Source organism: Triticum aestivum, chromosome 7A (assembly GCF_018294505.1).
Source record: "Triticum aestivum cultivar Chinese Spring chromosome 7A, IWGSC CS RefSeq v2.1, whole genome shotgun sequence".
NCBI classification, from domain to species: Eukaryota; Viridiplantae; Streptophyta; class Magnoliopsida; order Poales; family Poaceae; genus Triticum; species Triticum aestivum.
This window is the reverse complement of record NC_057812.1, coordinates 551,020,566-551,092,654: the sequence shown is the minus strand read 5'-3', so window position 1 is coordinate 551,092,654 and position 72,089 is coordinate 551,020,566. Positions and strand designations below refer to the sequence as shown.

Genomic DNA, 72,089 nt, shown 5'->3' with positions numbered 1-72,089 from the left:
AGCACTTGATGAAGAACTCATAAAAAGTTATGCAGTTCCATGATAATCTCGAGATACCAGGGGGGTAATACTCGACACAAGATCAAAGTAAAGGTTGGTCTGGTGTATTGATCCATAGGAGACAATTGTTTTAACTTGTCCGTGAAATGAGATCAAAGAAGAACAATCATGGTCGGAACCACGATTGCAAAAGGCCAGATCCTAGATATAAGAGGAGCTTATACCAAAGGAATAATTCATTTAAGAGAAGCTTTAATGATAAGATCTACATCGTGTCCATGGGCATGAACACAAGTTCAAGGTCGACTCCCACTTCTCCAATGCATAACCTTTCATTCACTTCTCACGTTCGATGAAGTTGCAGTGTTGAAATTTTATCTGGTGAAGCACCAGAAGAGTATGACTCGTGAAAACTTTCGGGTTCACACGGTTTAGAGAAGGCATATGTTCAACCCATAGGGGCTTCTTAGAAACATATACCACAAGTTTCAAGAGTAAATAACACAAGCCCGAAAGCAGAGCATGGTTGGCCAAGCAGAGGATACAACTTAACAAAGGCATTATGTATCAGGGGAAGAACTCACAAAGTGATCAAATGTGAAGAACACTGTCGGATAACAATCCAACAAAGGACTTGATGGTCCACAAAGGATCTGATACGAGTATCGGTACTCAACTAGAGGAAGAAGAATGCAAGGAGATCAGATTATAGAAACAACTGACTAACTCAATTGTTAAATGCAAAGGAATTATGATTTCCAAATCAAGGGATCAGAAGCAATGCTCTGATTAGGGATGGATAAGTTGAATAGCATTAGGGTATAATCAACGCCAATTGGATTGGTCGAGAACCAATTCCAGTTAAAAGAATGGCAGCTCAGCCGGAAAGGTAATTTATAAGGATCAATGATGTTTGCGGGTATTCGCAAACATATTGAGTCAACAGACTCAAAATGATAATGACAAGGAATGTCATTAAGACTACGAGACTTATGGGATTAACCATAATGCAAGCAAGCAAGAATTTCAAGAGCCAAAGGCTCCAGAGGATTTTCAGAAGATCGAATATTATTTTGAAGACTTTTGTGAAACACAAGAACAACTGGGGATGAGCGGATACTCGGCAAGCACGAGTAATTATCCGTAGGGGTATTCATGCAGCAAGGAACTCAGGGCAGTAAGCGTAAGAATTCTCGGAATATCGAAGAGTATTTCAGGACATCTTGTAATAACAAGAGCAACTGGGGATGACAATATGAACGATAGGTGTAAGTAGTTATCCAGAGGGATTTATCGATGGAAGTGAATCGCAAAAGCGATGGCACATAGTCTCGAGAGCACATCGTAGAGTATCTTCGGAATCTTCTGGTGTAGCAGGCGATCATCTGAAGTGAGGGGCTCTCCGGGAAAAAGTACTTGCGAGAACCTAAAGTTAGTTTTGTTTTTAGCAAAATCGTTTAACCCGAATAGAAGAGAGTTCATAATCCCAGAGTAAAGGTCGAGGAGTAAAAGATCCTAATACCTCCCGATGGCGACGTGGGCCCATGGGCCACACAGCCATGTTAGTAAAAGTTTTTCAACGACTAGACTCGACTTCGGCCAAGGAGTGTGGAAGGGGATTTCCTACAGGCAGTCGGCTCTGATACCAACTTGTGACGCCCCCGATTCAATCGTACACTAATCATGCACGCAAATGTGTACGATCAAGATCAGGGACTCATGGGAAGATATCACAACACAACTCTACAAATAAAATAAGTCATACAAGCATCATAATACAAGCCAGGGGCCTCGAGGGCTCGAATACAAGTGCTCGATCATAGACGAGTCAGCGGAAGCAACAATATCTGAGTACAGACATAAGTTAAACAAGTTGCCATAAGATGGCTAGCACAAACTGGGATACAGATCGAAAGAGGCGCAGGCCTCCTGCCTGGGATCCTCCTAACTACTCCAGGTCGTCGTCAGCGGGCAGCACGTAGTAGTAGGCACCTCCAGTGTAGTAGGGGTCGTCATTGACGGTGGCGTCTGGCTCCAGGGCTCCAGCATCTGGTTGCGACAACCAGGAAGGAAGGAAAGGGGAAAATGGGGGGGAGAAAGCAACCGTGAGTACTCATCCAAAGTACTCGCAAGCAAGGAGCTACACTACATATGCATGGGTATATGTGTAAAGAGGCCATATCAGTGGACTGAACTGCAGAATGCCAGAATAAGAGGGGGATAGCTAATCCTGTCGAAGACTACGCTTCTGGTAGCCTCCGTCTTGCAGCATATAGAAGAGAGTAGATTTAAGTCCTCCAAGTAGCATCTCCAGTAGCATCGCATAGCATAACCCTACCCGGCGATCCTCCTCTCGTCGCCCTGTAGAAAAGCGATCACCGGGTTGTCTGTGGAACTTGGAAGGGTGTGTTTTATTAAGTATCCGGTTCTAGTTGTCATAAGGTCAAGGTACAACTCCAAGTCGTCCTGTTACCGAAGATCACGGCTATTCGAATAGATTAACTTCCCTGCAGGGGTGCACCACATAGCCCAACACGCTCGATCCCATTTGGCCGGACACACTTTCCTGGGTCATGCCCGGCCTCGGAAGATCAACACGTCGCAGCCCCACCTAGGCAAAACAGAGAGGCCAGCACGCCGGTCTAAACCTAAGCGCACAGGGGTCTGGGCCCATCGCCCATAGCACACCTGCACGTTGCGAGGGCGGCCGGAAGCAGAACTAGCCCCCTTAATATAAGAGCAGGCTTACGTTCCAATCCGGCGCGCGCCGCTCCGTCGCTGACGTCTGAAGTGCTTCGGCTGATACCACGACGTCGGGATACCCATAACTACTCCCACGTAGATGGTTAGTGCGTATAGGCTCGTAGCCAGACTCAGATCAAATACCAAGATCTCGTTAAGCGTGTTAAGTGTCCGCGAACGCCGAACAGGGCCAGGCCCACCTGTCTCCTAGGTGGCCTCAACCTGCCCTGCCGCTCCGCCACAAAGTAACAGTCGAGGGCCGTCGGGAACCCAGGCCCACCACTACCGGGATGGAGCCACCTGTCCTTTCAGCCCCCTCGTCAAAATCACTTGCGGGTACTCAAAGAGCTGACCCGACTTTGGTCACCATCTGTATAGTAGGTATGTATGTATAGTATATACCCGTGATCACCTCCCAAGTGATCACGGCCCGATAGTATAGCAAGGCAGACTGACAAGAATGTGGGGCCAATGATGATAACTAGCATCCTATACTAAGCATTTAGGATTGCGGGTAAGGTATCAATGACTGTAGCAGCAATGACAGGCTATGCATCAGAATAGGATTAACGGAAAGCAGTAACATGCTACACTACTCTAATGCAAGCAGTATAGAGAAGAGTAGGCGATATCTGGTGATCAAAGGGGGGGCTTGCCTGGTTGCTCTGGCAAGAGAGAGGGGTCGTCAACTCCGTAGTCGAACTGGTCAGCAGCAGCGTCGGTCTCGTAGTCTACCGGAGAGAAGAGGGGGAAGAAATAATGAATACAGAGCAAACAAAGCATCACAAAATATAAGAAGGCAATACGCGGTGTTCGGTGTGCCCTAACGCGGTAGTAGGTGATACCGGTGAAGGGGGGAAAACATCCGGGAAAGTATTCCCGGTGTTTCGTGTTTTCGGGCAGAGGAGCCGGAGGGGGAAAGTTGCGGGTTCGATAGGTTAGAGGGGTGTGGCGGACGAACGGACTGCGTATCCGGACTCGTCTCGTCGTTCTGAGCAACTTTCATGTTGAAAACATTTTAATCCGAGTTACGGATTAAAAGATATGATTTTCTAAAGATTTTATTAATTTCTGGAATTTAATTACTTATTTAATTAATTCGAAAAAATGTATTTATGACGTCAGCATGATGTCATGCTGACGTCAGCAGTCAACAGGGGTTGACTGGGTCAACCCTGACATGTGGGTCCCGTTCGTCAGTGACTGTTAACTAATTACCCTAGTTTAGTTTAATTAACAGTAGTTAATTAGGTTAATTAGCCATTAGGTTAATTAATCAGGATTAATTAAATTAATTATTTACTTAATTAATTAATTAATTGATGTTTTAATTATATTAGTTATTATTCATTTATTTATTTAATATATTTATTTATTTATTTTATTATTATATTTTTTTATTTATTTATTTTTTATTTGTTCTCAGGGCGTGGGCCCCGGCTGTCATTGGGCCAGGGGGCCAAACGGGCATACGGGCAGGCGGGTGCGGGCAAAGCCACAGCCCTGTCCGAAAACAAGGGGCGGCCGGAACGGGCTCCTGGGCGCCGGCGGCCACGGCACCGGCAGGCGGCCGGAACGGCGCGGAGACGGAGGGGGCCGTGCGGCGACGGGGTTTGCCACGGGGAGCAAGGGCGATGGCTGGGCGCTGCACGGGCGGGTGCCGCGCGGAGCAGCAGCAGTGCAGCAGCAGGGGCCGGGGCGGGCGCGAGCAGCGCGGGCCACAGCCGGCGGCGACGGCCGCGGTAGGTGGGGGCAGCAGCGCCGGCGCAGGCGCAGCCAGGCCACGGCCAGAGGCGACGCCGGGCGCGCGGGACGCGGCCTGGGGCGTTGGGGAGCCCAACGGAAGTGGGGATCCGGCCATGGCGGACAGCGACGCGCGGGAGCATCTACGGCGACGAATCAAGACGAGGAACAAGGGGAAAATGGAGGGGATCTCACAGCGAAGCTGTAGGGCAAGTCAGTGGGCTCGGGGATGCATCGGGGACGACGAATCGATGACGAAGTGGTGCGGCGGCCGACGGGGAAGAAGATGAAGCAGGCGTCGTCGATGGGCGACGAGCGGCGCTGGCGATGGGGCGGCGTTGAGGCGCGATGGCGTAGGGGCGGGAGGGCGTCACGGCAAGGGGGGTCTCCGGCGTAGTGGGATGATGGCGACGATAGCGGGGTGGCGTCGGGCGACTTCAGGTCTTCGCCCCGATCTCGATCCAGATCGGGGGGGCAGCGAGCGAGTGTGTGGGGGAGGGGGGGGAGGAGCGAGTGGGGAACGTGGGCTAGGGTTTCGGGGTCCAGGGGGTTATGGAGGGGTGCGGTTGGGCCGGCTGGGCCGGGCCAGGGGAGGGGGCTGGGCCAGGTGTGAGGGGGGGCCAGGTGGGAAGGGGCTGGCCCAGTTGGGCCAGTGGGGTTTCCTCCCCCACTCTCTTTTGTTTTATTTTTACTTTTTATTTACTTTACCTTTTCTGTTTTATTTTAGTTGCAGTTTATTTTTTTGTTTTAGTAAATACCAAAGTGGCACCTAAATTGTTCTTACAAATTAAGCCACAACCACAAAATGCTTCATCCCTAAATAATATAGTTTAATATTTTACAAAACACAAAAGGCATTTAATTAATTTCTTTTGCTGCTGTTTTATTTTCCTTTGAGCATTTAAACATTTTATAAAAATGTGGTTTCACCTCCATAATTACCTATGTATTATTTGGTTCACTCCAAACATTTAATTTTTAACATTTGAAAACTTTTATTGTTTGCTTGATTTTGTATTTGAAATTCGAACCGGTTTTTGAACTAACCCGAGATTAGCAACTATAATCGAGGTGACGGGGCATCACTAGCAGAGGATCACTGTAGCTTAATTACCCGGGCGTCACAGTCGAACCCTTTGGCAAGAAGAATCTGCCTGAGAAAAGACCAGCTAACCGAGTCATACGCTTTTTCGAAGTCTAGTTTGAGAATGATAGCTTTGGATTTCCGCACATGGAGGTCATGAACTATCTCATGAAGGGAGAGAATGCCATCTAAAATAAAGCGCCCTTTGATAAAAGCAGATTGGAAGGGACTAATAACTTTGTGAGCTACCGGAGACAGCCGGTTCGCAAATCCTTTGGAAGGGAACTTGGCAAAGTTGTTAATCAACGCTATAGGCCAGAATTGGGAGATGACATCAGCACCCTTAACCTTAGGGATCAGGGATATAACAGCATAGTTCAGGCGAGAGATGTCGACAGTACCAAGACAAAAACCCTGAATAACGTTACACACCAACTGTTTCAACTGGGGCCAAAATTTCCGAAAGAAAGGGATGGAGAAGCCATCAGGCCCGGAAGCAGCATTAGTATTGGCAGAATTAACCACATCCCAGATTTCCTGATCGGAGAGCGGAATCATCAAGGAAGCATTCTCCTCAGGAGAAATTTTAAGACCAGAACTCCAGAGGTGGGGGGAGATGGACAGGCCCGATGGAGGTTTAGCCCCTAACAGAGACGAAAAGAAGTCCACCACGTGAGCCATAATCACAGATTGGTCTGTAGAGCGCATACCATTAATCAATAGGCTATTAATCTCACAACGCCTACGCCTACCGTTTGCAATCGCAAAGAAATAAGCAGTAGGAGCGTCTCCTTTGAGAGTCCAATTAAGGGTGCCCCTCTGACGCCAGTAAATCTCAGCCTGATGATGCAGCTGCAGAAGAGCGGCCTCCAGATTATAGCGAACAGCCCAACCATCATCCGAGAGCCCAATAGAGTCCGCAGTACGATCCAGCTCCAGGATCTGATTTTCAAGGAAGGCTTTGGAGCGGTGATCCTCCGCCGCACGGTTACGCGACCAGCCTCTAAGAAATTTTCGTAAAGCATAGGCACATGACTGCCAATCATCCAGAGGGCCAAAAGAGCGGGGGTTGTGAGAGAGGGATTGGGAGATTTTCGCCGCAACCATGTCAACAAAGCCATCAACAGACAGCCAAGAAGCATCAAACTGGAATCTAGTCGGAGGTCTATTGCGAATGGAACCATCATCCAGAATCAAGGGGGTGTGGTCTGACCCCACAATACATTTAGCTACAAGAGAGGACCTAGGAAACAAGGCATCCCAACTGGGACATAGGAAGACACGATCAAGCACGGATCTGATAGGGTTCGCCTGATGATTAGACCAAGTAAAGCGGGCTCCCCCCCCCCCGAGGAAGCTCCCGAATGGCGTTGACACTAATAAAGTCGTTAAAAGCATTGGCTAAAGACGAGGAAAAATTATCATTATTCTTGTCAAGAGGGCATCGCAGAAGATTAAAGTCTCCCCCAATCACCGTCGGGAGAGAACAGGACTCAAGTTTGATCGAAAGTTCATCAAGGAAAAGGTGTGAAAAGGAGTGATCCGCGGGCCCATAAACAACTATAAATTCACAGAGGGCATTCATAGATCTATGCGAGAGAACAACACTAGCCCAATAAAACCCATGATCAAAAGCAACAAAGTCAAAAATATCCTTATTAGAACCGATCAGAATCCCACCAGAGTGGCCCGAAGCCGGTAAAGATTGCCACTGAAATCTATCCATACCCACGATAGCAGAAAGCTCACTGGGGGTAAAGGAATCCTTAAACGTTTCAACCAGCCCCACAAAGTCAATAGAGTTAGAACGAACCAAATCTTTCAGTTGGTCACGGCGCCCCCTAGCACCGAACCCTCTAATATTCCAGAATAAGGCCCTCATTTATACGAAAGGTTCTTGATACGGAGGCTCGACCTGCTGGGGGCCACACAGGTTTTAGATCGTTTATTAGTACCCCTCTTAGCAAGGCAGGATGAGGATGAGGGCTGGCCACTACCAGCACCCGAAACCTCCCCCACAACACAACCAGCATCCGCCACCCGCGAGGCAACAGCCTCTTTGGCTTTCGCAATGGTAGCTTGGGCCAATTCATTAGCCCGAATAATAGCAAGGAGCGAACTGGGAGAGCCAACAGAAGTATCAACCACCAAACCCACGTCCGACATAATGTTTAAAAGATGATCATCAGACATCGAAGGTAAAACCACCCGAACCGGAGAAACAGCGACCGATGGGGATGGGGAGGTACCTGGGGGAGGGAGGTTCTTCGTCGCAGCCCGCTTCTCCGCCCTTTCCAGAATCGAGCCACCAGAATGTGAAACCCGCCTACCTTTGCGGGCCGTGGACACCGGGGAGCGGATAGCAGGCGACCGCGCAGCAGGAGAGCCAGCGTGGGGGGCCGAGCGGGACATGGAGCCCAGATCATGATCAAGACGCCGACAGATCCCCGTCATAGATTGCTTCGAGCCCGAGGAGGTCCGGCTCTTAGCCGAGTACTTGTGAACTGAGGATTTCTTCTTCGAGGGATGTTGTGATTCCATCATATCACGAGCAGGAGAGCCAGGGAGATCTTCAATACCCGAACGAGTGGGGGATATAGGGCGAGCCGGGAGGTTGGAGCATGCAGCAGACACAGGAGTAGCCGAGCAGGGCGGAGCTTTAGGCAGATCAGCAGCAGCAAAGGGGGCCATCTGGACTGAAGGGGGAATCACTACATCTTCACGAGGAGCATCACCAGCAGGCGCTTGAGAATGAAACATCTCACGTTCTGAGTCTGCCAGGCCATCCCATTCAGATTGAGTGAAGCGGAGATTAGACCCAAAACTCTGATTGAGGCCATCAAAAGAACCATCCCCTTCCTTGTCATGTTTATCCGAAGGGTTAGCAGGAGGAGGGGGGAAGGTGGAGCAGCCGCCGTCGCCCCCTCCACCCGCACCCGCAACCTGATGCCATTGGGAGAGGGATAGACATCAATGAAGCCATGCACCCGATCAGGATCAACACACCAGACCTTCAACCGAGCAGGACCAACCTTGTTCAAAGACTCCTCATCCACCTCGATGGGTTTCCCAATCAAAACCCCAAAGGACATGAGGAAAACAGACGAGCGCAGACTAGCAGGTAGATCTTCAATCAACACCCACACTTGAGACAAAGGACCAACAGCAGTACCATTGGATGCAGCCGCTTTGACAGAAACCACCAGTTGATTAAGAGGTAAGGTGAAGCTGGTGCAGGAAGCAATCATTCGTAGGCAATCTTTGGAGGGGAACACCACAGAGAAGTCAAACTCTGACAGCTGCACAACTTGCCAGTCCCAACTAGCCACATCCTAGATGCGAAGCCCTTCCAGCAGAGTTTGGGGGGAGATCTTTTGGTCTTTGACAGAGACAATAGCCGCATTGGACAGCATAGGAGCCACCTCCCGAACAGGCAGGTCACCATCAAAAGCGAAGAAGGAGCAGCCAGGAAGACCCAGACCAAACTGGATGACCGCGGGAGGTTTCTGTCTATCCATGCAATTGACCGTGAGGTGACCATCAGAGCGACAAATCAAGCAGAATGGTGGATTGGTGCAGCGAGACTGAAAGTGGCCCGGTCTGTGGCAAGCGAAGCAGGTAAGCGCCGAGGGGTTGCTGTGGGAAGAGGGAGAGGGGCGGGATTGCTGCTGCAATTGGGGAGGTGGAAGGATCCCATCCCCAGAAGCCGAACCGGGCGGCCGACGCGCCGGCCCCGCGAAGGATTGAGGCGGCGGACGAAAACCAGATCCGGCCCCAAACGAGCGAGGAGGAGGGGGAGGTAGGGGCCGAGACGGGGCCGACGGACCACGCCCAACCCCCGGAGCCGGGAGGGAAGCCGAGGACGAAGACATCCCACCGCCAGAAGCCACCGCCGCCTCCCACGGGTCCACCACCGGGGAAGGAGAGGGACCAGACCCAGAGCCCTGCAAGCCAGATCCAGTCACACCCTCCTTCACCCGCTCCGGACCCGGAGCCCAGGCCTCGCGGGCACGAGCCGCCTACTCGCGCGCCGCTTGCTCCGACTCCAGCTTGGAGCGGAGCGAAGCCTCAAGCTACAGCTCCACCGCGGAGGCGGGGGAATCCTCGCGGCGCCATTTGCAACCAGAAAGCGCCTCGCAGGAAGAACCCCTAGATTTGTCCATGGAGATCACCGCAGCAAAAGGAAGAAGGAGGGGTGGAGGTGGGGGGGATCTGATGATGCGACGGATGGGAAGACGATAGCGGCGCAAGTCAGCGGCGGACGCAGTAAACCCTAGCGGGGGGGGGTATCGAGCCGCGAGGGATCTATAAATAGCCCGAGCGAGCCGTGCCCCCCTGGGCCCGGCTCGCCAAGTGGGCCGGAGAGGGACGGGGAGCCATTAACCGGGCGGGGGGGCCACCTGGGCCTAGAGAAACCAGCGGGGGGAAATCGATAACCGAAGAGAGGGAGGGGAGGAAGGCCCACTAGCCAACACCGCCCCGACAGGCCCAGCAGGCCCACACGGGGAGCTGGCCCGCGAACCGGCGGCCACTACACCGAGATCTGGATCTAGGGAACACGGAGCGACCAGCGGCCCCGCCGCCGCCACCGCCGGCGACGGAGCCCCCGCAGCCGGAGACGGAGAGGGAGATGGAGAGCCTCCAAGCTCCCCATCAGGAACACGACCCAAGACACCAAGCGCAGGAGACGTGGACGCAAACTTACCAGATCTACGCCGACGCCGCGAGACCCGGAACCAGCCGTCGGCCGACGGAGACACCCCCAACGGTCGGCCCCGACCCCCGGGGGCAAACTTACGAGGGCGAGGGGCGGCGCAGGCGACCGCCACCTCCCCAGCGCAGGCCACCGCACCACCGGGGGAGGAAGGCAGAGACCGCGAGTCCTCCTCATCCGACAACAGCGCCCAAAAACGAGATCCAAGAACCGGCAGCGAAGAGAGGGAAGGGGAGGGATCCACCTGCGAAGAAACAGGGGAGGATAGGGAAGGGGGAGCTACACCTGAAGGTGACGGCGACCGGACGCCAGTCACCGGGGAAGGGCGGGGCGCAGATCTGCCGAGCCGAGGAGGAGAAGGGGAGGAAGGGTGGGGAGGGAGAGAGGGAAGAGGATCCATGATTGTGCTCCCCCCAGAGTAGCTACAGCGCACGTGTCTACGGCTGAGCGCCAACGAGAAGGCCGGCCATGCCGTAACAGAGCAGTCTCATACACAGGTCTTCTCCGAAGGACCAAAACAAAAAGCGGAAAAACGGTGTGGGGCTTGAAGCGGTAGAGTTCTTCGCAGCGTCACCGGTCCAGAGAGACTTCTGAAGCTTTCACCCCATGATCCTTCTAGTCTCCAGTCGCCCCCCATGTGCTACTCGAAACACTTCTTCAGCCACTACACCGATCTGCCTTAGTCCAGCCTCCATTATTTTATTTCTTACGGGGTTTTTTTGCAAAAAATTCCAGTCATGTAAGTTTTTAAGTAACAAGTTGACAGGCACACAGGGATCATTTACCTTTTTATTATCAAAAACAACACTGTTTCTCAATTTCCAGATAGTCCAACAAATAGCTGAAATACCTATCCAAACTAAACCCCTTTCCTCCTTTTCAAAAGTTTTAGCCCAATCCCTCATTACCATATCTAGATCTCGCTCTTCTCCTCGTCTGTTGGATCGGCGTTCATGGGGATGGGGGCGAAGCACAAGCCGGCGTGGGGCCTGGCCTTGCTCTGCGCGACGTGTTCGTCCATGTCTCTGGCGACGGGAGCTTCGCCGCCGAGGAGCGTGAAATAAAGATCGGGGCAATTTTCCGGCTGCGAGTCTGCGACGGGTAGAGAGACGAAGGATAATCGGGCACGTTTATGTCTCGCCTCCTGCGAGGCGGAGGCGGACCGGGCGCTCGCCCACGTCGTGTGGGATGGGCCGGCCTATTACGAAATAGCAAAGTCCAATGCTATTGCCCACGTATCGAGCAACACGACGACGTTAAACAGTTGAGTTCAACACAGCACTGCCTCTCCGCTCTGCTGCCTCCTCCAAGTCCAATGCATCCATTAGGAGAAGAGCGAGTTAAAAGGGCGAAATACGTACTGGTCTAAACCATGCTATTGCATGGATTGCTTGTTTCAGGCGGAATGAGTGGTTGACTAGTCTAGGAAACAACGTACGCTTGAGTAGATACTTAGGATGCAGATTGAGATTTGTGCTCATCTCATTCTCATTCTCATGCTTGGCCTTTAAGATTCGTGATGCCGACTTTTGACTTCTACGTGTGATCACCCCTACACGATCTGATGAAGCAGCTTCTGTTTATATTAGATGCCGACTTTAGCTTTTAATTATGAAACAGTCGCACATGCCGGGATACCAGCTTGAGATCGTCAGCTTACAAAACAAGCCAGGCCAAGCGTCGCTTCTTGGTTGGTCAGGTCATTCTCTTCATCAGGCGGCATCGCCCAAGGCGCCTTAGAAACAAAGGGAATACACATTGCATTGGCTATTCCCGCAAAAAAAAAAACCTCCTATCCAAATTAGTTGACGCGGTTTTAATACAACTTTGTAGTAGTTCGTAGAGAGAAATTGGAAAGCTGTATCAGCATTTCCTTTTTGAAGTTACACATGCATCCCTGGTTCTTCCATCGCTGACCCAATTACACATGCTCTCTTCGTCCCAAAATAAGTGACTCAACTTTGTACTAACTCTAGTACAAAGTTAGTATAAAGTTGAGTCACTTAATTTGTGATGGAGGGAGTACATCGCTTAAGGCTGCACGCTGGTTAACTTGATGCTTACAGTACTTTTCGGTTAAGTAAGAAAAACCAATACATTGCTGACCCTGCCCGCGTTCTCCGACGCGCCATTAGTTTGCCCAAACATGCTGGCCTCCAGCTTATAAATGAAAACGACCCAGCGCAGGTCGTAACATCAACTGAAACTAGCAACACCGGCCCAGACCCAGCGCAGGTCCTTCCACAAGTTGGCAGCAATGGCGCGGTGGCCGGCTGCCGCGGCGTGCGCACTCGGGGCGGCGCTCCTGGGCATGCTGGCGGTCTCGGCCTCCGGGCAGTCGCCGGTGGCCGCCGCGGACGGGGAAGGCGGCAACAGCAGGTTCACGTGCACGGACACGGAGAAGAAGCGGCCCGGGTGCACGGGCACCTGCCCCGACCGGTGCCCCCGGAGCTGCGTCGCTCTCTGCCCCTCCTGCCAGACATATTGCCGTACGTAGTGTACACATCAGTTTGGTCAAATTTTACGGCCGCCATTTCATGAACTACTGCTAGTGTTTCTCAGCCTTTGATGTGCAGCTGACCAAGTGCAGCCGGTGCGGCCGGCGTTGTTTGTGTTCGGAGACGGGTCTCTGGACGTCGGTAACAACAACTACATAGAGCCCAACGAGGTGGGAGACCCTTGGAGGGCCAATCACTCTTACTACGGCATAGACTTCCCCAAGTCCGAGCCCACCGGAAGGTTCAGCAACGGGTTCAACATGGCTGACTTCATCGGTATGCTACTTTTGGTCCCATCATGCCATGCATTCCTATTTCTCATAGTTTGATAACTACTCCCTATCGATGTCGAAATATAGTGCATATTAGTTTTGCCTGAAGTCTAACCTCATAAAATTTGACTATGTTTATAGGAAACTTTATCAACATCTACAATATCATATCGATACAATTAGATTCACCCCGCAAAAAAATACAATTAGATTCATTATGAAATATACTTTCACATCGTATACATTTGGTACTGTAAATATTCCTATTCTTTTACAAAATTTAGAATGTTGGACTTAAGAAAAATCAAATGTGCACTATATTTTGGTATGGAGTGAGCACTGAATACCATCTCCATTCCAAATTACAAGGCGTATAACTTTTCTCATCTTATTTCATATGATAGGATACGCATATGAATTTATCGATGTTTCTCCTTGTTCACTCCTACTAATCACAGACTTTACTCTTGTATTTGTATGCATATAAGCCTGGCTACTTTCTCTTTTATTTGTTTTGGTTTCATTAGCATTTTAAATTTTATGACAACTCAAAATATGCATTATAGTCTGAAATCAAGAATAAGAACAATACCTTTAGAATGCAACGATATACTAGCTAAGTTATCCAGCTTTTCCAAAGAACATTGGTCAACCGGTGGGTATATCGTCTTTGATTAATATGCAGCAAAGGCTATGGGATTCAAGATGAGCCCTCCTGCTTATATGTCTCTTAATAGTCCTGCAAAACTTGATGCCGGTTTCGCTGGAGTCAACTATGCTTCCGCGACCGCTGGGATCTGGAGGGACAGCGTAAGTGGACACCTTCATATATATGCATGCATATGTGTATTGAATTTACGTGCATATTTTTCAGGAATGCATGTACTTTTATTGTCTACTTATCTTCGGTTATTGTATGCCTTACATCGATAGGTAGGGTACTCTTTCAGGAATGTGTAAGCACAAAATAATTTATATGCAATATATTTGTATGTACAACATACAAGGACCATTGCAACAACATCATAAGTTTGTACACATCAATTGTCGCAATCCAGAGTGTTTGATAGATTAAACTCCTAGCCTATTATTGCAAACAAGCTAGGCATAAGGGCCCCTAAAAAACTAGGCATAAGGGGTTGTTGGACATCAACTACAATTAATCACAAAATGATGTTTACAGGATGACGGACTGAACATTCCATTGATGGACCAAGTAAAGTACTTCACGGCCATGATAGAGAAGATGGAGGCCAACCGTAGCCGGCAAGAGTTGAGCAAGATGTTGTCAAACTCCCTCTTTCTCATCAGCGTCGGTGCTAGTGATCTATACTATATCTACAACATCATGACCAGATCGGAGCCAGATAACAAAACTGATGTCCCACACCTCTTATCCTCCTACGGGGACAACATTACGGCCTTGTACAACTTGGGCGCGAGGAAGTTCGCGATAATCAATGTCCCGACCTTGTGCACGCCGGTGGTGAGCCATACCTGCGACGACCTAATGACCAGTCTTCCCAAGGACTTCAACGACGGCATCAAGCCACTCATGGCCAGCCTCGCCTCCAACCTTGATGGCCTCCGCTACTCCATCGCTGACTTCTACGCCTTCTCAGATGTAGTCAGCGCAAATCCGTCGGCATATGGTAAAATCCATTAAGAATATCAAATATTCCTATAGGGCCAAAAATTCGTCAACTATATTTATGATGTTTATGGCCTGTTGATGGATGCACAGGATTTGTGAACACCGGGGCCTCATGCTGCGAAGGCCCATGTGCAACTAACTATAGGCCACCATGTGCCAACCGCATGGAGTATTGGTATTGGGACCAGGAGAACCCGACGGAGCAGGCTGCTAAGCTGGCCACAACAACATTTTTCAATGGCACAACGCAATTCACAGCACCGGTGAACTTCGAGACGCTGATCAATCAAAAGTGATTTATGTTTATGTTTTAAGCTTGTAGTATCCACAATAAAAGCGATCTGATCAACCAAAAGTGATTTATGTTTAAGTTTCCGGCTTGTAGTATCCACAATAAAAGCGACTCATCTGTGTGAACCATATATATATATTTCCATTTGCCCTGAATTCTAATGTGTGGCACTGTGTTGATCATAGCTTTCAATGGTGTCATGGCACGTTGAGTGCAGGGTTGAGTCATGAACGCTACTGAGAGTTGGTGGTGCGCAATAACCGGCTTTAGAATTGAGGGTTCTACCCTAACCGAAGTAGTAAGTTTAGTGTTGAAAAATGGACTTCTTTCATCCTTGGATCATTACAATCATGGTTTACAAGAAAGAAACAAAGAGATCACTCTGTTTTATAATCTTACCATTTTACAACATATATCTAGGAGCTACGACTAACAAATTCTAAACTCTAAGCTTTATCACTTAATATCCTCCCTCAATATCAGCGAGTCCAAGTTGAGATTATTCTTGAAGGCCTTTGTAACGCCTCGGGCACATTCACCGATTCCTGATTGTTACACCTGGCGGGATCTAGACTAGCTAGCTTCATAGACCAACACTAGTTTGTCCTGCGCACTTTGTCCTCACTCTTGTGCACTCGGCATCAACTTTCCAGTTGGGCACCCATCCTTAAATCTCTCCAAGTCAAGCACGGTTAACTTTGTTGTTCTTTGCGAATGGGCTCCCAAAAAAAGAATGAATCACTTGTTTATATGAGTAGTCTATCATTTCTTTTAAGTCAGGCTCTCACATACACCCCCACTCAAAGGAACTAACGTCCTCGTCGGCCAACGGGAACGTTCCCTGTTGGCACACTATGTACGTCCAGTCTGGCACATGTGTCATGTCGTGTGCCACGACGGGCCACATACCCGCGCACCTGACTCACACACGCCTGTGTAGCTGTGAGGATCAGCTTTGATGCCAATTGTAACGCCCCACCACGTCTGTCGGTTCCTGGCTGTTATGCTTGGCGAGATCTAAACTGACCCTATAGACCAACACTAATCTCTCCTGCGCACTTTGTCCTCACTCATTCGCACCCGGGATCAACTTCTGGGGGTCGGTCACTCATCCTTAAATCACTCCAAACCAAGCATGCTTAACTTTTAAGTTCCTTGCAAACGGGCTTCTGAAAAAGAAGGAATTCCTTATTGATATGAGTAGTCTATTATTCCTATTAAGCCAGACTCTCATAGCCTTGGATTATCAAACTTAACAATGGATTTATGAAGTGATATGTCCAATAGCTTATGAGAAACTATTTCTGTAAAAAAAAATGGAAGTCAATTTTCTATATGTTTTGTTCTGGCATGGAAAACAGGATTGGCTGAAAGATATGTTACTCCAATATTACCGCACCAAAGATATGATGTTTGACACGTCTTCAATGTATCTATAATTTTTTATTGTTTCATGTTATTATATTATCTATTTTGGATGTTTTATATGCAGTATTATGCTATTTTATATGATTTTTGGGACTAACCTATTAATCTAGAGCCCAGTGTCAGTTCTTATTTTTCCCTCTTTTAGAATTTCATAGAAAACGAATATCAAACGGAGTTTAAACGGAATGAAACTTTCACAATGATGGACCAAATGCAGCCGGTGCGGCCGGCGTTGTTTGTGTTCGGAGACGGGTCTTTGGACATCGGCAACAACAACTACATAGAGCCCAACGAGGTGGGAGACCCTTGGAGAGACAACCACTCTTACTACGGCATAGATTTCCCCAGGTCTGAGCCCACCGGAAGGTTCAGCAATGGGTTCAACATGGCTGACTTCATCGGTATGCTACTTTTGGTCCCATCATGCCAGCTATTTTTTAAAATAATACACTTTTTTATTAATTTACAGAAATATATGCTGATTTTTTTAAATAATACATAGCAGCTGACTCGCCCGGGACTAATTGGCTAATCGGCTTAGGGGAAGCCAATTAGTCAGAAACCCAATCAGCTTCCCTGTAGCCGACAGGAGCTTCAGCTGCCACCTGGCCGACTATGTTTATTTTAAAAAAGTATTAATTGGCGTATTATTTTTGTAAATTAATAAAAATGTATTATTTTAAAAAATTAGCGTCATGTCATATGCCTATTTTTCATGATTTACTTAATTACAGCTCAAGACATTGGCCTGGCCAATTATGCACAAGGTGGATCTACTTGTTCTAAACACTGGTATGAAGCTTTTCTCAACCATTGTTTGCCAACAGTCTTCGATTTGATGTATTCTTATTTTCTCATGTATAGTCTTAATTCATTTGTTTTACTTTACCCATAGCAATTGAAAAATAATACTAAAAGATAACACCATATATGCTATCAGCTGCAAAGAAATGTAATTAAGATATGAAGTTCAATAAGCTAGTTATATGGGATAAAAATACTATTATGGTTTGACAACTACTCCCTATCTATGTTGAAATATAGTGCTTATTAATTTTTCTCTAAAGTCTAACCTCGTAAACTTTGACTATGTTTATAGGAAATTTTATCAACGCGTCTACAATACCAAATATATACTATTACATTCATTATGAAATATACTTTCATATTGTATACATTTGGTACTGTAAATATTCCTATTCTTTTACAAAATTTAGAATGTTGGACTTAAGAAAAATCTAATATGCACTATATTTTGGCATGGAGTGAGCACCGAATACCATCTCCATTTCAAATTACAAGGCGTATAACTTTTCTCATCTTATTTCATATGATAGGATACGCATGTAAATTTATCGATGTTTCTCCTTGTTCACTCCTACTAATTGCAAATTTTACTCTTGTATTTGTATGCATATAAGCCTGGCTCTCACATACACCCTCACTCAGAGGAACTAACGTCCTCGTCAGCCCACGGAAACGTTCTCTGTTGGCACACTTTGTGCGTCCAATATGGCACATGTGTCATGTCGTGTGCCACGACGGGCCACATGCCGCGCACCTGACCCGCACAAGACTGTGTAGCCGTGAGGGTCAACTTTGATACCAATTGCAACGCCCCAACCACATCCATTGGTTCCTAGCTATTATGCCCAGCGAGATCTAAACTGACCCCATAGACCAACACTAGTCTCTCCTGCGCACTTTGTCCTCACTCGTGCGCACCCAAGATCAACTTCTGGATGATCACCTATCCTTAAATCACTCCAAGCCAAGCACGCTTAACTTTGAAGTTCCTTGCGATTGGGCAGCTGAAAAAGAAGGAATTCCTTATTAATATGAGTAGTTTGTCATTCTTATTAAGCCCGACTCTCACAGCCTTAGATTTGACAAACTTACAATGGATTTATGAAGCCATATGTCCAATAGCTTATGAGAAACTATTTCTCTCAAAAAATTGAAGTCAATTTTTATATGTTTTGTTCTGGCATGGAAAACCGGGTTGGCTGGAAGATATGTTGCTCCAATATTACCACACCAAAGACAGGATCCCCTATTCAGATTTATGTTTTGTTCTGGAAGATATGTCAAGCGAGACATAGTCGCGCCCATATCCGAATCCCCTATTCAGATTTATTTTTGTCACAAAGTTTCGAGCATTCGGTTCTTTTTCCAGCCATGGTGTTGTTCAGTATTGCTGATTGTTTCTGGAAGACTGATGGAATATCTATTCTGAAAAAAAAAAAGATCTTACAAGTTACAAACGTTGACACTTTTTTTATGTGTGCAGGGAACTGCTATCGTCGTGTTAAAATCTCATACCTTGGGTGCCACTTGTTTTATTTTTCTGAGACGGCGGCGTCACTTGTTAGGCAGTCAAGTAAAGTGACAGGCAAAGCAGAAAGTCCCACGTTGAAAATTGACACGGCGAGACCCGTCCTTTGTCATGTACGCACCAGAGGAACAGCATCTCGACTGAAATGCTTGTCATGTACTCTCTCCGTCCAAAAAAACTTGTCTCTTAAAGTGCTATACTAGATACATCCATTTGAGAGACAAGTTTTTTATGCTAGATACATCCATTTAAGAGATAAGTTTTTTCGGACGGAGGGAGTATGTTGCTGACCACTCCGCTCTCCAGCGCGACGATGCTAACAATGGTCTGGTTTTGATTTCTGAAGAAAAAGAAACAATGGGTAGACCATTACGTGCGCACACTGACTGAACCATGTCGTGTTGCAGCGCATGCGGCCATAAACCCTTGTTTTCTTGTATGTATGAATCAACATTCAACGCTTACATTTTCTTGTAATTTTTTTTACTGGTCCCATGTCATTTTCTTGTAATTTCAGGACTATACACCAGCCAGCTGAAAGCCTGAAACCTGAAAGACAGAGACCACACAGGATAGTTCAACTGTTGCTGACTGAATACAACAAGTTACCACCAAAGGAAATGACGAGAGAAGGCCATGTCCATGCTGCAAAGCCGGCCATTTTTGTCCCGAGAAGGAAATTTGGACCCGGCAGCCTTTGTATACTAATGAAAGAAATACATCACAGCTTGAGGATGAAGACTTCACAACTAAAACTATTCATGGAACTGACCAGAACCTAACACTTCCGTCTTCATCATTAAACTACAGCAGTAAACCGCTTCCTCTGGAGGGCGCACTGCCGGTGGATTCCTATAACAGCATTCACCTGTGATCATTCCAAGGAAAGATCAACCTGAGTACCTCCAGCCTGCAACCAACATGGGCGCACGCTCCACCTCCCTGCTTCTACTGACTTCGATGATCCATCTGCTCTCGCGCGCCTCGGCCCGCGAGTTCCTCTCGCCAGGCTCCTCGCTCTCCACCGAGGACGGCTCCGGCATGCTCCATTCGCCAAACGGCGCCTTCACCTGCGGCTTCCACAACATCTCCCCAAACGCCTCCGTCTTCTCCGTCTGGTTCGCCGGCACGGCCGAGAAGACCGTCGTCTGGAGCGCAAACCATCTCCGCCCCGTCTACTCCCGGGGATCCCGGGCCGTGTTGCACGCTGACGGCAGCATGGTTGTGGAAGACTACGACGGCGAGCCCGCGTGGGCAAACAACGTCAGCTCCTCATCAAAGGCCGAGCAAGCCCGGCTGCTGGACACGGGCAACCTCGTCGTCAGCGGCCAAGGTGATGTCATTCTGTGGCAAAGCTTTGATTCTCCTACTGATACGCTGCTGCCCAATCAGAGCATCACTGCGGCTACGAAGTTGGTGTCCGCTCATAGGTTACTTGCTCCTGGGCGCTACAGTTTCCATTTCGACGACGCGCATTTGCTCTCGCTGTTTGATGATGAGCAGGACATCTCTTTTATCTACTGGCCAAAGCCTGATCTTGCTGCCTGGGCAAGGCAAAGAAACCCATTTAGTACCACCACCGTTGGGGTCCTTGATAGCTGGGGGTATTTCCTTGGGAGTGATGATTTGACTTTCAAGTCTGCTGACTGGGGTCCTGGGGTTATGAGGAGGCTAACATTGGATTATGATGGCAACCTCAGATTATACAGTCTAGAAAACCGGAAATGGTCGGTCACATGGATAGCATTTCAGACCTGCTTCGTACACGGTCAGTGTGGTATGAATGGAATATGTGTGTATACACCTAGGCCTGCTTGCGCATGCGCCCCTGGACACGAGGTCATCGACCCAAGTGACCGGAGCAAAGGCTGCCGGCCGAGGTTCAACCTCAGTTGTGATGGGCAGGAGATGAAATTTGTGAAGCTACCCTCCACTGACTTCATAGCTTATGATCAAAGTAAGCGCAGCTTAGTTTCCTTTGATACTTGCAAGCAGATATGCATGGATGACTGCAGTTGCAAAGGTTTCTCATACTGGCAAGGAGGTGGATCCTGCTACCCAAAGTCATCCCTTGTTGGCGGGGTAACCAGCCCAGGCTTACCTGGTTCTATCTATCTCAAGCTTCCAAAGACAGTACAGGTCTCAGGGTCCTCAATTCCTCAATCGCAGCCTTTTGGTCCCACATATGCTCCGAACTGTAGTGCAAAGAACAAATATTTCACTGCAGATTTTCCGGATATACCCAAGAGCAATCAGAGTGGATCAAAGTATTTGTACTTCTATGGGTTCTTATCAGCAATATTCTGTGTGGAGGTAATATTTGTGGCATTAGGATGCTGGTTTATGGTGAGATTGGAGGGCAAGCAGTTAACAGGAGTATGGCCAGCTGAGGTTGGCTATGAGATGATAACCAACCACTTCCGGAGATATACTTACAAGGAGTTGCAGAGAGCAACTCGGAAGTTCAAGTGTCAGATTGGGAGGGGCGCATCTGGTCTTGTGTACAAGGGGATCTTGAAAGACAAGAGGGCAGTAGCAGTGAAAAGGTTGGCAGACATAAACCAAGGCGAAGAAGAGTTCCAACATGAACTGAGTGTGATTGGAAAGATCTACCATATGAATCTGGTGAGGGTTTGGGGATTCTGTTCTGATGGTCCACACAGGATATTGGTTTTAGAGTACGTTGAAAATGGTTCTTTGGACAAAACGCTGTTTAGTGGAAAGGCCTCACAGATATTACTTGGATGGAATGAAAGATTTAAGATTGCTCTAGGGGTGGCAAAAGGATTGGCTTATCTTCATCATGAGTGCCTGGAATGGGTTATCCACTGCGACCTCAAGCCTGAGAACATACTGTTGGATGGGAACTTGGAGCCAAAGATCACCGACTTTGGCCTCGCAAAACTTCTGAATAGGGGTGGATCCAACAAAAGTGTATCGCGGATCCATGGAACTAGAGGTTATATAGCTCCTGAGTGGGTTTCTAGCCTCCCAATAACAGCAAAGGTTGATGTCTACAGCTTTGGAGTGGTTCTCCTAGAACTACTGAAGGGGGCTCGTGTTTCAGACTGGGCGCCAAATGCTGATGAAGAAGTGGAAATGGTCCTTCGAAGGGTCGTTAGGATGCTTGCAGAAAATCTGATGCTGGAGGGTAGCAAACAGTTATGGATCGATGACTTCATTGACTCCAGGTTAAACCGCCAGTTCAATGACCTGCAAGCAAGAACAATGATCAAGCTGGCTGTTTCATGCGTAGAGGAAGACAGTAGAAAAAGACCCACAATGGAAAATGCTGTGCAGATGCTCCTTTCAGTTGATGAAGCCAGTGGCATAATGCAGCAGTATTCTACCAACTGAACAAAGAGCTTGGTGTTTGATATAGCATACACCATCGATTATTATCACTGGATCCAAAACAAGATATCTATGAAATGTGTCCATGTAAATCAGGGAACTGCATGAGCCACTTGTATGCCAATTTTCAGTTTTGACCACACTATACAAGATTATGTAGTCTCATAATACTAATATTTGTGGGATCGTTATGCTAGTTTGTGTTGTAACAGATTAAGATTTCGTGTGACCATGTGGTTTACCATGAATGCACAATATTTTCACGTTTGTGGTATTTCCTTTTTGAGAATACATGTTCATGGGTGTTGCGATTTTGGTTGAAACAACTGTACAAATATTCAGATCTAGTGAATCTTAGGACTACCTGTTTGCAAGCAAATTCCGTTGACACCTGTTTTGGTTATATCCAGGAGGCAAGGTCAATTGTTCAAGACAAATTATGTCACCTGTCTAACTAACAATACATAGTTCAGTCCTTTCTCCCGAAAAGGAAGTTCAGAGTCAGAATAATATTTAGCTCAATTTATCCTAAGGATTTCTTAAGCACAAATCAGATTCGTCATTCTTTCACCTTGACTTTTCCATTGTTGATAGAGTAATATGCGTCTACATAAACATTTGGGGAAAGTAAAGAACCTTGCTGAGCCCTCAGTTGTGTCTGTTGAATCAAAGAACTGTGCCAAAATAGCAATTATAAACTTGCCTATTTATCTCCCAAGTTGGTTCCAATTCATGCTCTAGCAATTAGCTTGTACTTTTAGCGATTTTGAGAAACGGGCAAAGAAATAACACAGGGACCAACAATTAAATTATTTCTTGCTTATGTAGTTATCAAGTGAGATTTTATCTACAAGTTAGACAAATGATCATATCATGTTTCGGAAGCATGAGGACTGCGCTGCGTCTCTTTAAATTTGCAATTTTAGCTACCTACATTTTGACCCAAACCAGCAGGAGCTCTGCTTTTGCATTATAGAAGGGGGGAAACGAGACGCAGGTTGAGCTTGCTTGCCTTCAAAAACTCTACAATCTCTTTGCTCCCACAAGTGTCAAGTTGTGTAAGCAGCATACGAAACTTCAGCCCTCCTGGTCTCCTTGCAAACCCCTCTGTTTAACTTGCGCCGCCACATTTGACTGTTTGAGATCCCAGAGCAACGTCAGCCATCCTCTGATGAAAATGCAGCAGAAGGTGCAGAGGCCGTTTCAGGCTCCCGGTCACACAAAAAGCACGCATTGTTGTGCAGTCAGTTGCGCGCCCCTAACCTGTCCGCCGTCCAGTTTCTGCTCTGAAGAAGCAACCAAACATAGAACTTTACTTTTACCTCTGCCTTGATCTTCCAAAGCTGCTCCAGATGCGGCTGCTGCATTCTGCCAATCAATTGAACTTTTTTTTTAATTTTAATGAATTGAAACTCTATGAGATCATCCTGATCCGAGAGCACTGAACCAACTGAATTTTTTTTCGAAAGCTGTGGTAGAATTTTTCATAGTTTTCAAACAAAATTTAAATTTTATGTAAATTCAAAAAACTATTTACATAAAGTTAAGTTTATGTATTTTTCTAAAATATAGCAAATAATGAAACCTACAAAGTTCAAACCATTTTCCATACAATACCATAAAAACATAGAACAGTAAAAAAAACACTAAAAACAAAATACCTAACTATTATAGCAGTGGTGGGGCGAGCTAGGAGAAGGACTGTCCCACGGCTAATCTGAACCAGACTACTAGTGGTGAGTGCAACCTACAAAGTTCAAACCATTTTCCATACAATACCATAAAAACATAGAACAGTAAAAAAACACTAAAAACAAAATACCTAACTATTATAGCAGTGGTGGGGCGAGCTAGGAGAAGGACTGTCCCACGGCTAATCTGAACCAGACTACTAGTGGTGAGTGCAACCTACAAAGTTCAAACCATTTTCCATACAATACCATAAAAACATAGAACAGTAAAAAAAACACTAAAAACAAAATACCTAACTATTATAGCAGTGGTGGGGCGAGCTAGGAGAAGGACTGTCCCACGGCTAATCTGAACCAGACTACTAGTTAAGTTTATGTATTTTTCTAAAATATAGCAAATAATGAAACCTACAAAGTTCAAACCATTTTCCATACAATACCATAAAAACATAGAACAGTAAAAAAAACACTAAAAACAAAATACCTAACTATTATAGCAGTGGTGGGGCGAGCTAGGAGAAGGACTGTCCCACGGCTAATCTGAACCAGACTACTAGTGGTGAGTGCACTTTACCAAAAAAGGGTTTCCCCCCGCTTTGTATACAAAGCAACCAGCCGAACCATACAGTGATAGGTGCTGGGGCAGAAGCAGCACAGTCACGCCCAAAAGAAACGACAAAGAGAGAGCAAAAGAAACAAATGCCGACAACGGCGGATCAACAAAAACGAAGAAGCCTCGCGATCGCTGCGCCCACCGGGATCTTCCACTAGGCTCCAAGACTCCGAAGCGCCGACACCTATCAACACCTCCAAGAAGGATCGCGACAATGACGACGCTGCTGCCAAGGGTTTCCCCCGGTACACGATGAGGCGAGAGGAAGGGTAGCCCCCGACGCCCTCCCGGAAGGTCAGGTGGCACCCACAGGCGCCGCCGCGCCGGTGTCGGCCACGCCGACAAGGGTTTCACCCGATCCCAACCCGCACCTCGGGCGGTCCGGATCCAGCCACCAAACCAACCACCACCATGCGCCAACGCGGTCATGAGGCCCCCACGCCGTCTCACCACGGCACCGCGAAGTGAGGACAGCGCGGCGAAGGATCAGAGTCGGGACTACGGCATCAGCACCGTCGGCACGTGGGAGGGCCCCACCTCCACCGTCAGCGACGGTAGCTGTCCGAACGCAATAGCAGGAGCACACCCAGCCCATGGGCCCACAGACCCGGCCGAGCCCTCGTGGGCCCGTAAAGCTCCCGCCTTCGCGTTGCTGCCGGCACGCCATCGGTGCCGACGCCCCATATCCGAGCCGCTCCTCCTCACCGCGCCGCAGACAACGAGGCCACGCCGGGGGGCCGGCCCGCTAGGACCTAGATGGGGCCCGTCGGGCCCAGATCTGGGCCGGGGGCGCAACGTCGGCCACCCAGCACCACCACGCCGCCCCGCCGCCAAGGAGCAGCGGCGCCACCACGTCTGTCGCCGGCCACCCTGCCGGGTCACCGGACCGCCGCCAAGCCGAGCGACACCGCCGCCGCCCCCCTGCCCGGGCCAGGAGGACGCGCGCGCGGGGAGAGGAGATCCTGCCGCCGCCGGCACCCCCCGGGCCGGAGCCAAGGGCGCCCGCCGGCGACGGCAGGGGAGAGGAAGAGGGGACGGAGCTGAGAGCCTAAGCGCGGGGGCCACCCCAGCCGCCTCCTGGGGAGGCGGCGCGAGGGCGGAAGGAGGGCGGGGAAGGAAGGGCGGGGGAAGGGGGCGGATCCGGGCCGCGCGCCGGCGAGGGCGGCCGGATCCCGCCGGAGACGGGCAGGGGAAGGTGGTGGCGGCGAGGGTTTCGGGGCCGGGAGCGGGTCCACCTCTTCAGCAAAGTGGTATTTGTCCATAAATTACCGTAATTGTCGTGAGTGCACTTTGTCGCCCGCCACATGTATCTGGCCAGATTAACAATGGAGTGTGCCATCACCTGCCCGCCATTACGGAGAGCCCACCTATAAGCAGTTTCCAGTAGTGTCTGTTGATGTGATTTGTGCCGGCAGAGGGTGTGTAGAGCCGTGTCTCCAGCGAGTCTTCCGGAATCCGGACGGTTTATTTGCGCCAGTGGAGAGCGTGTGGAGCCGCGTCTCCAGTGAGTCTTCCGGGATCCGACCAGTTTATGTTTACGGTGCATCTGCCCGGGTTTGGCCGGCTTTCATGGTCCTTAGGATTTTGACATATCCTTATTGGAGTTTTCCCCTAGGGCGACGGTTTGTTTTGCATATTACGGTTGTCGACGTCTCCTGGTCTGCATCGACTACTTCTCGGACGCTGCTTCTGCAAGCTCCTGAGTTTCAATACTTTGCTCGCCGAGGCGACATTGAGCTATGCTCACGATGCGCCGCTTGTGGATGCAGGAGAAAGAAGAGTTCAACACCCACAAGATTTTAAATGTAATTTTATTTTTTGTAAAGGCGTATTTGTAAGGACTTGTGATACTTAATATACAGTTTTGCTAGAACTCATCTAGATGAGATATAATTTGGTCTCATTCATCTTTTATAGCCATTGGATGTGATGCTATAAGATGCTATAAGATGTGTGTGTGCTGACGTGGATGTTATATGTTCTTGTTTTCTAAGTGAATGAGACCAAATTATATCTCATCTAGATGAGTTCTAGGTACTCCCCTTAATATATGCCCTTGTACCTTCCTTAAAGAACTAGGATAATGCTAGTGCGCTGCAACAAGATATAAACATTTTAGTATGTTAGCTCGTGATTTATCTATCCATATTAGTATGATTGTGTAAATAAATATTTATCAAATTATGCGCCGGTTTACTTTATAGTTTGATGAGAAGTTTGGTAAGTAAATTAAGGTAAAATTGGTGCGGAAGGTAAGTAAACTAAGGTGATTGATTAACCTACAGGGAAGGTGCAAAAAATGATGTGGTGGGACTGAAAACGGGTTGGACGAAAAAAAATTGGTGAAGAGACGTGGTGGGAGGGAGGAGAACCGGTTGACGAAACGTTCTGCTGGCAGAAAAAGGACCACTACCTTTTTAAAGTATAAAAATAGAGAAAAAGGTATCATCCGAAGAACTGCAGCGACAAATATTGCTAGCACTAAGGAGGTGACTTGGACATACTCCGTCCAAAATTCATGAAACGGACGCGAGGCGACAGTATACTACCATTTTACCCATCGCATCTGCCATCTGCCATCTGCAGAAATGCGCCTACGCGTCTCTGTCCGGGCCGGCCACCAGCGAAGACTGGTTCCATCCATGAGTTGAAAAGCCCGACTCCACCATTCACCCATCGCCGGCTGACTGACCTTTCGCCTGATCGGAAAACAAAGTCCACCTCCTGCTTATCTCTTGCCTACTTGCTTTACATGACTCTGTCTAAGAGCTTCAACAAAGTTGTGCCCCTGCCCAGCTTTGCTACATTCTGCAGTCGTACTTTGATCGGCGGCTTGTCGATTTACCCGGGCAAGGTACTGTGCTACTCCCTGCTTTTAGCTTGTCATTGGCATGAATTGGAACTAAGCATGATTTCCTTGAGTTAATATTGACTATAAACATGCTGTTCAAAACCTATAGGCCGCATAAATTGCTGGAGTCCTATAGCTCCAGTATGTTGTTTGGTCGAAATCTAGTAAATATCTCTGACTCCAGTATGTTGTTTGTTGGAAATCTAGCAAATATCTCTGACTCCAGTATGTGTTGATGTTGTTTGTTATCGAAGCTTGCCTAGTCCTAACACATGTTATGCATGCTTTGCCAGGCTGCCGGATAAGCCGCGTCCTGTATTTCGGTGGAATTGTCTCTTCGGGTTGGTCAGATGGCAAGCATACTAGATTATCTTGTCAAATCATGTGCCAAGAAGTTGGAAGCTATCATTACGGATGAGGCAGTTCTGATTCTAGGAGTACAAGAAGACCTCAAACAAATGCAGCGAACAATGACCCAGATACAATGCTTTCTCGATGATGCCGAACAAAGGGGAACACAAGAGTCAGCAGTTAATAACTGGCTTGGTGAGCTGAGAGGTGCTATGTATTATGCCGACGATATTGTCGACTTGGCGAGATCTGAAGGCGGAAAGCTTCTACTGGAATGGGATCCTTCATCGTCATCAAGAAAGGCAACTACATGCAGTGGCCTTCCGTTTCTCAATTGCATCTCTCCTATTCAGAAGCGTCACAAGATTGGTGTTCAAATCCGGGACTTCAATACTCAACTTGACAAGATTTCAAACTTGGGTGAAAGATTTCTCAAGCTTGCAAATATGCAGCCTAAACCACAAGTTCTGACTGTGAAGCATATAAGAACTAGCCACCTTGTGGAGCCTAATCTTGTGGGAAAGGAAACTTTACACGCTTGCAAAAGTTTGGTTGAACTGGTTATTGCACACAAGGGAAAGAAGCCATACAAGGTTGGTATTGTTGGAACAGGAGGGATTGGGAAGACAACTCTAGCCCAAAAAGTATATAATGACCGAGAATTAAAAGGAACCTTTAGCAACCAAGCATGGATATGTGTTTCTCAGGAGTACTCTGAAATATCTCTTTTGAAGGAAGTCCTGCGGAATTTTGGGGTACCCCATGAGCAAGATGAAACTGTGGGAGAGCTCAGCAGCAAGCTTGCAGTCGCCATCACAGATAAAAGTTTCTTCATTGTGTTGGACGATGTTTGGCAGCCTGCGGTCTGGACCAATTTACTGAGAACTCCATTACATGCTGCTGCAACAGGAGTAATTCTAGTGACCACTCGGCATGATACAGTTGCACATGCAATTGGCGTAGAAGATGTGCATCGAGTTGAATTGATGTCAGCAGATATAGGGTGGGAGCTGCTTTGGAAGAGTATGAACATTGATGAAGAAAGAGATGTGGAAAGCCTTCGGAATATAGGGGTAGAAATTGTCCATAAATGTGGCAGACTTCCCCTCGCAATCAAGGTTACTGCTAGTATTCTAGCAACTAAAGAGAAAAGTGAGAGAGAATGGAGAAAGGTTGCAAAAAGAAGTGCTTGGTCTAGGGGTAATCTTCCTACTGAGCTCAGAGGTGCCCTGTATTTGAGTTATGATGATCTACCACGGTATCTGAAGCAATGTTTCCTCTATGTAGCCTCATATCCAGAAGATTGCCGCATGAGTCGTGATGATCTTATCAGGTTCTGGGTAGCTGAAGGTTATGTGGAGGAGCATGAAGAACAACTTCAAGAAGATACAGCCGAAGAATATTACTATGAGTTGATACATAGGAACCTCCTACAACCAGACCATTTCTATGCAGACCGTAGTTGGTGCAAGATGCATGATCTTTTAAGGCAGCTTGCTCAACATATATCTGGAGAAGAAAGTTTTTGTGGAGATCCACAATCACTGGGGCCTACAACTTTGTCCAAGCTAAGACATGTTTCAGTCGTCACTAACAAGGATTATGTAGCACTGCCCAATATGGACAAAGTGATGATCAGAGCAAGGACACTGTTGATTTTTTCCATCAAGAGATCAAGTGTTGAGAATACAATTTTCAGGAGACTTTCATGCATTCGTGTTTTAGATCTGACTAATTCATCGATTCAAAGCATTCCAGATAGCATTGGAAGTTTGATCCATCTAAGACTGCTTGATATTAATGATACAAACACATCTTATCTTTCGGAGTCCATCGGTTCCCTCATGAACCTTCAGACACTGAACCTGGAAAGGTGCAAAGCTCTGCACAGTCTTCCTTTGGCGATCACTGAATTGTGCAATCTAAGGCGCCTTGGTCTGACTAGTACTCCAATAAATCAGGTTCCAAAAGGTATTGGCAGATTAGAGTTCCTCAATGATTTAGGAGGATTTCCTATTAGTGGTGGAAGTGACAATGGAAAAACACAAGATGGATGGAAGTTGGAAGAGTTGGAACATCTCTCACAGCTAAGGCAGCTTGCTATGATTAACTTGGAAAGAGCAACTCCTCGTACTAGACATTCATTGCTAGCAGACAAGAAATACCTCAAACGTTTGAGACTATATTGCAGAGTTACATATGAACCAGATACAGAAGATGTTGAAAATATTGAGAAGGTCTTTGAGCAGCTAAGCCCTTCACACAACCTAGAATATCTAGTCATTGATGGATTCTTTGGCCGGCGGTATCCCACATGGCTTGGTACCACCCATGTGTCGTCACTTGTATACTTGACACTCAGAGATTGCAATTCATGTGTACATCTTCCATCAATCGGGCAGCTGCCCAGCTTGAGATATCTGAAAATTCATGGAGCAGCAGCAGTTACAAAGATTGGACCCGAATTTGTTAGCTGCAGGGGGGCTAATCCCACATCCACGGATGCAGTTGTTGCTTTCCCCAAGCTTGAAACATTGAGAATTCAGGATATGCCCAGCTGGGAGGAATGGTCCTTTGTTGAAGAAGGGGAAGAGGATGGATATGTTGAGATGCGAAAGGGGGGAGCCTTGTCTCCAAAGATGCAGATGCTGCCATGCTTAAAATTGCTGATACTTGAAGGCTGCCCCAAGCTGAGAGCTCTCCCGCAACAGCTTGGACAGGAGGCAACCAGCTTGAAATCCCTCTATTTAAAAGGAGCAAGCTGCTTGAAGGTTTTGGAGGACTTCCCGTTCCTCTCTGAGATGCTTGTGATCGCTGGATGCCAAGTCCTGGAGAGGGTTTCAAACCTTACTAAACTGAGAGAGCTCCGTGTGACAGGTTCTCCAAACTTGAACCTAAAGTTTGTTGAGGGATTGCGTTTGCAGCAGCTGTGGCTGGATGCACAACATCTCTACCCCGTTGGCGCCGGGGCTTCAAGAGCAGCAGAGGAAACTTAACGGCGAGGACATGGATGTCTGCCTGCACTACACCTAATTAATACTCCCTGTGTTAACAAATATAAGACGTTCAAACTTTTTTGTGAATCGGATGTATATAGACACATTTTAGTGTATTTGTTCACTCATTTCAGTCCGTATGTAATCCATATTGAAATATGCAAAACATCTTATATTTGTGAACGGATGGAGTAGATGGCAGCGGAGACGCAAGGTACGAGCACTGGTTAGACATCTAATCTTCTTATTTGGTCTGTGTTCTCCCCTGTTAGATCGTGCATCTAGTGCTCTGCTCAGGCTATGTGTACTATTTTCTTACATAAGTACAAATTCATGACCCTCTAAGGTTGAAATTGAATTTGCGTACCTTCCATAATATAGTGCAGTCAATCAAGATAAATGCAGAGATTATTCTTCAACTATAATACCTTGTACTCTTTGGTGTTCCTACTACTGGTACTGACCGACAGCATATATATATATCGATGGGGTTGCTAAAAAACTAGCAATGCACACAAAACTACAAAGCTCGTGTTACGGTCCTAATGAATATTGATGCTGCAAATCCTATTGTGATGTTGAAGTCTGATGTGCTTCACTAATGTACATATCCATATCCAAAAGTAGCTTACCATTTAGATGAGATCGGTAGCAACTCAGAAGTTCAAGTATCAGATTGGGAGGGGGGCATCAGGTCTTGTGTACAGGGGGGTCTTGAAGGACAAGAGGGCAGTAGCGGTGAAAAGGTTGGCAGACATAAACCAAGACGAAGAAGAGTTCCAACATGAACTGAGTGTGATTGGAAAGATTTACCATATGAATCTGGTGTGGGTTTGGGGATTCTGTTCTGACGGTCCACACAAGATATTGGTTTTAGAGTATATTGAGAATGGTTCCTTGGATAAAACTCTGTTTAGTAGGAAGGGCTCACAGGTATTACTTAAATGGAATGAAAGATTTAAGATTGCTCTAGGGGTGGCAAAAGGATTGGCTTATCTTCATCATGAGTGCCTGGAATGGGTTATCCACTGCGACCTGAAGCCTGAGAACATACTGTTGGATGAGAACCTGGAGCCAAAGATCACCGACTTTGGCCTTGCAAAACTTCTGAATAGGGGTGGATTGATGCGGAGCATCCTACGATCATCTCCATGTACACTCGAACATACGCCATTGGACACAAGGTGAACTCGCTCCTTTCTGAATCTTCTCTTTCCGCATGTAAGACATGGATGCAACTTCAAGCGCGGACCTTGTGCATACTCAGATACACCCGAGGAGACCATGGAGAGCCCAAGGACCAAGGCCAAACGTGCACGGAAGTGAAGGAAGGAGAAGGAAGAAGGGCCAGCTGCTACAGCGGCCGAACATCCGGCCCCAGCCCCGGAAATCCGGCATCGGCCATCCAGGGAGCACCGCAAAGGTCCAGCGCCGCCCGGACATCCGGCCATCACCCCGGACATCCGGCTCCTCCCGAAGCCTCGGACTTCCGGCTCCTTCGCCCGGAAATCCGGCCCCTCCATCACCGAATGCGTCTGGAAGACCCAGGCCAGCCCGGACATCCGGCCTCCCAGCCCGGACATCCGGCCCGTCACGAAGCCCCGGACATCCGGCCCCCAGCCCGGACATCCGGCGCCTGTCTGCGCATAGTGAACGGGCCAAGGGCCCATGTATCCCTCTTTCCCACTTACCCCTTCGTGGCTTAGACTATATATACTCCCCCACCTCCTTCTAGTTAGGGTTAGCGTTGGTTTAGCTCATACTTAGAGATAGAGCTTCGCTCATCCACATCGGATCTACTCCTCGTGAGAGACCGCGGCCTCTTCGAAGAAGATCCCTCTGGATTCAAGACCTCCTCACGGAGAAGACCGGCTACCCTTGTATCGTCCTTAGTTGTCCGTGGATTCGTGTATCGTTCTATGTATCCGAGGATCTAGCACATGTGTGACTTGTTCTTGTTAGTTTGAGTGTTCCTCTTGTGTTCCCCCTTGTGTTTTTCCTCGTTTTCCCTCGTTTCCCTCTTTGTGTTCCTCGTGTTCTTCGCGGGATCCGCTCCTTTCGTGAAAGATCGGGCGATTAGGATTCTATCCTACATCATCTTGGTATCAGAGCAAGGTTGATCACGAATTTGGAGCCCCCATCCCTCTTTTTCTAGCCTTCTTTTGCTTGATTTCGTCCTAAATTCGAAAATCCCCACAAAAATAGCCCCCAATTTTTTTGCCCTTGGAATCATCAATTTCCACCCCCAATTCGAAAATTTCCGCCCCAAACGAGATCTGGATTCGTCGGGCCGGACATCCGGGTCCCTGGCCGGACATCCGGCTCCTAGAATGCAAAATCCACACGGTTCTGGACATACGCCCCCGGAAATCCGGCCCGAGCCCCGCATGTCCGCCCCTGTACATTTCAGCTTTCTCGTTTCACCGTTTTGTCCATAACTAATTCATCCGGAGTCCGATTTTCGCGTTCTTTAGCTCGTTGAAAAGCTCTTGACATCCCCCTTCCAAAAAAAATACTACCATAACCATTTGACTCCATCAAATTTTTGGAACTTTGGCATCTTTGCCTCGGGCTTCCACCACAACCTCCGCATAACCACCACCGACTTCCGCAACCTAACCAATTTTGTTCCCCATCGCATTAGTGGTTGCTTGAGGAGTGATTTGAGTCTCCTAAGGTGTTTAGGCTACTTAGGGACGATTGCTTCTTCATCAACCACCACCACCACCATAACTTCCGCATAGGCTTGTCCACCATACACTTCCACCACCCCAACTTAACCCAATTTTGTTAGTGTTGTGAGTTGTGTCTACTAAGGTGTTTTGGCTATTTAGAGACCGTGCTTTCAACTCCGACACCGTGTATAGTACACCACCTTACCCTCCACTTCCGCTTTGCCTACTTGCAAAACCCATCATTGCATTTCCGCAATCCCATTGAGCTTCCGCAACCACCACCGCATTCCCGCTACCACCATTTGACATTTGAGATTTTGAGTTCACGGTTTTTCCATTTCCTAAGGTGTTTCGGCTACTTAGGGACGAGTCCCCATCATCTTGGTATCTCCATCAAGATCACCGCCACTCATCATCGACACGGACGGTAACCTCCATATCATCTTGGTATCGTGGTATCCCTCCATTGTACATTTCCTTGCCATTGCATTGATAACCCCTAGCCCATTTTGCGTTACTTGCCTATCGAGACTAGCCATTTGAGTATTGTCGGCAACGTTACTTGTGCACATTAGTGATCTACACCATACATTGCATACATACCATACCATACCGGTATCATATCATCTCGTGTGCCTCAAGTTTGTTCCCACATATACACAATTGCTATCTTGGTTTGTGCATTTCGCAAAGTGGCCATACAAAAAAAAGAGAATAAAGCTTTTAAGCAAAAGAGAAAAAGCAAAGAAGCTTGTAAGCAAGTGCCATAGCATCATATCACGTTGCATATAAGATTGTCATATCCGATCATCTTGGATCATACCACCGGAACATCATACATATATAGCATACTTGGGATAGAAAGTCGATACATTTTGCATCTTATAGGTTGTGCACAAGTGTCTTATCCGCCTATAGAGCAATCGTGCTAGCGTCTCTCTTGAGTTGTGCAACACGAGCGTTTTCCGTGGATTCCACATTTTGTGCTCATTCCTTGGTTGCACGACCCCATTTATCTATCCGTGTGTGTGTTTCCGTGTGCTATTCATTGCTATTGGTCTACTTGTTACACTTGCGAATTTGTGAATCTCTTTCAACATTATTGACTCTTGCTAACATTTTGCATTAAATTTTTGTGCCACTATCCTCACCGAGCTCCACCATAAGCCTTATTTGTGTAGGTGTGAGAAACCAACAAGAATTGGTACCAATTGTGCTATTTCCTTGTCCACATTGGAGTGGTCATTGATCCACTTTCAACTTCGGTCAAGGTACATTTGGTATTCGTTCTTCTCTTTCTACCACTCACATTTTTATCTTGGAGTGATGGATAGGCAAGGCATTTCATCTCCGGTCTCCCACAACAACGACGGCGTGAACAACTACATCACCAAAGCGTCAATCCTCGATCTACAACGACAAATGCAAGGCGCACAATCAAGATTGCGAGAGCGCATCGAGAACCTCTCCATTGACATTCGCCACTCCGAAGCAAGGAAAAGGGACTACATCGACAACAAGCTTTCCGCACAAAAGAAGGAGCAAGATGCAAGGATGGAGGAGATTCGGACCTTGTTGATCAACCGTTCTTCCCCTTCATCATCCTCAAGGCGGCGACGTTCAAGTCACAAGTCTTCGGAGCGCAAAAATGATGCAAGCGCAAGTCGTCCACATCCACATCTCCATGGCGACCACCATCACGTTCGTGATCCACATTGTCATGAAGGGCAAGTCACCTCCAAACATCATGTGCACGACGACAACGAGCCCCGTCGAGCTCAAGCGCGACAACGACACCATCATCATGAAGATGCTCGCCAAGCGCAAATGCACAAGTCCCAACAAGCCCTACTTCACGCCAAGTCCACGCTTCATGAGCACAAGAGAAGACCGCGAGACGAGCACCACCAAGATGGCGCTACGGCTACTACCACCACCACTTTGGCATCTTCGCCAAGTGCTATCAAGGCATCTTCGCCTTTGGACGTACGGCATTTTCGCCTACTTCCCGTGAGTTCGCCTACATCGACGTCATCAAGTACAAGGCGACCACCTACGAGCGAGGGCGACACTTCCATCTTCGGAAGCCCCTCAAGGAAAATGGCCGAGCATGGGAAATTCCCTTCGGTCATAGAGACGAGCTACGAGGTGCCACATCATATGGGCCTCCAACAACAAGGCGGTGACAAGAAGGTCGATCTAGGACCATCCCCTTCGACCACGGCGACGAGCATGAACCTCTTCAACAACATGAAGACGGCGCCCATATTGGACTCATACTCCGAGTCAAGCTACGAGACCGCACATAAGACCTTATCTTTGGTCTTAAAGGAGAGTGATGATGTGCCATCTTCGGCCTTCATCCACGGCTACGACCACGACATGATTGAGCATGGAGACATTTGCACCTACATCTCTTCGACACCCACATATGAAGAGATGCCCCAATTCCCATGTGAGGAGAGCCACCACCACATGAGTGACATGAGTGACTCCACCATATCTGACATTGAGTGCATTTCCTATGAGAGGATGAGTGTGACCACCACTAGCCCCACACTTGAGATCATGCCACACATCCTATGTGAGGTTGAGCGCCATTTGAGTGACTCCACCAACCATATGAGTGAGAGCATCCAAGAGGGAGTGAGTGAGCCACAACACTTAGGGTAGTTGAGACGGCATGTGAGGCCACTTTGATTTCTAACAACTTAACCTCTACCCCGAGTGTGTTTTCTTTGGTGCTAGGTCTCCTACATGACGACACGCCTATCCTCGACGAGTCCATACCTCCAATGGAGACGATGATGGCCATGGTGGAAGAAGATGCACCCCCCACATGGTTTCATCAAGATGAAGATGACCAAGACTTGGTCTTCGACACCTCACCTACAACACATGAGTGATGCTCCAAAGGTAACATAGGTGATGGTGCTTCTCTTGTCCCACTAGTGGACTATTTCACGAATGATTGCTTGGATGATGTTGACACACCTATTCCCATGCTTCATGCTAGTGCGACTTCCTCATGTCATGACTTACCTATTTATGATAAATATGATGATGAGCATGTTGAGTTGCCTAGTTGTGATGCTATGCTCCATAGGATATCATGTGAAAACTCTTTTGGTCACATCATGTTTGACAATCCATTAACCTTGTCATATGCTATGAGTGAGATATCCAATATTGCATCTTTTCAATCTCAACATAGTAACTATGCATGCCCCATTAAAATCAATCCCATTTGCACTTATGGCATAGATGACGAGATGATGGTCATTGGCTTTTGTTTTTCATGTGATGATATTGCCATGCTTCCTTTACACGATTTGCGCAATTCATCTACTATGCCATGCCATGATCACATTGCTCCAGATATGCATTGTTTTGAATGTTGTCAATATTCTCCATGTGATGTTTCCATTAATGCTCATGAGGAGACCCCCATAGTTTCCTCATACATATTAGGAGATTTTGATGCATTCCGTACTTTGCATGATTCTCATAATTGCTTGCACCATATGCATTCCATGAATAACAATGCTCTACATATATATCATGATGCATTGCCCAATTTGAGTCTCCATTATGCTATACATAACAACAAACCTATTATGATGGATGACATGTTTCTATATCACGCATCTCATTTGTTTGAGCATTGGATATTTTATGCTAACCAACACAAGCACGTGCGCATCATGATGGATGATGTGTACATCTACCACGCACACACAATTTTCCCTTTGTCTTTGTTTTGTGTAGGTACTCATGTATACTCGTCAACCCCTCAATCTCAAGAGTTGACGAAACGAGCTCCTGAGAGCAAAGATGACTTGGGATCCCGTGAACTATCCTTACCACCGTTCCTTTCGCGCAACGACTACGCGCATCTCTCTCACTTGGCTCTCACACGGCTATGGGCTATATACCGCTCTCTTGCTCATTTTACCGTGTTCACTTTGCATGTTATGCTTGCTTCTATGCCTTTGCCATGCAATTGTAACCCTTGCTTGCATCTACCCATGATTCACAATTATGTTACTCCTATGTGTATTTGCATGCTTGGTGGAGATCGTTGTTGCTATTGCCATGTTTATCATGTGCCTCATGATATTGATGCTATTTTGCTCATATCCTCCTTTCATGCTTGTGATATGTCTTGTGCATTATTCATGCCCATCATTTGCACACATGACATACTTGACATGATTCTTTCTAGTACGTTGCATCTTCGCAATACTAGCTTGCTTGCCTTGATTCACATGATTGCTTGCTTTGTCGCATCACCCATGTTCCATTCTTCCTTGCTTTCTTAGGTTGATGACGTATATGTTCATGCCTCTCACATGATATATTTTGTTCATTGTCGCTTGCCTCCAATTGTTGCATCTATGCTTATTGATCGTGGAGACTTGGACACTTTACTTGTGATGCATGCTTGCTTGATTGAGCCTATTGTATTTGGTTGTCCTTGCATCATCATATGCCTCCATGCTATGAAATGCTCCCTTGTACTTTCTTATGATGAGCATGATGCATCCACTTGTTGGGTATTTTACCACATGAATGATAGGTTTTGCATCTCCGCTAACCTCATTTGTTTTTCCGAGTGTTTGTCATGTTCTTTCATGTTGAAGGATTCACAAGGCGATACCGTCATGAGACAATTTGGTCATGTGAAGGCATACACAATGTGCAACACCAACATTTGCGAGAATCTCCGAAAGGTGAACTCCTTCCCTTTGAGCCATCCTCAAATATGCAAATTGGATGGGTCACTCTTTCATTGTTGTTTCCTTCTTCTTGTCTACATGTTACATCTATTGGATGGAGGACCGACATTGGAGATGGAACCCATGAACCTTCAAGTTGAGGAGCGCTCGGACTTATTGGAAGCACCTTCGAACCTCCACTCACGCCACGACATTGAGCATTGGTACACCAACACCTCCATACTTGTTGATTGTGCCCACACATGTCATGCTCGATGGACATATCATACACATGACAAATTTGCATCTTATGCATGGATTGACTCATATTACGATTGCCTTGTTGCATCTTGTCTTTCTATGTCATCCATGATATATGAGCTTGTGCATTTCATTAGCAATTTTGTTGTGATATACCTTGATGGCATATTCATACATCATGATCTTATTGCCTACCATCAATTCCATGATCACATCACATTGAGCATCCATTATCATATTCATGCTATTGATAAACCGTCTCACTATGACATCATTTTGCACCGTGGTTGCATTGATCATATTCACAACACATTTGTGTGCATAATGAATGTTTTTGCTCCCATGAATGCTTTGCATACCATTCCATATCTTTTGGATAAGCTTCATGCACCTTGTCATGCTCAATCTTGTCGCACGGACTCATTCTTACATGATGGACACTTTGTGTGCGCTAACCATTGTATTTCCGAGTGTCGTTTGTGTTTGCTCTTTTTGCATGTGTACCACTCCGGAGACACCTTGGAGTACTTGGATTGCGCCATGTCTTCCACTTCGTCCAACTACAAGTCCGTCCACGACAACCGTTTCCATGGTGATGAGGATCACGATCCGAGGTCGGATCTTTCCCAAGGGAGGGGAGATGATGCGGAGCATCCTACGATCATCCCCATGTACACTCGAGCATACGCCATTGGACACAAGGTGAACTCGCTCCTTTCTGAATCTTCCCTTTCCGCATGTAAGACATGGATGCTACTTCAAGTGCGGACCTTGTGCATACTCAGGTACACCCGAGGAGACCATGGAGAGCCCAAGGACCAAGGCCAAGCGTGCACGGAAGTGAAGGAAGGAGAAGGAAGAAGGGCCAGCTGCTACAACGGCCGGACATCCGGCCCCAGCCCGGACATCCGGCCCGAGCCCCGGAAATCCGGCATCGGCCATCCAGGGAGCACCGCAAAGGTCCAGCGCCGCCCGGACATCCGGCCATCACCCCGGACATCCGGCTCCTCCCGAAGCCCCGGACTTCCGGCCCCTTCGCCCGGAAATCCGGCCCCTCCATCACCGAATGCGTCTGGAAGACCCAGGCCAGCCCGGACATCCGGCCTCCCAGCCCGACATCCGGCCCGTCGCGAAGCCCCGGACATCCGGTGCCTGTCTGCGCACAGTGAACGGGCCAAGGGCCCATGTATCCCTCTTTCCCACTTACCCCTTCGTGGCTTAGACTATATATACTCCCCCACCTCCTTCTAGTTAGGGTTAGCGTTGGTTTAGCTCATACTTAGAGATAGAGCTTCGCTCATCCACATCGGATCTACTCCTCGTGAGAGACCGCGGCCTCTTCGGAGAAGATCCCTTTGGATTTAAGACCTCCTTTCAGAGAAGAACTTCAAGACCTCCTCACGGAGAAGACCGGCTACCCTTGTATCGTCCTTAGTTGTCCGTGGATTCGTGTATCGTTCTATGTATCCGAGGATCTAGCACATGTGTGACTTGTTCTTGTTAGTTTGAGTGTTCCTCTTGTGTTTCCCCTTGTGTTTTCCCTCGTTTTCCCTCGTTTCCCTCTTTGTGTTCCTCGTGTTCTTCGCGGGATCCGCACCTTTCGTGAAAGATCGGGCGATTAGGGTTCTACCCTACATCATGGATCCAACAAAAATGTATCGTGGATCCATGGAACTAGAGGTTATATAGCTCCTGAGTGGGTTTCTAGCCTCCCAATAACAGCAAAGGTTGATGAAGAAGTGGAAATGTTGATGAAGAAGTGGAAATGGTCCTTCGAAGGGTCATTAGGATGCTTGCAGAAAATCTGATGCTGGATGGTAGCAAACAGTTATGGATCGATGACTTCATTTACTCCAGGTTGAACCGCCAGTTCAATAACCTGCAAGCAAGAATAATGGTCAAGCTGGCTGTCTCATGCGTAGAAGAAGATAGTAGAAAAAGACCCACGATGGAAAATGCTGTGCAGATGCTTCTTTCAGTTGATGAAGCCAGTGGAATAATGCAGTAGTATTCTACCAACTGGACAGAGAGTTTGGTATTTGATACAGCATTGATGATGGTTATTGGATCCAAAACAAGATATCTATGAAGTGTGTCCATGTAAATCAGGAACTGCATGAGCCACTTGTATGCTTATTCTTGGATCCAACACACGATGTCTATGATGTGTATCCATGTAATCAAGAACTGCATGAGCTTCTTGTATACCTATACTGAATTTCATATTCTACCACACTATTGCCAGATTATGTAGTGTCATAATCCATAATACAATCATTTGTGCAAAAGCCATGCTAGTCTGCATCGTAAGAACTTATCATCAATGCACGATTGTTGACGGTGTGGCTTTTTCTTTCTGAGAATACGTGTTCATTGATGTTTCTGTCTTGGTTGAACCTACTATGTTGATATTCCTGTTTTGCTTATATCCAGGAAGCAAGTTAAACAAAATTTATGTTTTGCTTATATACATAGTTCAGTCATTTTCGCAGCAAAGGGAAGTTCAGATTCAGAGCAACTTCATAAAATGCCAATGACCTCCATGTCATTTCAAAAAGGAGACAAGGAGTGGAGCCTGATGGGAGCAAGTACTGTACCCCCAATAGCAAAACACATAAATAGTATCAATGGGTAATATGTGCATGAAGTTTTAAGTGATCAGTTCTCCGCCCAGAACATTTTCAGCCTTCAATCTGCAGCCCAACCCATATGCCACTTCCCCACCAATTTGTAACGCAATTGGCTCGATTCGCAGTAACACGAATATGGCAATTCCTGCAGGTCCAAAACGCTACAAACATGCCCAAATCAATCTCCGATTCTACTCCCTCCGTTCCTAAATGTAAGTCTTTTTAGAGATTCCAACAAGTGACTACATACGGAGCAAAATGAGTGAATCTACACTCTAAAATATGTCTACATACATCCGTATATTGTAATCCATTTGAAATGTCTAAAAAGACTTATATTTAGGAACGGAGGAAGTATCAGTGAACCATAGCTCTCACCATCTCTCTATGGCGGCAGAAGGTATTATCAACTCTTCTACGAAAGGAACTACAAGCCTTGTCATGGAAGATCTTGGTGGCGACTACTTTGCAATACTCTCTGATGAATCTAGTGCTGCTTACCAAAAGGAACAATATGCTCGCTTTTATTTATGTAAGGATTCCTTAAGCACAAACCTGGTCCATCTTTGTTTCGAAATTGATTTTTCCATTGCTGATATAGTGTTACGCGCAGAGATAAAAAATTGAGAAAAGTAAAAATTCTGAGCTCTTGGTTATGCTTGCCAAATCAGAGAAGAGAACTGTACCAAACACCAATAAGTTGTTGCAAGTTCATTCTCTAGCAATTAGCAAGTACTTTTGGCATCGAACTTTATAAAGAATGCGCTAAAAATAGCATGGGGATCAGAAACTACATTATTGCTTGCTTACATTACCAAGTGAGGTTTTGTTTTTCCCTACAAGTTCGTGGTATGATGTACCACATCCCGGTTCCGGGGGCATCAATACTAGTCTCTTTAATTTGGAATTCCCCATAACTATTATGTGGTGATGTGCTGGTCTAGTAGCAGTCAGCACTTCGAACCGCTGAACTTGTCCATTTGCATACCTACAATTCTTCAATTTTGGACGATATGGTTTTGACCCCGTACGGCCGTCATGAGAATCCTGGCTCCCATCACACACGGCGACACAAGAACAACTCTAGGAAATCAAGCAAGCATGTCACCACTTCCATAGCACTTTTTTTAGTAAACCAATTCCCACAGGATGCACAATGGAACTTTGCGTCGGCCGGAATTACACCCAAGGAGAGATTGGCGGAACTCACTGTGAAAGTAATGCGGCACGGCGATTCAAGCAGGGAGAGCGAGTGGCCTGAGGAGCGGAAGCGGAGCGCTGGTTCTGCCGTCGTCGCCGCGGGATCCGGCGGCAACTTCGCCGGCACGGTGCGCAGGTCGGGTGGGGTGGGGACTCGTCGAGAAGGAGGCGACGAGGGGAACGGGGAGGGGCAGAGGGCCTGGGGTGGCGGTGACTGGGCCTAGCGGGTCGCGACAGCGGCTGAGATGGGCTGTATGATGGGCTGCCACTGAAAATAAAAGGCCTATCGCTTGAATTGAGTTGCGCGCCACGCCGTTGGATGCTACGGGTAGGGCTGGACCAAAAGCTCGTAGCTCGCGAACTTAAGGAACGTTCAATAGTTTGGCTCGTTAAGCTCGTAGCTCGCTTCTTAACGAACAGAGTCAATCATTGAGTTCAGCTCGTTAAGCTTAACGAGCGAGCTAACGAGTTTCACGAGTAGCTTGTTAAGCTCGTTAGTAACAACACAACACATATTTTCATCTTACGTGACAAATTTTTTGTAGCACCTCAGCGCATCTATTCAATCTAATCGATATGTGAGGCAACAAGCTACTGTAATTTTTTTGTAGTCACCATATTTCATATTGAAAACCACACATACACATTCATCATGTATATCGTAACACATCATAATCTGTTAACGAGCGATCGCGAGCGCTCACGAGCTTAACGAGCTTCAAACGAGCCGAGCCGAGTAGGGTTTTCTGCTCGTTAATATTAACGAGCTTAATGAGCCGAGCCTTAACGAGCACGAGCTTAACGAGTCGAGCTGCTCGTTAGTCCACCCCTAGCTACAGGTTGGGCACGGGAGAAAAGCTAATCTCCCATGCAAGGGAGCTACCGCGCATGCATGAGGCGTTGGTTTGCTTAGAGATCCGATGCCATGTATTTATACTGCTGGCAGTTAGTTAGTTCTTTCTCTCATCACATGCAAGTACATTGTTCCACCTATGCTCCACTATCCCATATTTTTTCATTTTATTTCCAAGTTCAAATCTAATTTGTTTTTTGAACCAAAAGTACAATTTATGATCCGTTTTCATATTTGTGTTTTTGACGACGAGACCTTTGAAATGAGACCACTTTTGAATATATTTCAATAAATTTTAAAATTTAAATTCTGAAACATAGTGAAACACTATAAAAGTACACATAGCTATGCCATGTTTTGTTAAACACTAGATAAGGTCAAAGTTTTGTTGCAATAAAATATATTAATATTTACAAACTTTTAGATTACTAAGAATCAGTTTGATACACATTGACACACAATGTATCATTATGAAATGCAACGAAACATGGGGAGCCATAGTGAAACAATAAGATAATTTTTTTATGAAATACATTATTAAATTTTCCACATGGAATTAATAAATATGTATGGAACAAGTTCGAAGCATGGTGATTTAGTTGTCAAAATTTAATTTCTGAAAATATATTCAATATTAGTCTTGTTTTAAAGAATTTGTAATAAAACACAATTGTGCAAACAGAATGTAAAACAAACTTTTATTTCAACATGCATTAGGCATTTATTTATTTGAATGAAACCTAGTCAATACAGATTAACATGTAAATGTTTGTTAGGCGAGAGAAAATACTATAAGAATGGTCCCACACATCAATAAAAAAATGTGATGGATGCATGCACGAGAGGTCCCGTGCATGGTAGAAAATCCACTCTCGTGGGCACAGCTCTTCTGCATCCACAGGTGAAAGGTCAGATTGGTTACCGGGAGAAATGCTGGGTCAGATAAACACAAGTCCCTGAGAAAACTAGGACTGCAAGAGAAGCTCGAGGCTCGTGAGTCGCTCAAGATCGACTCGTAATTTGGCTCGACTCGAGGTCGACTCGAAAAGAAATGAGCTGAGTATGAGCACTTTATGTAGCTCGACCGAGAAACAAGTTGATCTTGAGCTAGCATTGGCTCGCTCGATTTTAACTCGATAGCTCGATATCATATAAGTATATTAAATAATCTTCATGTCTATTACAAGGACTTAGATCATGATCTATTGCCATATATGTTGTGTATGATTTTATTCTCCATTTACCTACTAGCAAACAAGGAAATTAAACATGGAAAATTTAGGCCAAAATTTAAGAGCAGACTCACCTTCATTTTCTTCTCTTCCTAGCTCATCATGATCTCTTGCGTTATTAAATACTAGTCTTCAGTTAAGATAGAATAAGTTATATTTTAGTTTTTTTTCTATGTTGTGGCTTATCTTGTTGTAAAATTTTCCTTAAATTGTTTATAAACTCATCTTATTTAGCTCAAAACTAGCTCAAGATCGACTCGAGATCGTTACAAACTAGCTCATCCTTGAGCTTCGTTCATTTTGAGCTGGCTTGAATTTTACTATGAATTGAGCTGAGCCTAGTCCAACTCATTCGAACTCGACTCATTTGCGGCCCTAATTCCAACGAGGGAGTACATACAGAGCAAAATAAGTGAATCTACACTCTAAAATACGTATGTAAACATCCATACGTAGTTTGTATTGAAATTTCTAAAAAGACATTTAAAAAGGAAGGGAGTATCTGTTAATTCCTGGTCACCAAAAGAGATCGCCGCCTAATCTGATGCCAACAATACACAGCTCAAAGTTTTGCCAACAGAGCACAGCTCTATCTCTAACGGCGTTCCAGAGCAGAAACAGATGTGGCAGCCGACAGAAACTGGGTGCGAACTACAGAACGCTGCACACAGTTGATGCCCAGAATCAAACTGCAAACTTTTTCAACACAACACGACCTCTTCAACAAAGGGACACCACAAGCAAAGTTTAAAACAATGACAATGTAGGCGAACTAGACATAACCGCAACACACAACATTCATACCATGCGAAATGCCAGTGATCAGAAAAAGACTCCAGCCACAAGAAGACACAGAGCGACGTCGATCTTAAAACCATCCTTCAAAAGCAAACCGGCAGTGTTGCGTGCCACTTACAGTAATATAGCCAACAAGTTTTAAGCACCAAGTGGAGTCTGATCAGCACCACCACATCCATGTGAAATCCCATTTCGCAGCAAAACATTTGCATCCCTACCCCCTCTGTGCACCATCAACACAGCCATCGACAAGGCAAAAGGACGAGCAGGCACCGAGCTCAGATCAATTGTGCCACGCGCGATTTGGTTCCGCTACGTATATAATTTAGATAGTGATGATATATACGGTGTGCGCACCGCCGAGAAGTGAGGGTGCTACGCGGCTAGTCCCAGCCAGAGGCGCTGATGTTTGACGTGCCCATGGGGTGGGATGGGTAGTAGCGTGGAGGTGGATCGCTTGCCCTTGAGGAGCCCCCGCCACTGGAGTATCTGCCACCACCACCACCACCGGAGTAGCTCTTGCCACCGCCACCGGAGTAGCTGTCACCACCAGAGTAGCTCCTGTCTCCGCCACCGCCCGAGTAGCTGTCACCGCCACCACCAGCACCAGAGAAGCTCCTGCCACCGCCGCCGCCGCCGGAGTAACGGTCACCACCACCACGGGAGTAGCGGTCACCACCACCACCGCCGGAGTAGCGGTCACCACCACCACCACCGGAGTAGCGGTCACCACCACCACCACCGGAGTAGCGGTCACCGCCGCCGCCACCAGAGTAGCGGTCACCACCACCGCCACCGGAGTAGCGGTCACCACCACCACCACCGCCACCGGAATAGCGGTCACCACCACCACCACCAGAGTAGCTCCTGCCGCCGGAGTAGCGGTCACCACCCCCGCCGCCACCAGAATAGCGGTCACCACCGCTGCCACTGGAGTAGCGGTCACCACCAACACCAGAGTAGCTCCTGCCACCGCCACCACCGCCAGAGTAGCCAGAATAGTCGCTGCCACCGCGATAATCTCTGCCACCAGAGCTGCTGCCACCATCGCCATTGGACCTTCGACCTCTTCCGCCGAAGCTTGACCCTCCATAGAATGGCTTCCCTGCATAGTCCTCTAGCCAGGGAGGAACATTCTGTTTTGCCTCGGTCATCAGTTCCAGTAATCCCTTTGCTATGGGGTGGTTGGATTCAGTGAAGAAGGCGGTGGCACTGCCAGCATTTCCAGCTCTCCCAGTTCTTCCAATCCTGTGGACGTAATCCTCTATGCTCTTGGGAAGATCGTAGTTGATGACATGAGCAACATTTGGGACATCCAGGCCTCGCGCGACAACATCAGTGGCGACCATGACAGGGGTCAAGCCAGACTTGAAGGATCTCAGTGCGCTTTCCCTCTCCTTCAGAAAACATGCATATGCATAAGTCGATAGCAAATCATACATAAAATGTGCAACATATTTACTGGTATAGACTGATCAAGCAACTGTCAAGAGAATTCCAAAAAAGGGCCATGTAACAGATGATCTATTTGCATGGACAGCAATCTGTTAGCACATGTCTTGGTTACAATTTTTCTTTCTTAATATACTCCCTCTGTCTAGCCTACCCCAACTTGTTTGGGACTAAAGGCTTTGTGTTATGTTGTGTTGAATATGCTCCCTCTGTCCCAATATAAATGTCGTTGATTTAGTACAACTTTGTACTAAATCAGCTAAACTTATTTTTGGACGGAGGGAGTACAAAGCAAAGCTTTTGCAGCGTCCGGAAAATGTGAATCACATGACTGGAGCAACTACATACAGTCATCATAGATACTGTAATCATGAATACATACGACTTGTTCTTTAACCCGCAAAAAAAGAGAATACATACGACTTGTTCTTTAACCCGCAAAAAAAGAGAATACATACGACTTGTTCTTTAATTTAGCTAAAGGAAACAAATGAACACAAGATAAGAGGTAGATAAAACTAGCTAAAATATTGAGCAGATACTCCAAGCAGAGCCATAAGCATGACCAGAAGCATACATATGCTTGAGTTAGATATATCCTTAATACTTATGAAATTTGTAACTAATGCAAGAATATAGCATGGCAGATACTTTCAACTAAAATATTAGTTATAATATGCAGCCACTACAGTTTTATATTGCTGCTAACGAACAAGTTAGGCAACGACAGTAGAGTTCAGACATATGTATATACCTCTTGTGTTCTGTCACCATGGATCGCTGTTGCAGGGAAACCTTTGTTGTATAGCCAATACCTCAATGAATCAGCTTCTCGTTTTGTCTCCACAAAAACCAATGTTAGAGGCTGCTGAGGCTATACAAACAAGAAAACTAGCATGAGAACAAGTCTGACAGAATAAATAGTGAGAAAATCCAATTGTTACATCCCCAAGATGGCAGAAAATTATACCTTGCCATCAGATGAAGTGAAAGATTGCTTCTGTAAGAGATCTATCAGGTAGGTCCTTTTCTCGTCGTGAGTGACAAACTCAACTTGCTGTGTAATTAGGTCAGTACTTGAACCCACCCTCCCAACAGTGATAAATATGTACTTTGACAAAAAGTCTGAAGCCAGTCTCTGGAAACAAAAGCAAAGTAAAGCAAGTTGGATACTAGCCAAATATACCCAAGGCAGACATAATCAAGTGTATATCAGTTCAAATATTTCCAAATGGATAGCATGAAGCTAATAAAAATGCAATCGTCCATTGGACAGGATTAATAAATCAACGAATTAAATGATTTATCATATAAAACCTCATATACTATTTATCATATAAATCAATGAATTAAATGCTATCTACTTCCTCTATTCCAAATTATAAGATGTTCTGGTAGGCTAAAATAGCCTAACAAAACGTATTATAATTTGGGATGAAGGTAGTATTTGCTACTTTGCTATGTTCTAGTAACATTTTAGTAACTTAGTAGTTAGCATCCTGCTATTGTGGAAAACAGAAACATGAAAACATTCAGTTATTCCACTCTTAATCCTACTTTACATGATATGGTGAAAATAAATACTAGTACTTCATTACCTGTATTTCTGGTGGGAAGGTTGCACTGAACAGCATAGTTTGTCTCACAGACTTTCGTGGCATACCCATCCCATCAACAATCTTCCTTATCTGAGGCTCAAACCCCATATCCAGCATCCTGTCAGCCTCGTCCATTATCAGGTACTTAATTGCCTCAAGAGAGATCTTTCCTCTTTCAATCATGTCCACAAGGCGCCCGGGTGTAGCAACAAGAATATCTGCGCCTTTCTCTATATCACGTAGCTGCTAAACAAAAAGGCACAGAAACAGTATGCTATATGAGTGATGCTAACATTTTCTAATAAAAAGATGAGCAATGGAAAAAAGGCAGATGAGATAAGCATCCATCAATGTAATACTACATACGCAAGCAACAAAAGACCCATATAACCTTTGAGCGCTACATCAAGTATGTCAAAGTATTGTGGCATATAACTTCTCAATTATCTTTCTAATCCTACACATTTAAACTAATTTCTGCACACCTGAGCTACTTGAAAGCTAGAGAAGCCATCACAGATGGGGGGGAAAGGCAGTGTGGAAAAAGAGAAGCATACAATCAACAATCACCTGTTGAACAATTGAAGTTCCTCCATAGGCCACCTTAACTTTGAGTCCAGTTTTGTGAGCAAACTTCTTTGCCTCCTCATTAATCTAAAACAAGATATCATTAGCGATGAAGTCCTACCACATGTAGCAGTAACATAAATGAATCAAGGTTCCATCATCTCACACACCCTCACAAAACATAGCAAGTAACACAACATTCAACAGAATAGGGGGGAAATCGAAGATGCATAAGTATTTCAGAAATATATGATGCACTACAGTAAAGTGAGTCGGTAAGTAGTAAAACCACAGGTTTTGTTCACATGATTAGAACATAAAAGCCAACTTCCCCTCAAACTCGTTTCAAGAAACAAAATTAAATGCAACCATGTTTAGTTGTTATTTAATGACAGAATTGCAGAATTATATCTCAACTGAAAATCATTCCAAAACCAAACACGCCCACATAAACAAATAACAGCTTTGGGATAAGCATCTATGATTACAAAAGAAAAATTGCTTTCTGGCCAAAAGAGAAGCTAGTCCATGGAACACAAAGGAAGCTCCATATATCTGAAACTAATGCATATTTGTTTTCAATATACACAACTAATCCATACTAGTACCACCACACACAAACTGTATAGATACATTTTGAATCAAGAATGGGCAACATCACAAAACAGCTGCTAATTAACTTACATTTATTCCACATCGGCCAAAAAATGTGGATATGCAAGTTTTACATCTCATTGAAATAAGAAAACCCACCCTTACCATGTTAATTCATAACCTTAACTGAGAAAGGAAATGTTAAGATATATGTAGCTACCAGATCACAAATAAAGTACATACATATGAGGCAAGCAAGAACTTAATAGTTGTCCAGATGAAGGCAAGCAAAAACATGAAGTTGTATGTAAACCAGATCAACACAAATCCACTCACGGACACAATGAGGAACAATAGAGTGCAATGCGTTGAGATTAATTACCAAACTTTGCCAATTGTGTAAGATGATAATTAATGGAATATACAAGCACACTGAGGATACTGAAATTAATGAATGGGCATACAGATTTACTGCATAACACACTAAATGCTACTGATACAATGTGCAAAGAGTAAGTAAATGAATAAACAGAAAGAGGTAAACTGTTACGAAGTTCTACGAACGTCATAATCTTAACAAATTTTGGCATAATAAAACAGGGTAAAGAGAAAATAAAGAGACAATTATGCACTCCAGAGACCATAGGCAAACAACACACAAAATCTATGAGCAGAGCTCAAGCCCAACACATTTCATAAGAAAAAAATCTACCAAAACGAGATCAGCCATGCAAAACCCCAAGTACGATGGTGCTTAGACATGCTTCCGGCACTTTGAACGCTCCGCTGCACAGCGAAACACAGACGGGTATGCCCCAGACCCAGAGGTCGCACAATGCGTTCACAGAGAGACACGAACAAGGGGGCGCACTTGCCACCCTCGTATGGGCACGCTCGCAAAGGCGAAACCACGAACACAGGGGCGCACGCACAGGCGAAACCACGAACACAGGCGCGCACACGTCGCCTACGTCTATGGCGCGCGCACGGGCAAAGCAACACAGGAGCCAGCACCGGCAAGGTGACATCTATACGAACTCTAGCGCGCGCGAACGGCAACGGGCATCTGTGAGACGTCGACACGGCAAAACGGGCACAACAACGAACAATGCATCTTCAAAAACAGAGCGTCCGCGAGATCGCGCACAAGCATGACAGAGAGAGAGAGGGAGGGAGGGAGACGGCGAGTCCCGTACCTGTGCTGCGAGCTCACGAGTGGGCGCGAGCACGAGAGCGAGCGGCCTCGCCGTGCGGCGGTAGTCGTAGTCGTACGCATCCCTGTCGCCGCGACCCCCTTCGCCTCCTGGCCCTCCCTCCGCCGCCGCCGCCGCCACCAGCCCGCTGACCACCGGGAGGCAGAACGCGGCGGTCTTGCCGGACCCGGTCTGCGCGCACGCCATGAGGTCCCTCCCGGACAGCACTATCGGGATCGAGTAGCGCTGCACGGGCGTGGGGTGGTCGTAGCCGCACCTCGCGACGTTCCGCAGCACGGCCTCCGCGAGCCCGGCCTGCTCGAACCCGTCCGCCGGCGCGGGCGCGCCGTCGCCGCTCACCTCCACCGGTATGTCGTACTTGTCCAGCCTCCCCGCCCGGCCCCCGCCGCCCTCGACGTCGAGCCCCGCCAGCCCCTCGCCGACCTCGCCCACCGTCGGCGCGGCCGGCTTGGGGGGCCGGGGAGCGGCCCGCTTGGCGTTGGGGGAGCACCCGGCCGCGCCGGCGTGGCTGGGCCGGCCGGAGCGGGTGACGGTGGTCCACTCCCCGCCGGCCGCGTCGTCGCCCCAGTCGTCGGACGACGCCATCCGGAGACCTCTCCTCCTGCCGCGGCCGCTAAACCCTACGAAGAAGGGGAGAGGGGAGAAGGTGGAAGGGATCAACGAGACGAAGGAAGGAAGCGAAGAGGCCAGGGTGGTGGCCTGGTGGGATTTGTACGCCCGCCCCCCCGCCCGTCCGTCTCTCCTCTGTTGTGCCCCTCTGTCGGGCGTGGTGCCGCGGGGTGCGGGTGGGGAGAGCAGTTGGAAAGGTCGCTGCGCTCGGCCCATGAACCGGGTAGTGACACGAGCCGTAAGATCGCCTCGGGATGCTCGCGATGTGAGCTGTACAGAGAAGGCGGAGCGGCGAGGTGGATTGGGTGCATGGGACGGAGGGCATTCCTGGCCGTCGGATCGGGGGTGGAGGGGCGCGATTGCGGGGCGGTGGCGGCGCTGGGGTTTTTGGTGGACGCGGCGCGGGGGCTTCCCGCGCGGGGCGTGGTGTGGGAGCCCACCGCTGCTTTTCTGACACTGCAGAAGCGAGGGCTACGGGTACGCGGCGGCTGCCTACCCTCCAATCAGAGCCCGCCGTCTGGGGTGCAGCTACAGAGCGGGGTAGATGGGCAGGTACGCGTAACAAAACAGGTTTGGTGAGCCTGGGGTTTCGCTCCGCTTTATTAACAGCTGTGGCGAGTCGGTAAATGCTTCAGCGGTTGATTGATCGACGCTTCAGCTGTTGAGTTTTCAAAAATGCTTCTGCTACTGCTGCCAAATTAATTGAACCGTATTCGGTGTAGATGGAAGCTGGGGTTTTTCTTCCTACTACTACATCATTTTTCTAATAAGTCTTTTGATCAGCGTGATGGGCATGGGAGTGTCTATTCCTAGGTTACGTGAAATGTTTATGCATCTCTGCCATTTTTCTAACTCTTTTTAATTAACATCCCACCATTATCATCACGTCTAACTCGCAAGGCGACGGTTCTGGATCCAAGCATTCATCACTGGACATGGCACGAGGGCATGCACGTCTCCTGGTGTGCAACTGTGAACAGATATTGTCACGCTTTCCGCTCACGCGGCGGAAGCGCACGGTGGCCCGGCGAGCTGCTTCGTGGAAACAAGCGCCGGGGTGCCATCTCTGGTCGTGGGAGACTACGGGTGAGGCGCTCGTGCCCGGAACGGTGCTGTCTCTGGCAACCGTGCCCGTCCGGCGAAGTCCTGCCGAGCTATTCCGGGTAAAACGCGGTTGCCGTGCCGCGCTAGCTAGGTCCCGTCGCGGAGGCCTACGTGCTTCACCCGTGACCTGGGTCACCGGCTTCTTTTACGGAAAGTAGGATGCACAACCAGAGCTAAAACTGCCATTGCCAGACAACGAATGGATACTGTACGGGGCATTCTTGTTCTTCTTTTCCTTCCCGTTGGGCCTGCTACTACACACGGTCTACGCTCAAATTAAGCAAAAATAAATCTAAATGATAAGTGTCACAAGTGTGGCACGAAACCCTCCGGCCCTAACATTTTTTATAACTAAAATTGTCGTCCTAAACAAAAATAAACAAAAAAAACTAAAACTTGCCATCCAAAATAAATAAGGCCGTTGCTAGCCGTAACCCGGCTGAGGGATGCAACTTGTAAACCGCCTTGACAACCGTCAGATTGAAGGCCGTGCATTCGTCTGATCATGTGACAGCTGGAGCATGGTCACACTCTCCTCGAACTTGTAGCCGTTGCAGCAGGCGTCGTTGCACCATGAAAACATACCTAACCCCACAAAAAACCCTCACCAAACCATAGGTTAGTACACAAAGTGTAATAGACAATGCTAATCATACCATGGATCACTTGATCCCACTTGGTACATCTTTTACGCTTTGTGTGTTGATCAACTTGAATCATTTTTTGACTTAATCTTGATCAACATTGAATCTTATATTCTCTCTTCATTAAGATGACGTCTTGAAGGTAAAATGAATGTTCACACAATCTTCTTCATCAAAACATGCTTGTAATAGGCTCATCGTTCTTGCTTCAACCTATTATAAATGAAACATGTTTGCCATGACAATTAGAGATCATAGTTATTTATACCATGCTTAATTAGCTAGGAGTGGATAATGGTTTATCTTGTGTGTCAACATGCATTTAAAGTGGTTATGATGTAGTATGATAGCATGGCATCCTCCTCTCAATGATTCGAGTGGCTTGACTTGATACATGTTCACGCATGTAGTTGAATCGAAACCAACAAAGCCTCCACGATATTTATGTTCATGATGTTTTATATCCTACTCATACTTGCACCAAATGTTAATTAATCTCAATGCATATTTATGATCGTGATGCCTATATAATGATCATTGGATGAATATTGTCATGATTATTTGAAGTTCTATCAATTGTCTAACAGTAATTTGTTTACCCGTTGTTTGCTATTTTTCTCGAAAGAAGACACTAGTGAAATCTACGCCCCGGGTCTCTTTTTTATTATATTTGCGTTCGCGGTTTATTTTTATTTGTTTTTATTTTCAAATCTATTAAACCAAAAATACGAAAATACCTTGCTACAATTTATTCTTATTTATTTTATCCCGCGTTCCCGTGAGACCTATTTATCCAATCTATCATATTTTTATCACGTCTACTTGCCAACGTCTGGCGCCGTTACCCGAAAGGGATTGACAACCCCTTTAATACGTCAGTTTGCGAGTATTTGTTATTTGTGTGCAGGTGCCGTTCACATAGTGTTGTGTGGTTCTCCTACTGGTTTGATAACCTTGGTCTCATCACTAAGAGAAATACCTATAGTTGTTGTGCTGCATCATCCCTTTCTCTTTGGGGAAATACCGATGTAGTTCAAGCAAACATCAAAAGAAATTTCTGGTGCCGTTACCGGGGAGACATCATCAACATCCACCAGGTTCCTAATCACAAATCTCATCTCCTTGCAATTTACATTATTTGTCATTTGTCTCTCGTTTTCGTTTGCCGTTTTCTTGTCAGATCTCATGTTTGCTTGTGTTGCCATGTGTCTTCTATTTGCTTGCATCTTCGCTTGCTAAAAATCAATTGATATGGATGCTCATCCACTTGCTAATCTTTTTAATAGATCCAATTATGATGAACCCATTGCTAGTGAATTTAGTTCACTAGATTATCTTTATAAAGTTTTGCTTGAGATTCATGAATCTGAAAATTGTGATGAAGTGTTAAAAGAAGGAAATTATAATGTGATTCATGATAGCTCCTTAGATGAAAATCATGGTTGCAATGATGTTATTATAAATTCTATTAATATCAAATGTGCTAATAATATGCAAACCCCAAGTTTGGGGATGTTTGTTTTGTTATGTTCGCTACTTATTGAAATGATCATGATTGGGGTGATGGTGATTCTTATGATCTTGATAGTAATATGTTTGCAATAATATTGAAAGTGGGTTCGGAAGAGTGTCAACTCTACGTAAAAATAATCCCACATATTTGGAGAGTGTTCAGTCTTATGAAATTTTTGATTAAAATGGGTTCGGAGAGGTCATGACTTTAGTTAATGTTAATCCCACTATCTTGAAAGATTATAAAACTTTTATGCATGTGGATCATGAAGAGAATATTTTATATGATAGCTATATTGTTGAATTTGATTATGATCCTACATGTAATTATTTTGACAGAGGGAAATATAGTTGTACAAATTTTCATGTTACTAAAGTACCTCTCGTTATTGTTTCTTCATTCTTCCTTGCATATGCTAGATATTTCTTGCCTTGATTATTTGTTTGCTTATAAAATTCTGATGCATAGGACGTATGTTAGACTTAAAAATGTTTGTCATATGTTTCATGATGCTCTCTTTGTGTTTCAATTCTTATTTTTTGTGTGAGCATCATTGAAATCTTATGCCTGGCTAGGGGCATAAAACAATAGCGCTTGTTAGGAGGCAATCAATGAATAAAATTTATTTTTGTCTTTTTCTTTCTGTTCTTGAGTGTTTGCACACTTATGCTACTGTTATGATTGTATTTTTTTGTGTTTTAATTAGTGTTTATGCCAAGCAAAGCCTTTAGGATCATGTTGGGTGATAGTTGATTTGATCTCATGGAGGATATCTTCAATCGGAGGGTGCTCAACATCTTTATTATAGAAAGCAAAAATATCCCTAGCTCCTTGTATTATAAAATCAAATTCTCGCATAAGGATGATGGTGGCAATCTTTTTAGCCATAGGATGATTAATATTGGGAAATTCGTAAACACCTTTTGCAAAGCAGGATGGATGTGCACAAATTTTCTTTCTAATTTCTGAACGAGCATAACAATGACATCCGCATAACAATTTGTATCGAGAAGAATAGATCTTTTACCCATAGGCATAGATCCCGTACAATCAAAGAATTCTTGAATAACACTTTTTCCAATAATACTACCATCCCCCACATGAAAAGTTTTTGATTTATAATTAGGAGTTCCAGTTTCACGATCCAAAGAATAAGATCCAAGTTTTCCCTCAAGATTTTCAACGATAACCTCCCCAGATTCAGACATAGTGACAACAAACCGATCTAACAAACGGGCAAACAAAAAGCAAACGAAAAGACAAACGGAAGAAGGGCGAAAGAAAAGGAAAATCTTTTCGAAAATCGTTTTAGAAGTGGGGGAGAGGAAAACGAGAGGCAAATGGCGAATAATGTAATGCGAGAGATGATAGTTTATGATGGGTACTTGGTAGGCTTGATGTAGATCTTGACTTGGCGTAGATATCCTCGGCAACGGCGCCAAAAATTCTTCCTGCTACTTCTTGAGCTTACATTGGTTTTTTCCTTGAAGAGGAAAGGGTGATGCAGCACAATAGAGATAAGTACTTCCCTCATTTAAAAACCAAGGTATCAAGCCAGTAGGAGAACAGTTGCACCCAACGCAATAAAGGGGTTGTCAATCCCTTCACGGTCGCTTGCAAAGGTGAGATCTGATAGAGATAGATAAATAAAACTAAATAAAAGATTAAATATTTTTGGGTTTTTTTGGTTTATAGATTTTAAAGTAAAAGATTACAAAATAGTATATCGGAAATATGATGGAAAATAGACCCGGGGGCCATAGGTTTCACTAGAGGCTTCTCTCTTGAAGGCAAATAATTCGGTGGGTGAACAAATTACTGTCGAGCAATTGATAGAAAAGCGCAAAGTTATGATGATATCCAAGGCAATAATTATGAAATATAGGCATCACGTCCGTGTCAAGTAGACTGACTCCTGCCTGCATCTACTACTATTACTCCACACATCGATCGCTATCCAACATGCATCTAGAGTATTAAGTTCACAAAGAACGAAGTAACGTCTTAAGTAAGATTACATGATGTAGAGGAATAAACTCATGAAATATGATGTAAAGCCCATCTTTTTATCCTCGATGGCAACAATTGAATACGTGTCTCGCTGCCACTATTTTGTCACTGGGTGAAATTGTTGGGGAACGCAGTAATTTCAAAAAAATTCCTTCGAACACGCAAGATCTATCTAGGTGATGTATAGCAACGAGAGGGGAGAGTGTTTTCCATGTACCCTCATAAACTGATACATCTCCAACGTATCTATAATTTTTTATTGTTCCATGCTATTATATTATCTGTTTTGGATGTTTAATGGGCTTTACTATGCACTTTTATATTATGTTTGGGACTAACCTATTAACCGAAGGCCCAGTGCAAATTGCTGTTTTTTGCCTATTTCAGTGGTTCGCAGAAAAGGAATATCAAATGGAATCCAAACGAAACGAAACCTTCGCGAGGATCTTTTTTGGAACAGATGCAATCCAGGAGACTTGGAGTGGACATCAAGGAAGCAGCAAGGAAGCCACGATGCAGGAGGGCGCGCCCAGGGGGGCGAGGCGCCCCCCCACCCTCGTGGGCCCATCGCAGCTCCACCGACCTACTTCTTTCGCCTATACATACTCTTATGCCCTGAAACCATCGGGGAGAGCCACGAAACACCTTTTCCACCGCCGCAACCTTTTGTACACGTGAGATCCCATCTTGGGGCCTTTCCCGACGATCTGTCGGAGGGGGATTCGACCACGGAGGGCTTCTACATCAACACCATAGCCTCTCCGATGATGTGTGAGTAGTTTACCACAGACCTTCGGGTCCGTAGTTATTAGCTAGATGGCTTCTTCCCTTTCTTTGGATCTCAATACAAAGTTCTCCTCGATCTTCTTGGAGATCTATTCGATGTAATTCTTTTTGCGGTGTGTTTGTCGAGATCCGATGAATTGTGGATTTATGATCAAGATTATCTATGAACAATATTTGATTTTTCTCCAAATTCTTATATGTGTGATTTAATATCTTTGCAAGTCTCTTCAAATTATCAGTTTGGTTTGGCCTACTAGATTGATATTTCTTGCAATGGGAGAAGTGCTTAGCTTTGGGTTCAATCTTGCGGTGTCCTTTCCTAGTGATAGCAGGGGCAGCAAGGCACGTATTGTATTGTTGCCATCGAGGATAAAAAGATGGGGTTTATATCGTATTGCTTGAGTTCATCCCTCTACATCATGTCATCTTGCCTAATGAGTTACTCTGTTCTTATGAAATTAATACTCTAGATGCATGCTGGATAGCGGTCGATGTGTGGAGTAATAGTAGTAGATGCAGAATCGTTTCGGTCTACTTGTCACGGACATGATGCCTATGTTTATGATCATGCCTAGATATTCTCCTAACTATGCGCTTTTCTATTAATTGCTCGATAGTAATTTGTTCACCCACCGTAATATTTGCTATCTTGAGAGAAGCCACTAGTGAAACCTATGGCCCCCGGGTCTATTTTACATCATATTAGTCTCCCGTCAACTAGCTATTTCTGTCGCCGTTTACTTTGCAATCTTTACTTTCCAATCTATACAACAAAAATACCAAAAATATTTATCTTATTATCTTTATCAGATCTCACTTTTGCAAGTGGCCGTGAAGGGATTGACAACCCCTTTATCACGTTGGTTGCAAGGTTCTTGATTGTTTGTGCAGGTACTAGGCGACTTGCATGTAGTCTCCTACTGGATTGATACCTTGGTTCTCAAAAACTGAGGGAAATATTTATGCTACTTTGCTGCATCACCCTTTCCTCTTCAAGGGAAAACCAACGCATGCTCAAGAGGTAGCAAGAAGGATTTCTGGCGCCGTTGCCGGGGATATCTACGCCAAGTCAAGACATACCAAGTACCCATCGCAAACTCTTATCCCTCACATTACATTATTTGCCATTCGCCTCTCGTTTTCCTCACCCCCACTTCTAAACCGATTTTTGAAAACCTTTGCCTTTTCTTCGCCTTTTCCCGTATGTATATTTGTTTGTGTTTCCATGTGCCTTCTATTTGCTTGCATCTTTGCTTGCTAAAAATCTATTGATATGGATCAACTTAAAGTGTTCTACATGGATCATCTTCGATCCTTATGCGCTCGTGCTGAAACCCCAACTAGCCTAGTTGATGGGAAATCTTTAGATGAGCATGCTCATTGTGTGCGTCATCGTTTGTCTGAAAATGGGAGACTCTTATGGGATTAAATAAACAGATTGTTGTGTTATGCTTGGAATCTTTGTGAAATTTATGATTTTACTTGTTGCTCTAAGAACCCTAAAAAACACCTCCCCTACCTATGTGAGCTTAATGATAATGAAATCTTATCTTCTTATGCAAAGGGTGTTTATAGTTACTACGATATCGAATAAATTGAAGAATTTGTTGCTTCTAAGGGTGCTTATGAAGTTGCTTCTTTGATTGAAAAGTATGATATTACTCTCTATGAAATTGAAAATCTTGACATACTTAAAATATTGCTATGAAAACTATGCTCATAATGTCTATGTCAAAGAATTTATTGAAAGAATGACGGTTGCTTTGGAAGAAAAAATAATGATATGCATGAATCTATAGATAATTATGATTCTGATGATTTGATTGAAATATCCCTTGATGAACATGATGCTTGCTACTCTTGTGGCCATGATGCCAACATTTATGAAGATGAATTTGCTATAGTTCCTTATGTTAAACATGAGATCGTTGCTATTGCACCCATACTTGATAGTTCCTTTGATGAAAAGCATGATTGCAATGATGTTATTATAAATTCTCTTAATGACAATTGTGTTCATGATATGCAAAACCTCAAGCTTGGGGATGCTAGTTTTGCTATGACTACTATTTGCTGCAATGATCATGATTGGGGTGATTCTTCTTATGATCTTGAAAATTTATTTAGGCCCCATGATGAATATGAGATTGATAATAATGTTTGCAATACTATTGAAAGTGGGTTTGGAAGAGTGTCAACTTTAGATCCCACATATTTGGAGAATGTTCAATCTTATGAAGTTTTTGATAAAAGTGGGTTTGGAGAGGTCATAACTTTTGTTAATGTTAATCCCACTATTTTGGAAGAGTGTCAACTTTGCATGCATGTGGATCGTGTTGAAAATATTTTATGTGATAGCTATTTTGTTGAGTTTGCTTATGATCCCACATCTAATTATTATAAGAGAGTAAAATGTGATTGTAGAAATTTTCATGTTACTAAATTACCTCTCGTTATGTTGAGATTGCTATTGTTTCTTTCCGCTTCCTTGCATATGCTAGTTTTTGCTTGCTATGATAATTTGTTTGTCTATAAGATGCCTATGCATAGGAAGTATGTTAGACTTAGATGTGTTTGTCATGTGTTTCATGATGCTCTCTTTGTGCTTCAATTCTTGTCTTTCATGTGAGCATCATTGAAATTATCAATGCCTAGCTAGGGGCGTTAACGATAGCGCTTGTTGGGAGGCAACCCAATTTTATTTTTGTTTCTTGTTTTTTGTTCCTATTTAGCAATAAATAATTCATCATGCTACTGCTATGATTGTGTTTTTTGTGTTTTAGTTAGTGTTTGTGCCAAGTAAAGCCTTTAGGATCTTCTTGGATGATTGTTGTTTGATCTTCCTGAAAAAAACAGAAAGTATGCGTTTACGAGAATAATTTTCAATTTTTACCAGAGAGCGATAAAATACCAATTCCAATAGATTAATATACAAATTACCCTGGTCGTCCTAATTTGGTAGAATTTTTGGAGTTACAGAAGTATACGTTTGATACAGATTACTACAGACTGTTTTGTTTTTGACAGATTCTGTTTTTCGTGTGTTGTTTGCTTATTTTGATGAATCTATGGCTAGTATCGGGGAGTATGAACCATAGAGAATTTGGAATACATTAGGTTTAACACCAATATAAATAAATAATGAGTTCATTACAATATATTAAAGTGGTGATTTGTTTTTTTATACTAACGGAGTTCATGAGATTTTCTGTTGAGTTTTGTGTTGTGAAGTTTTCAAGTTTTTGGGTAAAGATTTGATGGATTTTGGAATAAGGAGTGGCAAGAGCCTAAGCTTGGGGATGACCCGGAAGGCATCCCCTCTTTCATCTTCGTCCATCGGTAACTTTACTTGAGACTATATTTTTATTCCCACATGATATGTGTTTTGCTTGGAGCGTCTTGTATGATTTGAGTCTTTGCTTTTTAGTTTACCACGATCATCCTTGTTGTACACACCTTTTGGAGAGACACATATGAATCAGAATTTATTAGAATACTCTTTGCGCTTCACTTATATCTTTTGAGCTAGATAATTTTGCTCTAGTGCTTCACTTATATCTTTTAGAGCACGGTGGTGGTTTTATTTTATAGAAATTATTGATCTCTCATGCTTCACTTATATTATTTTGAGAGTCCCCTAGAACAGCATGGTAATTTGCTTTGGCTATAAATTTAGTCTTAATATGATAGGCATCCAAGATGGGTATAATAAAAACTTTCATATAGAGTGCATTGAATACTATGAGAAGTTTGATACTTGATGATTGTTTTGAGATATGAAGATGGTAATATTAGAGTCATGATAGTTGAGTAGTTGTGAATTTGAGAAATACTTGTGTTAGAGTTTGCAATTCCCGTAGCATGCACGTATGGTAAACGTTGTGTGACAAATTTGAAGCATGCGGTGTTTCTTTGATTGTCCTCTTTATGAGTGGCGGCCGGGGACGAGCGATGGTCTTTTCCTACCAATCTATCCACCTAGGAGCATGCGCGTAATGCTTGGTTTTTGATGAATTGTAGATTTTTGCAATAATTATGTGAGTTCTTTATGACTAATGTCGAGTCCATGGATTATACGCACTCTCACATTCCCATCATTGCTAGCCTCTTCGGTACTGTGCATTGCCCTTTCTCACCTTGAGAGTTGGTGCAAACTTCGCCGGTGCATCCAACCCTCGTGATATGATACGCTCTATCACACATAAACCTCCTTATATCTTCCTCAAAACAACCACCATACCTACCTATTGTGGCATTTCAATAGCCATTCCGAGATATATTGCCATGCAACTTTCCACCGTTACGTTTATTGTGACACTCTTCATCATTGTCATATTGCCTTGCATGATCATGTAGTTGACATCCTATTTGTGGCAAAGCCACCATGCATAATTTCATACATGTTACTCTTGATTCATTGCCCATCCCGGTACACCGCTGGAGGCATTCATATAGAGTCATACTTTGTTCTAGTATCGAGTTGTAATCTTTGAGTTGTAAATAAATAAAAGTGTGATGATCATTATTAATAGAGCATTTTCCCAAAAAGAAAAAAGGGGAAGGCCAAATGAAAAAAAAGAAAGGCCAAATAAAAAAATAAAAGGGACAATGCTACTATCCTTTTTCCACACTTGTGCTTCAAAGTAGCACCATGATCTTCATGATAGAGAGTCTCTTATATTGTCACTTTCATATACTAGTGGGAATTTTTCATTATAGAACTTGGCTTGTATATTCCAACAATGGGCTTCCTGAAATTCCCTAGGTCTTCGTGAGTAAGCAAGTTGGATGCACACCCACTTAGTTTCCTTTGTTGAGCTTTCATACATTTATAGCTCTAGTGCATCCGTTGCATGGCAATCCCTACTCCTCGCATTGACATCAATTGATGGGCATCTCCATAGCCCGTTGATTAGCCGCGTCAATGTGATACTTTCTCTTTTTTTGTCTTCTCCACACAACCCCCATCATTATATTCTATTCCACCCATAGTGCTATGTCCATGGCTCACACTCATGTATTGCGTGAAAGTTGATAAAAGTTTGAGATTACTAAAGTATGAAACAATTGCTTGGCTTGTCATCGGGGTTGTGCATGATGAGAGCATTTCTGTGTGACGAAAATGAAACATAGCCAAACTATATGATTTGGTATTGGGATAAGCTTTCTTTGGCCATGTTATATTGAGATGACATAATTGCTTAGTTAGTATGCTTGAAGTATTATTATTTTTATGTCAATATTAAACTTTTGTCTCGAATCTTTTGGATATGAACATTCATGCCACAATAAAGAAAATTACATTGAAAATTATGTTAGGTAGCATTCCACATCAAAAATTCCGTTTTTATCATTTACCTACTCGAGGACGAGCATGAATTAAGCTTGGGGATGCTTGATACGTCTCCAACGTATCTATAATTTTTGATTGTTCCATGCTATTATATTATCTGTTTTGGATGTTTAATGGTCTTTACTATGCACTTTTATATTATTTTCGGGACTAACCTATTAACCGAAGGCCCAGTGCAAATTGCTGTTTTTTTTGCCTATTTCAGTGTTTCGCAGAAAAGGAATATCAAACGGAATCCAAACGGAACGAAACCTTCGCGAGGATCTTTTTTGGAACAAATTCAATCCAAGAGACTTGGAGTGGACGTCAAGGAAGCAGCGAGGAAGCCATGAGGCAGGAGGGCGCGCCCAGGGGGGCCAGGCACACCCCCACCCTCGTGGGCCCCTCGTAGCTCCACCGACCTACTTCTTTCGCCTATATATGCTCTTATACCCTGAAACCATCGGGGAGAGCCACAAAACACCTTTTCCACCACCGCAACCTTCTGTACCCATGAGATCTCATCTTGGGGCCTTTTCCGGTGATCTGCCAAAGTGGGATTCGATCAAGGAGGGCTTGTAGATCAACACCATAGCCTCTCCGATGATGTGTGATTAGTTTACCACAGACTTACGGGTCCATAGTTATTAGCTAGATGGCTTCTTCTCTCTCTTTGGATCTCAATACAAAGTTCTCCTCGATCTTCTTGGAGATCTATTCGATGTAATTATTTTCCGGTGTGTGTTTTCAAGATCCGATGAATTGTGGATTTATGATCAAGATTATCTATGAACAATATTTGATTCTTCTCTGAATTCTTATATGGATGATTTAATATCTTTGCAAGTCTCTTCGAATTATCAGTTTGGTTTGACCTACTAGATTGATCTTTCTTGCAATGGAGAAGTGCTTAGCTTTGGGTTCAATCTTGCAGTGTCCTTTCCCAGTGACAGGAGGGGCAGCAAGGCACATATTGTATTGTTGCCATCGAGGATAAAAAGATGGGGTTTATATCATATTGTTTGAGTTTATCCCTCTACATCATGTCATCTTGCCTAATGCGTTACTCTATTCTTATGAACTTAATACTCTAGATGCATGCTGGATAGCAGTCGATGTGTGGAGTAATAGTAGTAGATGCAGAATCGTTTCGGTTTACTTGTCACGGATGTGATGCCTATGTTTATGATCATGCCTAGATATTCTCATAACTATGCGCTTTTGTATCAATTGCTCGACAGTAATTTGTTCACCCACCGTAATATTTGCTATCTTGAGAGAATCCACTAGTGAAACCTATGGCCCCCGGGTCTATTTTACATCATATTAGTCTCCCGTCAACTAGCTATTTCTGTCGCCGTTTATTTTGCAATCTTTACTTTCCAATCTATACAACAAAAATACCAAAAATATTTATCTTATTATCTTTATCAGATCTCACTTTTGCAAGTGACAACCCCTTTTTCGCATTGGTTGCAAGGTTCTTGATTGTTTGTGCAGGTACTAGGCGACTTCTGTGTAGTCTCCTACTAGATTGATACCTTGGTTCTCAAAAACTGAGGGAAATACTTACGCTACTTTGCTGCATCACCCTTTCCTCTTCAAGGGAAAACCAATGCATGCACAAGAGGTAGCATAGACCGAAAGCGGGAGCGTTATGACAACACGGTTGATGTAGTCGTACGTCTTCACGATCGGACCGATCCTAGCACCGAAGGTACGGCACCTCCGCGATCTGCACATGTTCATCTCGGTGACATCTCACAAACTCTAGATCCAACTGAGGTCGAGGGAGAGTCTCGTCAGCACGACAGCGTGATGACAGTGATGATGAAGTTACCGACGCAGGGCTTCACCTAAGCACTACAACGACCGAGGTGGAAATCTGTGGAGGGGGAATCGCGCACGGCTAAAACAATCAACTTGTTTGTTCTATGGTGCCCCCTACCCCCGTATATAAAGGAGCAAGGGGGAGGTCGGCCGGCCCTAAAGGGGCGCACCCCAAGTAGGATTCCTACTAGGAATAGGAATCCTATTCCTAGTAGGTTTCCAACAAGGAAGAGAGGGGGAAGGAAGGAGAGGGAGAGAGGGAGAAGGAAAGGGGGCGCCCCCTTCCCTATTCCAATTCAGACCCAAGGGGGAGGGGGCACGCGGCCTGCCCTAGCCGCCCCTCTCTCTCTCCACTAAGGCCCATGAGGCCCATTTGTTCCTCGGGGGAGCTGCTATCTCTTGAGCATGCGTTGGTTTTCCCTTGAAGACGAAAGGGTGATGCAGCAAAGTAGCGTAAGTATTTCCCTTCGTTTTTGAGAACCAAGGTATCAATCCAGTAGGAGACTACACGCAAATCACCTAGTACCTGCACAAACAAACAAGAACCTCGCAACCAACGCGATAAAGGGGTTTTCAATCCCTTCACGGTCATTTACGAAAGTGAGATCTGATAGAGATAATAAGATAAATATTTTTGGTATTTTTGTTGTATAGATTGAAAAGTATAGATTGCAAAATAAATAGTAAACTAGAATTGTAGATCGGAAACTTATATGATGTAAAGTAGACCCGGGGCCATAGGTTTCACTAGTGGCTTCTCTCAAGATAACATATATTACGGTGGGTGACCAAATTACTGCCGAGTAATTGATACAAAAGCGCATAGTTATGATGATATCCAAGCATGATCATGAACATAGGCATCACGTCCGTGTCAAGTAGACCGAAACGATTTTGCATCTACTACTATTACTCCACACATTCACCGCTATCCAGCATGCATCTAGAGTATTAAGTTCAAAAGAACAGAGTAACTCATTAGGCAAGATGACATGATGTAGAGGGATAAACTCAAGCAATATGATATAAACCCCATCTTTTTATCCTCGATGGCAACAATACAATACGTGCCTTGCTGCCCCTGCTGTCACTGGGAAAGGACACCGCAAGATTGAACCCAAAGCTAAGCACTTCTCCCATTGCAAGAAAGATCAATCTAGTAGGCCAAACCAAAATGATAATTCGAAGAGACTTGCAAAGATATCAAATCATACATATAAGAATTCAGAGAAGAACCAAATATTGTTCATAGATAATCTTTAATCATAAACCGACAATTCATCGGATCTCGGCAAACACACCACAAAAAGAATTACATCGAATAGATCTCCAAGAACATCGAGAAGAACTTTGTATTGAGATCCAAAGAGAGAGAAGAAGCCATCTAGCTAATAACTATGGAACCGAAGGTCTGTGGTAAACTACTCACACATCATCGGAGAGGCTATGGTGTTGATGCAGAAGCCCTCTGTGATCGAATCCCCCTCCGCAGATCGCCGGAAAAGGTCCCCAGATGGGATCTCACGGGTACAAAAGGTTGTGGCAGTGGAAAAGTGGTTTCATGGCTCTCCTGGATGTTTTTAGGGTATAAGAGTATATATATGTGAAAGAAGTAGGTCGGCGGAGCTGTAAGGGGCCCACGAGGGTGGGGGCGCGCCGCCCTACCTCGTGGCCGCCTCGCTGCTTCCTTGACGTCCACTCCAAGTCTCATGGATTGCGTTTGTTCCAAAAAATATCCTCATGAAGGTTTCATTCCGTTCGGATTCCGTTTTATATTCCTTTTCCGCGAAACACTCAAATAGGCAAAAAAATAGCAATTTGCACTGGGTTTTCGGTTAATAGGTTAGTCCCCAAAATAATATAAAAGTGCATAATAAAGCCCATAAACATCCAAAACAGATAATATAATAGCATGGAACAATAAAAAATTATAGATACGTTGGAGACGTATCAAGCATCCCCAAGCTTAATTCCTACTCGTCCTCGAGTAGGTAAATGATAAAAACAGAATTTTTGATGTGGAATGCTACCTAACATATTTTTCAATGTATTTCTCTTTATTGCGGCATGAATGTTTAGATCTGAAAGATTCTAGAAAGAAGTTTAATATTGACATAAAAATAATAATACTTCAAGCATGCTAACCAAGCAATCATGTATTATCAAAATAACATAGCCAAAGAAAGCTTATCCCTACAAAATCATATAGTTTGGCCATGCTTCATCTTCGTCACACAAAATGCTGCTATCATGCACAACCCCGATGACAAGCCAAGCAATTGTTTCATACTTTAGTCTTTTCAAACTTTTTCAACTTTCACGCAATATATGAGCGCGAGCCATGGATATAGCACTATGGGTGGAATAGAATATGATGATGGAGGTTGTGTGAGAAGACAAAAAGGGTGAAAGTCTCACATTGACGCGGCTAATCAACGGGCTATGGAGATGCCCATCAATGGATGTCAATGCAAGGAGTAGGGATTGCCATGCAACAGATGCACTAGAGCTATAAATATATGAAAGCTCAACAAAAGAAACTAAGAGGGTGTGCATCCAACTTGCTTGCTCACGAAGACCTAGGGAATTTTGAGGAAGCCCATTATTGGAATATACAAGCCAAGTTCTATAATAAAAAATTCCCACTAGTATATGAAAGTGACAACATAAGAGACTCTCTATCATGAAGATCATGGTGCTACTTTGAAGCACATGTGTGGAAAAAAGGATAGTAACATTGCCCCTTCTCTCTTTTTCTCTCATTTTTTTATTGTTGGGCCTCTCTTATTTTTTATGGCCTTTCTCTCTTTTTTTTCAAAGAACTTTCCTCACATGGAACAATGCTCTAATAATGAAAATCATCACACTTTTATTTACTTACAACTCAAGAATTACAACTCGACACTTAGAACAAAATATGACTCTATGTGAATGCCCCCGGTGGTGTACCGGGATATGCAATGAATCAAGAGTGACATGTATGAAAGAATTATGAAGGTGGCTTTGCCACAAATACGATGTCAACTACATGATCATGTGAGGCAATATGACAATGATGGAGCGTGTCATAATGAAAGGAACGGTAGAAAGTTGCATGGCAATATATCTTGGAATGGCTATGGAAATGCCATAATAGGTAGGTATGGTAGCTGTTTTGAGGAAGATATAAGGAGGTTTATGTGTGATAGAGCGTATCATATCACGGGGTTTGGATGCACCGGCGAAGTTTGCACCAACTCTCGAGGTGAGAAAGGGCAATGCACGATACCAAAGAGGCTAGCAATGATGGAAGGGTGAGAGTGTGTATAATCCATGGACTCAACATTAGTCATAAAGAACTCACATACTTATTGCAAAAATCTACAAGTCATCAAAACCAGCACTACGCGCATGCTCCTAGGGGGATACTCCCTCCGTTCCTAAATATAAGTCTTTGTAGAGATTTCACTGGGTGGACTACATATGGAGCAAAATGAATGGATCTACATTTAAAATGCATCTATATACATCCGTATGTAGTTGATACTGGAATCTATACAAAGACCTACATTTCGGAACGGAGGGGGTAGATTGGTAGGAAAATACCATCGCTCGTCCCCGACCGCCACTCACAAGGAAAGCAATCAAAGAACACCCCATGCTTCAAATTTGTCACACAACGTTTACCATACGTGCATGCTACAGTACTTGCCAACTTTAACACAAGTATTTCTCAATTCCATAATTAGTCAACTAGCACAACTCTAATATTACCACCTTTATATCTCAAAACAACTATCAAGGATCAAACTTCTCATAACATTTAATGCACTCTATATGAATTTTTTATTATACCCATCTTGGATGCCTATCATATTAGGACTAATTTCATAACCAAAGCAAATTACCATGTTGTTCTAAAAGACTCTCAAAATAATATAAGTGAAGCATGAGAGATCAATAATTTCTATAAAATAAAACCACCACCGTGCTCTAAAAAGGTATAAGCGAAGCACTAGAGCAAAATTATCTAGCTCAAAAGATATAAGTGAAGCACATAGAGTATTATAATAAATTACGAATCATGTGTGTCTCTCCCAAAAGGTGTGTACATCAAGGATGATTGTGGTAAAATAAAAAGCAAAGACTCAAATCATACAAGGCGCTCCAAGCAAAACACATATCATGTGGTGAATAAAAATATAGCCTCAAGTAAAGTTACCGATAGATGAAGACGAAAGAGGGGATGCCTTCCGGGGCATCCCCGAGCTTAGGCTTTTGGTTGTCCTTGAATTTTACCTTGGGGTGCCTTAGGAATCCCCAAGCTTAGGCTCTTTCCACTCCTTGTTCCAAAATCCATCAAATCTTTACCCAAAAACTTGAAAACTTCACAACACAAAACTCAACAGAAAATCTAATGAACTCCGTTAGTATAAGAAAACAAATCACCACCTTAAGGTACTGTAATAAAATCATTCTTTATTTATATTGGTGTTAAACCTAATGTATTCCAAATTCTCTATGGTTCATACCCCCGATACTAGCCATAGATTCATCAAAATAAGCAAACAACACACGAAAAACAGAATGTGTCAAAAACAGAACAGTCTGTAGTAATCTGTAGGTTTCGAATACTTCTGTAACTCCAAAAATCCTTAGAAATTAGTAAATCCTAAACAATTTGTATATTGATCCACTTCAGTTGGAATCAGTATTTTATCGCTCTCTGATTAAAAATTAAAATTATTCTCGTGAGCGCATACTTTCTGTTTTTTTCAGCAAGATCAAATAACTATCATCCAAGAAGATCCTAAAGGATTTACTTGCACAAACACTAATTAAAACATAAAAAACACAATCATAACATAGGATAGATGATTTATTTATTACTAAATAGGAACAAAAAACAAGAAACAAAAAGTAAAATTGGGTTTCCTCCCAACAAGCGCTATCATTTAACGCCCCTAGCTAGGCATAAAAACAAGAATAGATCTAGGTATTGTCGTCTTTGGTCCTTTTAATAGGGTTTTGCTCGGATCCGGGGGGCTCCTTACGTTTCCCTTTATACTCGGAGATCTTTAAATCTAGAGCATCCAACCGCTTATTACAAAGAGTGATCAACATATTCATGCGGTGAAGGTTCCCACTAACATTTTTAAGGGGTTCGAGAGATTTTTGCAAAATTTTAGTTACTTCACATATTTTCTCAAAAACTTGGGTTCCCTCTTGAGTATGATGGAGTCCCTTTTGTGGGGGTAGTATTCCTACTATTCCCTCTATAATCTCATACGCAATATTGGGATCAACATCAATAAAACTTCCTTTAGCGGAAAACTCCAAGAGTTGTCTATGGGACATTGTCGGTGTCAAAACCGGCGGATCTCGGGTAGGGGGTCCCGAACTGTGCGTCTAAGGCGGATGGTAATAGGAGGCAGGGGACACGATGTTTTACCCAGGTTCGGGCCCTCTTGATGGAGGTAATACCCTACATCATGCTTGATTGTTCTTGATGATATGAGTATTACAAGAGTTGATCTACCACGAGATCAGAGAGGCCAAACCCTAGAAGCTAGCCTATGGTATGATTGTCTGTTGTCCTACAGACTAAAACCCTCCGATTTATATAGAGACCGGAGGGGGCTAGGGTTACACAAGGTCGGTTACAAAAGGAGGAGATATCCATATCCGTATTGCCTAGCTTGCCTTCCACGCCAAGTAGAGTCCCATCCGGACACGAGACGAAGTCTTCAATCATGTATCTTCATAGTCCAACAGTCCGGCCAAAGGATATAGTCCGGCTGTCCGGAGACCCCCTAATCCAAGACTCCCTCAGTAGCCCCTGAACCAGGCTTCAATGACGATGAGTCTGGCGCGCAGTGTTGTCTTCGGCATTGCAAGGCGGGTTCCTCCTCCGAATACACCACGGAAGAGTTTGAATACAAGGATAGTGTCCGACCCTGCAAAATAAGTTCCATATACCACCATAGAGAGAATAATACTTCACAAATCCAATCTACTGACATGTTTTGATAGTATGACATCACTTCATGGCCCGGCTATTATTCGAACTGCTTTTCTCAGCCAGCTCCGCACATATCGCGAGGCGGTTTTCTTGATACATCTTGTCAAAGCAGAGATTGTGTTCCCCTTATCATGGGATTCTCATCAATACGGTTGTGGGTAAGCCAACCGCACCATCAATTACGGCGCCTGGGGAATAAGCGGTTTTGCCAGGCAAGTGGGGAGACTCGTCGCCTCCTCCGCCCTTATAAAGGGACAAAGATCTACTTTTTTCACCCACGCCTTCTTCCTTCTCGCTTACCCATCCCCGCACACTCGAGCTCTAGCGCCCAAGCTCGCGTTCTTCTTCTCAAACCACTCCAAGCATGTCTGGAGCAGGAGGCAAGTGGATGATCTCCTCCGTCACGGAGGAGAACATTAAAAAGTTACGGGAAGTCGGATACCTAGCTGCGAATATCGCGCACCAGCTGCCGAATGCGGGGCAGATCGTCCCGACGCCCGAACCCCATGAGAGGGTAGTTTTTCTTACCCATTTCATCCGCGGTCTGGGATTTCCTCTCCACCCATTTGTCCGTGGACTCATGTTCTACTGCGGTCTGGATTTTCATGATCTGGCCCCCAACTTCATCCTCAACATCTCGACGTTTATCGTCGTGTGCGAGGCCTTCCTCCGCATCAGGCCCCACTTTGGCTTATGGCTGAAAACCTTCAATGTCAAACCGAAGGTGGTGGGTGGCCAGCAAGCAGAGTGCGGAGGCGCCATGGTGGGCAAGATGCCTAATGTCACCTGGCTCGAGGGTACCTACGCGGATACCATAAAGGGGTGGCAATCGGGGTGGTTCTACATCACCGAGCCGCGTGACTCCAACTGGGTGGCAGCCCCCAAATTTTGATCCGGAATCCCCACGCGGCTCACCTCCTGGAAAAAGAAGGGCCTGTCCTGGGGTTCTTCGGTGGAGCTGACCGGACTCCAGACCTGCATCCAGAACATGACGAACAAGAAAATCAAGCTCGTCAACGTGGTCCGGGTTATGCTCTTCCGCCGGATCCTTCCGTGCCAACAACGGGCATTTGTTTTGTGGGAGTTCGACTCGGCCCAGCACCAGACGTTGCGAGAGCTCTACGACATGACGCACGAGGATGTCTGGAGGGTGCTATTCAAGGGCGCCGAGATGCCTCCCTCCCTCACCGAGGACCGCGGACTCAGTGCAAAGCGTCGTGCCCATCCGGTAGGCTTTTATATCTCTCAGGGTATTTATGTGCCCTGGTTTAGTTATGTGCTAGATCTAAGCTTTCATGTCATTAACATGACTGGATAAAGATAGCGGAGCAGCTTGATTGCCCAGCACCCCTGCCCGAAGATCTTGCAAACGCTCTTCTAACGAAGATGGCTGACTCCGGCGCCTTACAAGGTGCCGGAAAAAACAGCCAAGAAGAAGGCCGCGGGGACCCGAAAGGGTCTCTGGTGCAAGGTGGTTTTGTCGGACTCATCATCCAATGAGTCCAAGGCGCACTCCTCCCACGAAAACGAGGAGGAGGAGAAAAGTTCTGCCCCCCAGCTGGGGGAGACAAGAAAAGGAAGGCCGACCCATCCGGGGAGGCCGAAGGGTCCAAGAAGGGAAAGACCCTCCCTTCGGACTGTGCCACGACGGCCACCGAAAGCGGCGACGAGTGGCTACCCAGGGACAAGCCCCTGGCGAAATCATAAGTGTCTGGACACCATAGTACTTCATGGTATGTTTTATTGTACTGCCTTTGCTCATGCCAGATCTTGATTATGCAGTCCGGTCCGAGCTCGTCTCGACGTACCCTCGTCGAGCGGCTCTCTGGGCTCGTCGGATATGAACAACG

General features: G+C 45.2%; 4 protein-coding genes across 4 annotated transcripts; 3 read left to right on the top strand and 1 right to left on the bottom strand.

Moving 5' to 3' along the window:
• Positions 1-12,521: 12,521 nt before the first annotated feature.
• On the top strand, positions 12,522-15,154 carry LOC123154322 (GDSL esterase/lipase At5g55050). Its single transcript, XM_044573080.1, has 5 exons — positions 12,522-12,772; positions 12,860-13,057; positions 13,739-13,863; positions 14,237-14,705; positions 14,798-15,154. The coding sequence occupies exons 1-5, from the start codon at positions 12,541-12,543 to the stop codon at positions 15,001-15,003; spliced, it is 1,230 nt and encodes a 409-aa protein (XP_044429015.1). The 5' UTR covers positions 12,522-12,540; the 3' UTR covers positions 15,004-15,154.
• Positions 15,155-19,315: 4,161 nt separating this feature from the next.
• On the top strand, positions 19,316-22,402 carry LOC123148154 (putative receptor protein kinase ZmPK1). The gene has a single exon (XM_044567517.1). The coding sequence runs from the start codon at positions 19,684-19,686 to the stop codon at positions 22,117-22,119; it is 2,436 nt and encodes an 811-aa protein (XP_044423452.1). The 5' UTR covers positions 19,316-19,683; the 3' UTR covers positions 22,120-22,402.
• A 5,219-nt stretch (positions 22,403-27,621) lies between these two features.
• On the top strand, positions 27,622-30,656 carry LOC123148153 (putative disease resistance protein RGA4). Its single transcript, XM_044567516.1, has one exon. It carries the CDS (start codon positions 27,622-27,624, stop codon positions 30,616-30,618), a length of 2,997 nt encoding a protein of 998 aa, XP_044423451.1. The 3' UTR covers positions 30,619-30,656.
• Positions 30,657-45,067: 14,411 nt separating this feature from the next.
• Positions 45,068-51,113, bottom strand: LOC123148152 (DEAD-box ATP-dependent RNA helicase 52A). Its single transcript, XM_044567515.1, has 6 exons — positions 50,393-51,113; positions 48,606-48,689; positions 48,036-48,278; positions 47,408-47,575; positions 47,192-47,311; positions 45,068-46,382 (listed from the first exon to the last, which is right to left on the bottom strand). The coding sequence occupies exons 1-6, from the start codon at positions 50,993-50,995 to the stop codon at positions 45,369-45,371; spliced, it is 2,232 nt and encodes a 743-aa protein (XP_044423450.1). The 5' UTR covers positions 50,996-51,113; the 3' UTR covers positions 45,068-45,368.
• Between the last annotated feature and the right edge of the window lie 20,976 nt (positions 51,114-72,089).

Coding starts and splice junctions, on each gene's coding strand:
- LOC123154322 (XM_044573080.1), top strand. CDS start 12,541: ATGGCGCGGTGGCCGGCTGCCGCGGCGTGCGCACTCGGGGCGGCGCTC. Junction 13,864..14,236: donor CTGGGATCTGGAGGGACAGC/GTAAGTGGACAC, acceptor TGATGTTTACAG/GATGACGGACTGAACATTCC. Junction 14,706..14,797: donor CGCAAATCCGTCGGCATATG/GTAAAATCCATT, acceptor ATGGATGCACAG/GATTTGTGAACACCGGGGCC.
- LOC123148154 (XM_044567517.1), top strand. CDS start 19,684: ATGGGCGCACGCTCCACCTCCCTGCTTCTACTGACTTCGATGATCCAT.
- LOC123148153 (XM_044567516.1), top strand. CDS start 27,622: ATGGCAAGCATACTAGATTATCTTGTCAAATCATGTGCCAAGAAGTTG.
- LOC123148152 (XM_044567515.1), bottom strand. CDS start 50,995: ATGGCGTCGTCCGACGACTGGGGCGACGACGCGGCCGGCGGGGAGTGG. Junction 47,576..48,035: donor CCTTCCCACCAGAAATACAG/GTAATGAAGTAC, acceptor TTTTGTTTCCAG/AGACTGGCTTCAGACTTTTT. Junction 46,383..47,191: donor ATGGTGACAGAACACAAGAG/GTATATACATAT, acceptor TGTTTTCTGAAG/GAGAGGGAAAGCGCACTGAG.